This window comes from Uloborus diversus, chromosome 5 (genome assembly GCF_026930045.1).
Source record: "Uloborus diversus isolate 005 chromosome 5, Udiv.v.3.1, whole genome shotgun sequence".
Classification (NCBI taxonomy): domain Eukaryota; kingdom Metazoa; phylum Arthropoda; class Arachnida; order Araneae; family Uloboridae; genus Uloborus; species Uloborus diversus.
In genome coordinates, this window is record NC_072735.1 from 17717905 (window position 1) to 17789993 (window position 72089).

Genomic DNA, 72089 nt, shown 5'->3' on the forward strand with positions numbered 1-72089 from the left:
TTAATCTTTGAAAGCTATATTTTTAAGTGAACTATTTTTTACGTTATGAAAATAACTAAAGCCTGATTTAATTTGGAAAAAAATTATGCTATATGAATTACTTATGCAGAATCACGTTTTTTGCCATTACGAAGTTCTTAGTAAAAATGTTGACTATACAGTAATTTAACACCAATTTTCTATTTAAGATCATGAAACTGCATTTCAAATGCAGATTATTAGTTTGATTTCTACAAGCCATAGAATCATAAATAATTTATTAAAATGTTTTAAAGACTGAAGGAAATTTAGATATTTTCAAGGAAAAATATTGTTTTTACGCACCTTTTTAGAAACTGCACATTTTTGTCATCCGTATAATCATTAAGATTTTGTATTAGAACTGAGTGATGCATCTACTAAACAACAATCTTCTAATTTAGTTTTACCAAAATCGGTGAAATATGGTTAAAATTTATTTGCTCCGTTCGGAAAGTTATTTACAAGATTAAAAAAATTAAATGAATGCATAAATATGAAGTAAATTACTTTCTTTTTCTCTTTTTTTCGCTTTTTCCGATGCTTCAAAAGCAAAATTTACATCAAACTAATTAAAAAATAATAATAATTTGAATTTTGACATCTTGAATTCAAATTATGTTTTTCGCAATCACGAGTGTGTGTATGTAGGCGTGTGTGTTTGTGTGTGGGGGTATGTGTGTTTGTGTGTAGGGGTATGTGTATGTGTGTGTAGGCATGTGTGTTTGTGTCTGTGCACTGTCATAAGTGTGTGGGTAGTTGTGTGTATGAATGTGTGTGTGGGGGGATGTGTATGTGTGTGTAGGCATATGTGTTTATGTCTGTGTGCAGACATGAATGTGTGTATGTATATTTGTCTGTATGTATGCGTGTGTGTATGTGTATGTGTTTGTGTATGTGTGTGTAGGTGTGTGTGTAGGTTATGTGTGTGTGTTGTGTGCGTTGTGTATGTATGCGCGTGTGTGTAGGACATGGATGCAACCTGGAGACGGCTTTCGCTATAGGGGCAGCATCGTGAGAAGCCGGTCGACGGTGATGGTGCGGAGGGTGCTGGTGGAAAAATAAAATGATAGGACGCCAAAAACTGTCAAGTGGGAACAATAAGTAATCGTTATTGCTTAAAAAAAATCAAATGATTACATGGTTTGCTGTGACTTCCCTTGCACCTCCTCCCCTTTTTCTTTTCAAGGATGTTAAAAATTATAAAATCCTTGTTTTGTGAGCTTTTTTTGTTTCCACATTAAAGCTGTGATTTTTTTTGGTTTTTACTAAAATACATCTTTTACATCTTTTACTACTCAACAAAGTTGTCTAGTTGCATAAATGGTAGAGATTTAAGCTTCTAGTCATTGCTCCAGTTCGAATTCGAAGCTCAACAAGGATGTTATTAATCGGTGTGGTAATTTTTCTTATCGTAGTGAATCTGAACACACTTCAGGATGCAGGTCCTTCAGTGATCCTTTGATAGATTCAGTACCTTGTATATTTAGTAAAATGCAAGCAGAGACGCTAAATAATCTCACATATTTGACTTTACACGCTAATACGCGGCATGAAATTGAGATAATACATCGGCTTAAACGACATTTAAAAGAAAAATATGGGAAAAGAAAGGCCTTTTGAAAAGCTCAACGTAATTCATTTTTGTTTACAAATAACCAGTCAATATTGCTAATAAAAAAGAAACCAAAAAAAGTCGCACACCAAAGTAATTCAAACAAAAATAAGTTTTTTTGAAAAAACAAAGTGGACGACTCGTAAAATGTTTTTAGGCCCCCTACGCAGGATGTAACTTACTACCAAACGGCACGATCTTGAGGGTCATGGATTTGGACAAAAATCTAGATATAAGTCAATTTCAACTAGATATGAGCCCAGGTATAGCGGTTTGACTGCATAGGCCCTAGTTCGGCGGCAACGGGGGTCTAAAGTTGATAATTTGGGCTCAGATATGCAATGGAGTTTCCTTTAATATTACCATTTTTAAAGTTTTTTCTGCTATTAATTATGTTGAATACTAATTTTTAATAAACGGTTCTCAAATTCAGATTGGCAACTACTTTTAATTTCAATAACTTGAATGCGAAAATAAAATGGTAACAGGATGTTTATCGTTTGCAAATGAAACTAATTACTTTCGTTAAATATTAATCATCTGCTGGCAACAAATATTTATCGTTTGCTAATAAAAACAATTACTTTAACTGTATATTTATTGTATGCTACCAAAGATATCCCATATTGATAAGAAAAAAATAGGAGAAGAGAAAAAAAATTCTGATTTATTGCACATGGCACACTAAAGAACAAAAATACGAGATTGTTTCGACTTTTCAAATAACTTAGATACATAAATAAATACTTCTCTTATTAAGTGTCTTATTTATGTGTCTCCTTTTATAGTTCTCTCTTATGCTCAATTTACTTACAAAAGATGAAAAGGGTGTTGGGAGATCGAATATAGTGTCAAATTCTCAAATTCCAATGGAAACGCCATTGCAAATCTGGGGCCAAACTAGCAAATTTAGACCCTCGTTGCGCAGATACTAGGGCCTACGCAGTCAAACCGTTTCACCTGAGCTTATATCTAGTGGGAATGAACCTATAGCTAGAATTTTGTCCAAATCCGTGACCCTCAAGGTCGTGCCGTTTGGTAGTTAGTTGAATAAACTTTCGAAGGGCGGTTATCAGGAAGTGGAACCAGTTTTAAAAATGAAGGAATCGCCCGGCATCCTTTACAGGACCGTCAACTCATCAGGTACGCCAGGCACGTGTACCACTGACATTGTCATCCCGATGGGTCGAAGCACCTTTTTAGTTGATTCAAGTTATAGAGATAGTATAAACACGAGGGCGCTGCTTGAGTAATATCGGATTAGTTTTAACAGCGTTGTGAAGTAGCTGCTCAAAGAAATTCAGCTTATTGGAAGAAAAGTTGATTCGACTGAGTTGCCTTGGGTGAAGACAACGAAAAACACCAGTCATCTAGTTGACAGGGAACTTTTTCGAAAAGTTGATTCAACTGAACGCCGTGTGTGTAGGAGGATTTAATAGGATTGCTCCAATTTGTCTACTAAACGCCTAAAATAGACCTGAGAATTCAAATTTTGAGTTTATCTTCAGTGACTCGTAGACAGTTTCAGTTTAAATACAAATATGAATACAAATACAAAAGTGACGACCAGCAACAGGCTCTGGGCCCAGCTAGACTGGTCCTAGTCGATTTAAAATCTCCATTGAAGATCAATGGCCCTCTTAAAACTATCTACTCCCTTGCTCTTTACCACCTCTTCCGGTAAGCTGTTCCAAGGTTCCACTGCTCTGCTATAGTAATAATTTTTCCTAATATCCATGTTAGCCTGAGATTTAAATAGCTTAAAACAATGACCCTTGTCCTCTTTTCCGGTTTACAGAGAAGAGAACTTGGGGTCGCTTTTACATCACAATCTAGGTGCGTCGTCGACGATATAGATAATACTTGCTAGTAAAATATCAATCAATTGATATTTACACATGGTGGGTAGGGTTTTTAAAAAATGGCAAAAATTAAGTATTTTATTTTGTCACCAAAGTAAGCCTTTTAGTTGCAAGGCGGCGAGGATCTAGCAATTTGTTTCAGGTTTGGCCTCAAATATGCGAAACATTCTTTTATAGTCTAAATGTTAGCTTTGATTTGTGCTGATAATGAATTCTGTACACTAGTTAAGGTATCCGACTACGTTGAAAAGGCGATTTTCGACCAAAATTCACTTTTTCTCAAAATAGTTCTATTCAACAGCCCTATTTTTCAAGATTATGAAACATTTTGGTTTTATAATCTACGCGAATTAGAACTCACGTTATAAGCATTTGAATACTAAGTGTCTGCAGTATAACGTGCGTTAAATCTAATCTTTACTTGCGTTTTTCGAAGATTGCAATTATTTCTCGATACTGGCTACGGAAAACATGATTTTGCAAATTCTATTCAGTATTCAAGCATGAAATTTGGCATGCCTGTCTTGTAAGTACTTGTGAGTGGAATAGACCACAGATTATGTAAATGATGAAATATTTTTTTCATTTATAGCTTTTTTACCGAAAAAAAGTGACAAATTTTTGAGAAATTTCTGGATAAAGTCACGTAATTTGTCATAAACCTTAAAATTCTTGAAATATTTCTTAACTTGCGGTCTGTTTCATGTGTAATATTTATACATGTGAAAAAATCTAAGCAAATTGTTTATAGCTAGTTAATTTTTATTAATACAGTGTTTCTCCTAACTGGTAATTTTCAGTCATTTTTGCCAAAAAATCACCCATTTAAAAAAAGTTATTGATATTATGGTTTATTTTTAAACAAAATACATATTTTAAGATCATTCTGCTTCTAAAAAATCATTAATATTATTTCATAATAGTGTTTTTTAAAAAAACGGCTCCAAACCTAGTCGGATACCCTTTTAATACATTATGGGATGGTTTATTATGTAAAAAGTGAGATGAACCAAATGCTGAGATCAAATAAATGTGTAAGTGTGTATGTGCCTTATAAAATTGAAACAGCATTGAAATCTTACGAACTTAAATCTGAAAACATTAACCACTCATTCTTTCCTACGCGTTATTTCAAACGGATATGAATTAAACTAAATCACAAACAGTTTTTTTTTTATTTGATTTATTCTTCAAACTAATAGTCCAGACACCGAACACGAATTCTAATTGGATTTTTAAACTGAGAAAGTAGTCTCTTCTATTGACCAAAGCTCAAAGAGGGAGTCCTCCTATTTCCTTAATGGAAACGATGAATGGCTCAAAGCGAAATCCCCGCAAGCAGGGTTACGAGATAATAGAGGGAGGGCGAAGACCTCGGGGTAATGGGGTGTGTCCAGTTACATCGAATACTAATGGTAGGCAAGAGGGGAACGGAATATAGCAGGCTATTCTTGTTTGAGTCATAATTTGATGTATCTTGTTGAATGTGTGTGCCTAAATTGACATGTAAATTAAAAGTGTTCTTTCATCACCGTCACTTGGTAAATGCCGCATAAGTTTGTAAAAAAGATGGACTAAAGGAATTGGTATGAAAAAAAATAACAATGGCGACCTTCTGTTCTTAAATGCATAAGCATGAAAAAAATTACTTTATGAATGCAAAATCATTCTATAAAAAGGAACTGAAAATAGGTTTTGAACGAACAAAAGTCCAAGCCCCAAATTATCTAGGCTAAGCAACATCAAAAATTGCCCTATGTATGTATGTTCTTGTTTTGGCATGAAGCAGTAACAACAAGAAGCATTTTAAAAAGTGTTTAAGAAAGATTTGGATTCCATACCAGAATCACATCCTTTAGTCCAAACTGCAGAGTTCAGAACGAAAAGAGGGGGGGGGGGGGAAACAAGTGTCTTAGAGGGTTTTTTTTTTTTTTTTTTTTCAGCGACATCACATAATCTTGTACAGTGACTGGGTGGACAGAAGTGACTGGCACTTGTCAAGGTTTTCTTATCTTACCAAATGTTAAACTAACGTAGATTTCGATATTGAATATATTGGCAATGTTTATACCCAACTCATCTAACAAAACTCAATTTAAAAAGCAACATACAGTGAAACACCGTTTATACGTTTTTTAAGGGACTGTATGAAAAAAGCGTGCAAATGAAAAAAAAAAGTATAATAAGTATAGGTTAATGTGCATTACTACTTTGCAGGAACCAATTTTTAAAAAATGTATATTTGATAAAAACGTATAAAAGAGAAGCGTATAAACGGTGCTTCACTGTATGTTGTTTAAAATGGTAAATTCATTACATAAAGCAAAGTTCGTGTTTTTATACTTATTTCAATTGCTTAGTAGCAAGTTTATGATACTAATTTAGATAAAATGTACTGTAAGACCAATTTTTTCGCAATGAAAGAAATGTCTGGTGTTCTGGTAATGTACCACTATTTCATTTTTCGGAGATGACTTGTATGCTATTTCAAATTACTCTTTCCGAGTGGAATAAATTTTCTATAAATAAAAAACAATAATATTAAACTCAATAAATTTATGAATTTCAAACGCACAAAAAAATAGCAATCTGAAGTATGTTTTTTTTTTTTCTTTTTCTTAGAACCTATTCCTGAAGGCCCTGAACCGCAATTTGCTGATGTTATTCCAAATGTCACAATTGCAGCTGGAAGAGACGTAACACTTCCTTGTGTTGTAGAAGGCTTAGGAAATTATAAGGTATATTTCCATTTTATGTCATTTGTGCATTCACAAATTAAATGCTTGCTTTAAATACAAATTGTATCCATTTATTAGTATTTAGTGAAAATGATTGTTGCTTTGCAACTATAATGTTGTGTATCATTCCTTTATAGCAATAGCAATTATGTAAAATATGCATTTTAATATGCAATGTATAATTGAAACGTAGAGGGTGTCCTGAAAAAGACTGACTGTTTTCGAAAATTTATTACAGGAAAACGGTAAATGATAAAAAAAAGTTCTTGCAGAAAAATCATGTGGTAGGCCGTAATTTGTTTCCCCCCTGAGTTCCAAATTTTAGTTAGAAAATTTTCCAATAGATGGCGCTGCAAATAGTAAGCCCGTAAATCAAAAAAAAAAAAGGTAGAAAATTACATCATAATTTTTTGAAAATAATGAACAAAAGAACAAAACAACATTTTCAAACAATCGTAGGCTGTAATTCCATGTCGCAATCGGAAGAAAAATCGGTGAATTTCAATTCTTCTTTTTTGACTTACCGGCTTACTATCTGCAGCGCCGTCTATTGAAACATTTTTTAACTAAAATTTGGAATTCTGAGGGGAAAAAATTAGCGGCCATCACATGTGTTTTCTGCAAGAACTAGTTTTTTATCATTAACAGTTCTCCTGTTATAAATTTTTGAAAACAGTCAGTTTTTTTTTAATACACCCTGTACCTAAAAATAAATTTTGCTGAAACATGCACAGTGTGCATGTTTCAAAAAAATTAATTTATTCAACAAAAAATTTTCGGAAAATAGTTTTGTCGTGTTGCTTTCCATGCTGCTAAATGCAAATCTTGGAGAAAAATGCGCGAAACAACCCACTGTATTCCCAACCCAATTCTCCTCGAACTGCTGCTGTGGCTGTTTTTAGAATTTTAGTATGACAAGATTGTCTAAATGCCTTTATGTACCGTTTTCACCTAAGTGGTCTCCAACCCTTACTTTACGTAACTTCGGACAAGTCAAGGGTGCTGCCCATCTGGAGACGATTTGCACTTAATATTTTTAACTTTTGGTTAGCTTAATTAATGCATTTTTTTATTTAAAAAATACTATCATGTGGACAAAAATTTATCAGTCACCCTGAACAAATGATCTATTTTATGACATCGATATTTCTTTACTGCCGTGGGAAGGTAAAGCGTAAAATCTGCAGAATCTTTATTTCTTTTGAGCAATCGCGAATTGTTTATTATCCTCACTTGACCATAGTTGATTTTGCTCTGAATCTTTAGATTGCTATCGTTGCTGATTACGACGGGGTTTTTTTTCCCCCATAGAGCCAAACTTTTGTCGCCATAGTTACAGATTACCTGGATTTGATTTTGTTAATTTTTTAAAGGTTTAACTGAATTATAGACTTTGCATTGAAAAAAGTTTTTTTGTGTAAAATCACGTTTTTTCAGGAAAAAAACCCCCTATATCGATGAACTTGAGCAGCAAAACTTCTTCTAAATACAAAATTTCCAGTTTACTAATTCCCATTATCTAAGATTGATAAGAAATAAAAATACATGGCGTTATGAGGTGTAAATAATATTTATTGTAAGTGTACTAGTGGATATCAGCCATACAATATTTCTCTTTATTACCCCGCATCCCAATGACGATTTCTTTTTTATGGATATCCTTCGTGTTACTTATTCTAGAAAATCACCAGACATAATATGAAGGGTGCAAATTTCTTGGCCATCTCCATTCCATTCCATTTATAGAAACGAGAAACTCAACGAATATATTCTTATCGTAATTCGTGATTGCGAAAAACATAATTTGAATTCAAGACGTCATAACGGAATCGTTCCCAAAATTTTAAAAGTATTTTTTTCTGAAAGAGCATGCTTAAAAACAGGATCTGACCATTTTTTTTAAATAACTTGTTCAAATTTAATATTTAAAAACAAATACTTTAATCGGTGCGCTTTCATTGTTTACGCTTATTTCTTCCGATGACATCACAAATGATGAAATGCCATTCACTGTTGCCATTCACCGAGCGAAATATTTAATTCGCTTCTTTACTCACGTGTTTTGGCAACGATATGGTTGATAGCAAGCGTGGAGCAAAATATTTAATTCGCTTCTTGGTTATCATAACGTGGAAACGCGGTAGAAAGATGCGCCAAAGTGCATCATTTGTGACGTGATAAAGACCATGGCTTGTTTCAAAAATCGGACATTTTAAAACATTAATTAAAAAATAACTCTTAGGGAAATGAAAATATTTTCCGAATCCATGTTATTATTATTTTTATTTTATTTATTTATTTAATTATTTATTTATTTTCATTTATTTATTTATTTATTTATTTTGCTTATTCTATCAATTTCAGTGACTAAAAGTAGTATTTTTGGCTGAAAGAAACAACCCCATTGAAATGAATAATATCTAGATGCTGTATTTTTGTCATCTATTGTACTTCAGCATTATGGTACAAACTTCCTTATTTGACACCCGCTGAAAATAAAGTAGGAAACAATTTCCAACAATTCCTTATTGTTATTATGGAACACAAAAAACTGTAAATTTTCTGAAAATACTTAAAAACTCTAACTACTTTTTAAAATCATCCAATAATAGGAAATTTAAATTCCATGAGGGAATGAAAATTAAAAATTTTTCATTTTTTAAACGTCTTTTTGAAACTTATTTCTAATTAGCTACTCTTAGATGCATGTACTTATACTAAATTGGTGATAAACAAAACTTTATTCTCGCTATTTTCTACAAAAACTATAAAGTTTGAACAACAAGATTTCCGCATCAATTCACAGTTTGTTGATAAACTTTTAAGTTTCATCTAGTTAATTGAAGTAGAAAGCATAAAAGAATTTAGTTAACGTTTAAAGCTCAATATCTTCTCATGGAAAAATACGTTTTCCAAGAAAATAGGGCGCTTTTTTTTTTTCTTTAAACATTAGTTTTCTTGCCAAATATTTCTTAGGTTATTCGTACCATTATTGGTTTTTACACGTGGCAATTATTAAATATTTACTACTTTTACACCTAAATGAACAAAAGATATACTCATACGTACCTAAATATAATACCAATTTTTTTTTTAATTGTGGGGAAAAAATAAAGTTATAGCATTAACTTTAAGGTAAATTGACCCGTTCTTTGGCCCCTGTATTTCTAACAAAAACTGCCAGAAGAGAAGGCAGAAATTTCTTATGGTACCAGGTATATATTTGCAGGCTCCCTAAAACCTGCAAATTATTATAATATGCCAACTGCTCCAGATCTTTGAAAACGTAGCAGTTGCTGTCCATTCTATTAATTATCTTAATGTTCATATTGTTTAACTTTTGCTATTTACATGGTTTTCAATTTACATTGTTAATGTTCTTTTGGGTTTCTTGTTGTTTAGTACACTTACCTACGAGTGTGACACAGACAGATACACAAATATACAGATACTCAGACGCGTCAAACTTATAACCCAATTCCTTTGTGTGTTGGTTGTTAATAAATAAAGATAATTAAAATCAAATAATCTACAGAGACAGAAACGGAAAAAAAATTGCTAATTAAAAACAATTTAAGTTATTGTTCATATTTCTACGACTTTTACGTTCGTTTGCTCTAAAAACTTTTCAAAATATATTTTTTACAACTGTGCTATTGAGCAAGTTCACTTTTTTTTTATATCTAAAGACAAATGAGTATGAACGTTTAATATAGAATTATTTCTTTATAAATTGAGGTAGTGAGAAGCAAAGGGATGTCAATGGCAAAATTAAAAATTTGGAGATAACTAATACAAATAGTAGGGGGACCTCTCTTCTGTTCGGGACAAAAGTTTAGAAAAACTTTTCAGTGAAAGCCTGCCTAGGACGTTGTCTTTATAGTCGTTTTACTCAAAACTTGAAAATGTCCACTTACATCCCTTTGAGAAATAAATACCTTTGTACTGAGAAGTATCTGGAAAAAAACCAACGCAATTAAAGCACAATATACAGATTACTGCATGCAAATTGTTACAAATTCTGTAAATAGTATTTTTTTTTCTTTTTTTTTTGATTAATTTGTTGGAATCTGGCTAAACTGAGCGTTTATTCCATTATCTTTCATCTAAAACTATTGTAGTAACGTAACCTGTAAATAGTTTCTTGTAATGTACATACAACCTCCTAACATTTGACTGAAGTATACGGTCCCCCTATTTTTCATTGATAAGGTTTGGGAATGAATAAAAAGAATATAGAAGGAAACTTCGGGAATCTTGTGGAATATTTGAGAGGTCTCTTTCGAGATTTATAAATAGCCACGCGTCAGTTTCGACTGAGCTGTTGGGCTGAGAGCATGTATCTTGCTCTGTGTGTATTAGCCTTCTTTTTCGCTGTGTTTTCGCGCATTTGGATTTAAATACGTGTCACACACGTATTTAAATCCAAATGCCGTGTTAAATCCGTGAGTTTACGTATTTAAATCCAAATGCCGTGTTAAATCCGTGAGTTTACGGTGTCAATTGGTATTTGCTTAATTGCTGATGATTGATTTAGCAGTTGTAACTACGCTTCCTGTACATACTGTAAATAAATCTCCTCTCTTTTCTCAAGAACTGTCTCGTCATTTAAAGAAAGTTTGAAGCTGCACCGGAACTCGTAACAATATATTTCGGGGTTTCGTGAAACCATCGAGTGTCCGCAACATGGTGGGGTTCAACTCGTGAAATGAAGACATAGCTTGGGTATTTAGCTGTAAATTGCAACCCCTAAGCTAGAGTTAAAGGGGTTCCTTGAAAACCCGAAACGTATGTATGCACCAATCTGTATATTTGTGCTTTAATTGCGTTGTTTTTTTTTTTCCAGTTATATCCCTTTGCTTCGCACTGCCTGAACTGTGCTTTTCATCCTTGTGCCTAAGTTCAACGTGCAAAACCAGTTAAAAAGCAAAAACACCTACGTGGCTTAAAAATTAAAAATATCAGTCTTTACTAATAATAAAGCTGAAAATCTCTCTTTCTGGATCTCTCGCTCTCTGTCTGCCTGTTTGCCAGGATCTCTATGACGCGCATAGCGCCTAGACTGTTCGGCCGATTTTCATGAAATTTGGCATAAAGTTAGTTTATAGCATAAAGGTGTGCGTCTTTAAGCGATTTTTTGAAAATTCGTTATTTTTCTTTTTCAACTCCAATTTTAAGAAAATTTTACCGAGCAAATTATCACAATGTGAACGAGTAAATTACCAAATTATCATAACGTGGAACCGTAACATGGGCAAGCAAATGAACACAGCGAATTGGCGAGAAGTTCGTCATCCATTATTTGTAAATATATAAGCTAACCAAATGACCTTTTAATTTTTCAACTACGGGCAAAGCCGTGCAGGTACCATAAGTGCTTAATGAAACTAATACCGTTAAGCTAGTTGTAAATTATTAACGTATTGTTTATTATTATTGATCACAGACTGGGTTTGGATGTAGAGACAGTGTGTTTCTAAAATTCTGTAAAAACACTTGTTTTTGCGAAAAAAAAAAAAAGACATTGGTGATTTTGCAAGCTTAAAATTTTTCCTATATGAACAAAAATATACATATAAAATATATAATACGAGGTTTAAATTTTCACGGTTGCGACGGGCTAAGCAAACGTCACAAAAATTAAAGCCTCGGCCAATATAAGTTCTTTTACAGCGCGTGTAAACTAAGGATCTTTTTTTTTTAAACAGACCTGAACCATTTTATCCCGTTTCTATCCAGCATTTCCCCCCTGATATTTTGTTTTCCATTGCGTTTCCCTTAACATTGTCTTTGACCTACGATGGCGAATTACTTCTCCCGTTTATTTACCAGATTTACGCAACGTAAACTAAAACAAACTTAAAAATTCCTAATTGATTCTTTGCTCACAAAACAATGCATACGGTCCAAATAAGAACATGGAAATCCTAAAACAACGATTAATAATTTATTATGCTTTCCATACGAAATACAGCTTCAAGCCATGTTTAATTAAGAAACTTCTAATGCCAGGACATACTAATTTGGCGCAGGCACTGTCTACATAATATGTAAAATACCACTATGGAGGACTGAATTATTTATGAAGTTAAATGAAGTACTTTTTCTTTCGTTTGAAGAAGATATACTTTTTTTTTTAACTTTAAGAAAAGGAATTCGTAACATTTATTAATAATGCATTAAGTAATATTAATTTAAAATGTCGTCATGTTTTTTTAAAATATTTTTCTCGAGAGCAGGCTGAGAATTAAATATGCAAATATCTAATATTAATATTCGTAATAATAATGTTTAATAGTTACTGGTACGTTAGGTATAATTATGATTTTTTATTCCTGGATGCAAGTAATTTTAATCATTACCTTGATATAACAAAAATTTTATCAACTGATTTAGTGTTTTTGAGATAATATAACTATTACCTACATAAATGTATTTACAGTTGCAGCCAACCACTATCTCCTCCTCATTTCACTTTTGTTGGATAAATACGCGAGAGAACAGGCGTAACTGGGATTTACCTTTTCTTTTCTTAAACATTAATTTGATCGGTAAAAAATAAGTTTAAATTATTAAAAAGCGAGGAACTTTAAAAATGGACTGATGTAAAGGATATTTATCCCTCCCTCCCCTCCCGTACACAAAATTACTTTCAAAGGGCGTAGTCCGATCGAAACAAAACAAGTTTTTTTTTCTCCAAAGGATCTCAGCTATAAGCCTTTTCATTTTATATTCGTGTTTTCTTTTTTTTTCTTTTTTTTTCAGTTATATTTCACACAGTTACAAAAACTTAAACACGGGCTAAGCGAAAGTCACAAAAATTTCTTTTACAGCACGTGTAAACTAAGGATCATTTAACAAATGAAATATGTCTTTAACATATGATTATGGACAATTTTGAACCATGCATAAGTCCTGTTCCAAAAGGCGAAATACCTTAACACTAGAAAGACGGCGTTTTACGTATACCTAGAAAGACGAGCAGCGGTCACTTTGACCGCCGTACTTAAAAGATTGGAAATTTCCTCCTTTTGGGATTTTTAACCATAGAAAAAAGTTGTATCATCATATCAGAGTTTAATTTGACAATTTAATCGTAATATAGTCTGCAAATGAGTCTCAGATAGCTTTTTTTAAATTTTATGTTCGATCAAGTGAAATACACATGCTTTACATCACAATTGGCATTGAGAAAGAGCAAATTTGTACAAAAAAGAGGAAATTTTCTTAGCATGTAATAACTAACAAGTACTATAATCAACTATGCATGTGTTGGTTTAAAAATATCTTAATATCGCAAGATACCGTGCATTACTATCTTTTACAGTATTTCGCAATACTTAATATGTTATCGCGTCACCTGTATATTAGCCATTAACATTTTTTTTTGGCAATTAGAACTAATGCTTGTAGTTTTATTTCCGCATAATTTAATTTCACATTATTTTAATATTTTTTCTTAGGTAGATACTTATTTATATGCAGCAATATTGATCAGTGGAGGAAATTGGAGAAATAGGAGTTCTGTTTTTGAAATTTCCCCCTTTTTTTTCGGCGTCGGACCCTTTTCCCTTTTTCTTTCACTACTTTTTATATTTTGAGCATCAGTTTTTATTAGCGAGGTTCCTTCTGATTCTAACTCAGAAGAACAATCCTTTTCTGCAAATCTAGGCTCCGAAAAATATTCGCAATAACCTCATGAAAGCAAACTATTCTCATCGCAAGGAATATATTTCTCTTCAGATAAGTCACATTGTTCATTCGAACCATAATCTGTTTTAGATATAAATCTGCAACAGTTTCAGGAGTTAATGTTCCTATAAGTTTTGCTTGTCAACGGTTCTTCTTGACATCATGAAGATAATTATGTGACTGAGCACTTCATTATCACCGAAGAAAATAAACGTCAATGCTTCAAGCAAAGCACATGTTTTGGTGCACAAAACAATTCCAGCAAACATTTTTGGAATTCATCTGTTTATATTTACTTCTTTTTGAACCCAAAGTAATTTCACGTGTCCAGTCACATGCTTTTCAAACTTACCTTTCTCAACACTTTGCCCCCTGTGCAGTGTGTAGATAGCAGAAAACTGAAACCATGAAACCAGCAGGTGTTTCGCATTTTCCTAACAGTTCAAAGAATTAAACCTGACCCAGCAGGTACTACTCAAACTCAAAAGAAGATTACTCACCCTGACAACTAAACTGATAAGAGAAAAAAATGAAAACGGATGCATAAAAAAGGTTCACTTAGCGGTCAAAATGACCGTAGTCAGTCTTTCTAGGTATAAACATTTATAGCGACTATAATAATAATCCTAAAGGGAAGAAATTACTGTTGTAAGATCTTAATAAATAGTTAGGAAAAGTCAATGAAGGAAAAAGAGTTTGAAAATTAAACGCAGCAAATATGAGCATTTGAAAATCATTTGCGGTCAAAATGACCGCTTCCGTCTTTCTAGTGTTAAAAAATTTATTTAAAAGATCTTTAAAGTAGAGCATACGTAAAAAAAGAGAAGATTTTTTGAATAATTTAACTTCAGACCATATTTTCTTGACCATATTTCTCTTCTAATCGGTAATTTGTGCTTTTTTTGACGTTGTTTTTTCTTACTTTACTGTTCAGCACAAAGGTATTTATTTATCAAATTTTCTAATTTGAACCAATTTTAATAGTAGCAACTTGTGAAGAAATTCAATATTTTTATATACTATGAAACGAAAAATTATTCTTTAGTCCTGAAAATTATGGAACGTTCAAAAGTTTTGTTTAAAAGACATTAAAAAAAACAGGCTACCCGTAGGTAACATTGAAATAATTGGAAATTGCTCCATTGAATCACAGTAAAGTGAATTCAAACTGCTTTTCGAGGAATATCTGATGACGAAGTTATTGTTGATATGAATGATAATTGGACAGATTTAAATTTTAAATATAATGTTTTGTCTATTAACTAATTTATTTTATCTTTACATCAAAAAAAAGAAAGAAAGAAAGAAGAAAAAAATCGTTTCCGTTATTTCTATTTTGAAAAGGTACAAAATTGAGAAATCGTGTGATTGGGTGATTTGATTAATCAAATTTTAAGGGTACATTTTCTACATAAAACAAAGATATGTTAACGGATTTATAGATTAAGATTTATCCTTTTTTTATTTTTAACTTTTAATGTGAACATTTTTTTTTATTTTTTGACTACGGATAAGGCTTAATCGTTACGTACTTTTCTTGATAATGAAATTTCAGGCTTCATAATTCTGATTAAAATTAAGAGCATGTTAACCAAACATGCAGTTATTTAATTTACGTCTGTAGGGGTTTGAAAGCAGTTTAGTGACCATTTTTCTAATTTTATCATCAGCCTATCGACAGTAAATGCAAAACGCAATGGCCGAGCTGTTAAATTATCTTAGATGCTACAAAAAATGCTTGAAACAGGAGAAATAGGAAGACTTAAAGCAAATTTTGATCGATCATTCTATAGAGATAACTCTATAGAATTTGCTACCATTAATTTTTTGCCCAATGAAAAAACAATGCCCTTAAATTAAACTATTTTTTAAATATTTATTTGAGTAGGGGAAGCTCGGGCAACGGGAATACATTTTTTGATTATTGTCGTTTAGTTATAACTGGGGAAATTGAAACAAACGTTTCTAATCAGTTTTTATTGATTGATCTTCCACAATGCAATAACAGCTGTTCTTAATATTAATTAAACTATTAGACATAAGACCAGTGTTCAACAATGGCATGAATATCCACTTTGCCCTGCACCTCGGGTAAAATGGATTCAGTAATAGGGCAAAGCGAACAACAACATTATTTCTCATGTAACTAAACATTGAAATTAAAATATCGATCGAAAATTAAAGGAACATATTCAAAAGACATTTTTTGTTACAATGCTGATTATTGTAGTTATTACAAACAAAATTATTACGATTAAATCATATTGCCCTTGCCCGAGATGTCGATTCTGGACTTCTTAAAGTCAAATTAGTATGATGTGATAGAAATTATTGAATCCAGACGTCTCCTGCTTTGTTAAGTTTATTCCAGCTCTCAGGATAGTGTGAAAGTGAATTCAGCATTTTGCATTCAAATGCTAAACTCATAAATTCATCCCAATCAAAGCGAAAAAAAGAAAAAAAAAAGAAAAACACCTCATCTATATCTTGCAGATAAGTTACCATTTCATTTTCTTGATCCTCCGTGAATATGATCTACCTAACTGCGTAGAAGCAGTTCAACTTTTAACGTGTCGATATAGTCTAGCATAGGCCAGCCCGTTTTTTTTTTTTTTTTTTGGCATCCCTCTAAACGATTCTCCCGCCAAACACAAATTTAGAACGGCTTGCATGTTTTCTTTACTCAAGGATCCTTGTGCTGTCTTTTTTTTTTTAATATTAATACACCATCTGCAATTGAAAAAAAAAAAAAGAAAAATAGAAATTAAAAAAAAGAAAAATTAATTTGAATTTTGACCTCTGGAATTCAAATTATGTTTTTCGCAATCACGAGTGTATGTAGACGTGTGTGTTTGTGTGTGGGGGGTATGTGTGTGCGTGGGGGTGGGGTATGTGTATGTGTGTGTAGGCATGTGTGTTTGTGTATGTGTGCTGGCATAAGTGTGGGGTAGATGTGTGTATGAATTTGTGTGCGTGGTGGCGGGGTATGTGTATGTGTGTAGGCATATGTGTTTGTGTCTGTTGTGTCTGTGTGCAGGCATGAATGTGTCGGTAGTTGTGTGTGTGTATGTGTTTGTGTATGTGTGTGTAGCTGTAGGTGTGTGTATGTATATGTGTGTGCAGGCATATGTGTTTCTGTCTGTGTGCAGGTATGAATGTGTGTGTATGTGTTTGTGTATGTGTGTGTAGGTGTATGTGTGTGTATGTATATGTGTGTGCAGGCATATGTGTTTCTGTCTGTGTGCAGGCATGAATGTGTGGGTAATTGTGTGTTTGTGTGTGTAGGTGTATGTGTGTGCAGGTGTATGTGTGTTTGTGTGTGTGTGTAGTTGTGTATGTATGCGTGTGTGTGTAGGACATGGATGCAACCTGGAGACGGTTTTCGCTATAGGAGCAGCATCGTGAGGAGCCGGTCGACGGTGATGGTGCGGAGGGTGGCGGTGGGAAAATAAAATGATAGGACATCAAAACAGTCAAATGAGAACAATAAGCAATCGTGATTGCTCAAAAAAAAAAAAAAAAAAAAAAACGCCGTTAAGTTTATAATTCCATAAAATTGTATAACTTGCCATGACCGGGCAAAGTGAATACGGTATCCACTTAGCCCTTTCCGCTTTGCCCGTTAGATACATTTTTAAGGTTATCTCCAATTGCTATAAAACCAGGGCATCTGAACTCGTCGTCTACCGATAGTTGAAAACTACATAATCATGCATCAAATCCTACTCATAAAAAAATGTATTATAGTTATAAACGAAACATTTACTTCTGTAAAGTAATATTGTTTTCTCAAAAGCACACTTTCTCTGCTCCTGGCGACGTGCAACGCGATCTTGTCCCGACGTGTTTGCCGCAAACTTAGTGCTAACAGACGATCGTTGCTATGACATCGCGGCTTCCGGCCAACGAACAATTTGGGAGTTATAGGCAATATTCGCTTTGTCCGGTGTATTCACTTTACCCGGGTTTCCCCTATGTTCTACTTACAGAGCTCGTTTTAATAAAATTTGTTATAAAAGGTTATTCCACCTTTTAGAATATGTTTTATGTTCGATTCAAAATTTCCCATAGACGTAATTTGAAGCTTTTTTTCACTGTTAAACTAAAACCGTGAAGAAATTCTATAAATTACAATTAAAATGGAGGGGTTTAGCGATGATGATTGGAACAAAAACACAAAGGTTGTGTCCCAACCAGACTATGGACTTATGGAAATATTTTATTTGGGGGAGGGGTGGTTGTTAAACTGGCAGATGCATTTATCTTCCATCACATAATCTTAATTTATGTCTTTGTTTTAAAAAAATATTTATTTAAGTACTTAACTTTATATTCTTATAAAACTCCATTTTTGGAGATATTTACCTACAAACCTGAAATATCAATTTGCTCATTTTTAACACGCTTTTATTAGCTTCACCTGTATGTATGTATGTATGTATGTATGTATCTTGTAATGGAATCTTGCAGCTCAAATTTCGCTCACTTCCTGCGATCGGATTCTTTTGAAATTTGGCACGCGATCTCAGACGCGATGACAATGCAATATTCTATAATCAAATTAATTAATTAACTCTTTTAATTGTGAGTTTCCTCCAATTTTAATCAATATTTTGGCATAAATCCAACAATGTGAAAAAGGAAAAATTTAAAAAAATACATTAAAAAATACTCGTAAAAATTATTTAAAAATATCTACAAAAACCTTTAATTTTTCTGCATCAGACAAAATTTGTTCCAATGTTCCAAGGTAATTAGAACATGAAATATAACTGTTTTTAACTAATTTCATGCCAAAATTGAGGTGAGCCTTCAATTGGAAATTTATTGCTGATGAGACCATTGTTAAACAAAACTTTTATTCAAATGCATCTCAAATTTTCAAAGTAATGTAAATATGATTTCCGCAAACATACATCGATGACTCACAGTAGCTTCCCATCGGGGTGCCCTTGTCTTAACTTTGAGATATTACCTCGCACTCGCTTTATAAATAATTTCGTCAATTAAGTCCCAATCTGATTCAAATTTTCATATACTGCACAAAAAAAAAAAAAAAAAAAAAAAACTTTGATAATTTTCCAACAAAAGACTAAAAAACAGAAAAATAAAATAATAGTTTGAAAAACTAAAAAAACACGCTTTCGTAGCAAAATGAACTAAAAAGTGAAAAATAATCTTTGGATGATAGTAGTTGACCAATCACTTAATTTTAATGGAATACAAAAAAGCGTGGGGGGCTTCTTATCAGTTGTCTTGAATTTCTTCCATTTAATGTCCAAGCAAAAATGTAAATAGACAGCACCCCACGCTTTTTTGTATTGCATTAAAATTAAGTGATTGGTCAACTACTATCATCCAAAGATTATTTTTCACTTTTTAGTTCATTTTGCTACGAAAGCGTGTTTTTTTAGTTTTTTAAACTATTATTTTATTTAAAATCATTACGTAAGAGTAGGCTAAAACTAAAGCATATGTTTGAAAATTGTTTCATTTTTCATTTAGAAGTAGTATTGGTAATGCAATAAGACTTACACAAAAAGTTAAATATAATTTATTTACACCCCTAGAAAAGTTCACCCTTTTCATTTCAGGAAATTTATTGAAAACAAAACAAGAAACCTATTTTTCTTATTTTGTCAAAATATTTCCTTAATAGTCGCCAAGAAAACTTTCCTTTCTTAAAATTACTGCGGTAAATTAGTGGGAGATGGACTGTTAGTGCACAAGAAGAGAAAAGACGTTTCATTTGCAACAGCTGTGCTCAAGATCACCGTCTGAATCCCCGCTAAATTTCTTTCTGTGAAAACTTAAGCTTTTCTTTTCACTTCAATTCGATCGATGTAGGCGGTATGAATAAAAGGTTTTGAAATGCGTTTTATTCTTCCCTCAGATATAAATGGTTTTGGGAGTCATTTCTTATCGAATGCAAATTCTTTTTCGTCGCCATTATTTGGTTTATCCAGTGGATGTCAAATACTTTTAAGTTATAGAAAATGTGAAAATTGGGTTTATAACTACTTGTTGCAAATTTTAAGGCTTGAGCTGAATGTTATGAATAAAATATTAAGATTGAAAAATACTTCAAGTAAAATTCTTCTAAATACTAAGCTTTGAGTGGGATGTATTTTTGTGTGTTATAACGAGGATCATTTTTTTTATATTTTGCTCAATCCATGGTTATGTGTATATTTGCACTTTTTCCGCGAGTTTCAAACTTTGACTATTAGCCCCTACAGACCTGGCGTCCAGTTCGCTTTTAACAACTGCGAACCATTTAATAATTGATTAAATTGCTTGATTTTTTTTTTTTTATTTTACTCCTTACATTTTGCTTATTATTATCTATGAAGATATTTTTCGTTTTGGGATTGCGAACAGTAACATATCATATAGGGATTGGGAGATAGTTGCTCATTTTTCCAACCATGGATTTTCGTCACAGAGGTTTGGGGTTTTTTTTTTTTTTTTTTTCCAGATTTTTTAAAAAATATAATTTTTTTTATTAATCATTTTAAATGCTTATTGTATGTTTTCGTATTGTTTTCAGAACATTTTACAGTGAAGTTTGTTTGATATTTCATTGATTTTTTTTATTTTGGACGTATTATACATCTTTTACTTTTTTGTCCGCAAACTAGAAATTTTGTCTATAAGGTATTCTTAACCATAGTACACTGTGTACCAAACATAATCATTTTTGGTTAATTATTTCATAATTCCGACAGAAGGAGTTCGAATATATGGGTATTAACCCATATATTCGAACATAAAGAACCATTGTGAATCATAATAAGAGACAGTGAGAAGCAAGGGGATGCAAGTGGCAAAATTAAAAATTTGGAGATAACCAGTGCACATGGTAGGTGAACCTCTCCTCTGTCTAAAGGCAAGAGATAGTACAAGCAGCCCTGGTAGATGCTGCTATACAATATGATTTAACAAAAGGGTTTCAGTGAAAGCCTACCAAGGACCGCATATTTAAACGCGTTTTATTCAAAGCTTGAAAATGTCCACTTCTATCCCTTTGCTTGCTTCTCCTTGTCTTCTATCAAGTATCAATTTTCTAAACAGCTCTCTTGTATTTAAGGGGAGTTGATACCCTAAAGTTTTATTAAAAAATAAGTGTTTAGTTTTTATGCATTCCAAATATACAAATGAAGAGCTTCGAAGAGGCACCACTTTCGTGTTTCTACGTAAGTTAAATGTAACAGCTTAATAAAAAGTAAAATTTCTATATTTTGATTTAAATGTCTTTAATGTAAGTCTAAAGTACCCAAATGTCAATTCCTGATTTGTTTCCACCATAAGTAAAAAAAAAGCAAAAATTATTGCTTAGCAAACAAACAATAAGTTCACATTTTTAATGCTTTTCTTTCAAAATATTAAAGAATTTTTGTAAAAAAAAAAACATTTAAAATTTATTTTTATTAAGAAATAGTTAAAATAACTATTTTTAAATTTGTCTCCAGCGGTAGTGTCATTTCCTCACAAAAGTCAATTTCCTTCCCAAAATTGAGACGAAATACTTTTTTTAGTGCTAAGTGTAGTAATTTACAGTTGGAAACATAGAAAAATATTGCACCGTATATGCGTCTTTAATTTTTCAGAAATTTATCTATATGAATGCATAAAACCAGATAAAGTTTTTTGCAACCGTCATTCCCTCACATCTGTTTTTATAGAAAAAGAAAATAAATAATGCATAAAAACTGAATACTTATAAGTTACTTCCTCCTTTAAGAATATCTGTATACGAATAGTTTCAAATATCAGCTAAGCATGACTACTAGAATCCACTTTAAAAGTTCAAAATGACTGTTTTTTGAGAATTGCCAAACGTCAAATAGCAGCAAAATGGGGTGGTTTCCTTCAGTCAAAAGTACTACTTTTAGTCATTGAAATAGATAGAATAAGCAAAAAAATCACATAGACCCAGAAAATACTTTTATTTTCCCAACAGTTTTTTTTTTAAATTAATTTTTTAAAATGTCCGATTTTTCAAACAAGGCGTGGTCTTTATAACGTCACAAATGATGCAATTTGGCGCATCTTTCTACTACGTTCCACGTTATGATAATCAAGCAGCGAATTAAAACTTCGCTCTACGCTTGCTATCAACCATATCGTTGCCAATACACATGAGTAAAGATGCGAATTAAATATTTTGTTCTGTGAATGGCAACATTGAATGGCATTTCATCATTTGTGATGTCACACGACAGAAGTGTAAACAATGAGAGCGCACCGATTTAAGTATTTTTTTAAAAATATTAAACTTAAATAAAAAATGGTCAGATCCTATGTTTTTAAGCATGTTCTTGGAAACGACCCCATTGCAGATTTCTGCAGACATGGCATTACAAGGAAGGCTTTTTTCAATGCAAAAGAAATGAGCTTACGGATGGAAAGTCATCCGACAAAGGAATTACCATTCATTGCATCATTCTTATCATTCTTTGCATAGATAAGCTAACTTCTGCATTGAAGATGATGTTCCTTCTAACGCCAATAGACGTGTCTGTAGTAATCTTCAATTAGTGCTATTTGACGTTGTTATTTTATACGTTACATTTTATGCACAAAGGCATTTATTCAACCAAGTATCAAGGTTTATTATAACTCAAATACGCTGAAATTAATAACAATATCAGAGTATTTAAAAGTGGTACAACACAGTAGTTATACCTGTTGGTAAATTTATTTGGCACAAACAAGCTACTGTGAAATACACCGCCAGCTCAGTCATTTCCAGCCGAGGACTGCAGTTTCGTACTTATTAGCACTCATCAGCCCGGCATAGGAAAGTGACTGAGCTGGAGATGGAAAACCTCTTAAGGAAGCCAAGAGTGAAAAACAAACTGGTAGCTAATATAGAATTAGCGTAGACCAGACGAGTGACCGAAGCAATGGTTCAGTTCAACTCGAGTATTGAAGGCAAGGCATGGTATATTCAGTAACTTTATCGCCCAATAGCCACGGCCAAAGCAGAAAATACATGAAATACCATACCATGCCTTGTCTTCAATCCTCGAGTTTAACCGAACCATTGCTTCGGTCACTCGTCTGGTCTGCGCTAATTCTATATTAGTTACCAGTTTGTTTGGCACTCTTGGATTTCTTAAGAGGTTTTCCATCTTAAGCTCAGTCACTTTCCTATGCCGGGCTGATGAGTGCTAATAAGCACGAAACTGCAGTCATCGGCTGGAAATGACTGAGCTGGCGGTGTATTTCAAGTATTTCTGCTTTAGCCCTGGCTATTGGGCGGTAATTTACTGGATATACCATAAGCAACTGTGTTAATTTTCGGTTTGACAAAAGTGTTTAAGTTGATACAAATGCATTTGTTTTAGCGATATTGAGTTTTAAGAAAAATCCATAACAAAGAGATTTTCTCATGAATCATGATACTATTTCTAAGTCCCTCAAACTTTTATTCCATTTTTTGTCTCTTTTAATAACTTTTTTTTTACTTATCTTCGCATACAGATGAAAATATTAATCCTCACGGCCTTCATTAGATATTTAAGCTTGTTTCCGGAAACATTTTTAATCATACCAGCGGGAATTATTAGAATTCTTGATTTGCTTCACGAGTTTAATCCTATTACAATAATAGCATTTTGAAAGAACTGTTAATGGAATTTTTAACTTGGGAAAATTTGTTCATTATACCGACCTCACCAGGAAAAGTAGCCAATAATTGATTCAGAAAAAGGATTCATATCCATGCATTTCTTATGTACATATTTTATTTTATTTTTTCAAACTAATATGATAAAGTGTTTTAAAAAAAAGGATAATACCCTTAAAATTACATTATCTAACTATAAATGTATCAGTTTATGAATTCTCTACTGTTTTCTAGAACTAAAATGCAGTGACAAATTAAAATCCCCCCCCCCCCAAAAAAAAATAATTACTTTAAGATTTATATTATTTAAATAAATCATTAAACAAGACAGCGTGACGACTTAGTTAATGCTTTCAGATGACGGAGTATGCACAAAAATAAACTTTTTCAATGGGGTCGTTTCCAAAATTTTAAAAGTATTTTTTTTTCTGAAAGAACATGCTTAAAAACAAAGGATCTGACCATTTTTTAAATAATTTGCTTAAGTTTAATATTTTTAAGAAAATCCTTAAATCGTTGGGTGGGGGTCGGGACTTTGTATTTTTTTAGTGTATACTTTATTTGCTAACATCCTGCAAAAATTCAGCTTTCCCTAAATTAGTTGCGACAAAGCCTATTTTTTTACCTTTATTGACTGAGCTATTGAGTGAATCACTACCAATTAGGGAGCAGTGGCGGGGGGAAGCAGTTGTCATATTTAAATTCAGGTGGTCATTTCACATAAGAATCAATAAGAATACTGTAAACTGGGGCTACGTGAACCCGAAATTTCATACTTTTTGGGAGCTTTACACAGAATACTTTGTTAAACCCATTATATGAACTAATAACCTTGTATTTACCACTTTTCAAACGTTCTGCTACCACCTTAACCCTTTTTTAAATAACAATGTTAACTCTTTATGTTTTCTTTCAAATTTTAAAAATCGGGTTCAAGTTTTAAATGAAGGCTCCTTGAACCCACTCAGCAAATGCATTAGAAAAAACTGTAAAACAGGTGGTGGTATGAAGAAAGACCAACGATTCTGAAAAATAAACTCAAAACGTACATTCTAGTGAGCAAATTAGTTTTATAAATTGCAAACTATTTATATAAATTAATATAAAATCAACACATACATAAAAACATCGTTTTAGGCAAACATAATTTCTGAAGTAGAAACATAATCTAACTACAGTTAAAACCAATTGAAATGCTCGTTATTTAAACATTAGAAAGAAAGAAAACCCCTCAATTTGCTGGTTTGGGTTATTTTTTTTATCTCTGATAGGATTATTAGATGCCTGCTCTCTTTAGCTACTAAATACTACAGGATGCCCAGGATTGTTTTATGAATGATCTTTTAATTTCCATTTTAGAGTTGATATACTTAAGTCAAAATGGGCTGATTCCACTCTCTAAGACATTTCTCCAGAATTAGTTGAATCTGGACACATAATTGCATTTTTTCCTTTAAATAATCCACATTATTTCCGAATTCAAGGGGTTCTCTTTTACATTCGGACCCTTTTTATCCCCAGATCTGCTAAAAACGGGTATAAATAGTAACTACCTTCTTTATTTTAAAAGATTACAAACCTTACTTAACATAATTTAGTAATGAAATGTGGTTTGGGGCTGTTTGAACGCTGGGTTCAAGCAGCCCCATTTTAAGGCAACTAGTGCATTTTTACTAACTTATATTAGTTACTATGTTAAGTATATAGCTATAATCTTAAAACACTGTTATGTTATTGAGAAATAGAATGCAAACATAAAACTATTTTGACCTTGATGATGTCAGATGTCTCCATGAATTTACATGTGAATGATTTCAGACACCAAAAACAACTGTTTAGACAACTTGCAATCATAACCTCAATCAGGAAAAGGCGGGAATAGCAGAAACTTTGTTTCATGCTCCAGCCTCTGCCTAGTACTGCTATCTGTCATGGAGAAAGTTTTTTAAGTCTATACATTGAGTTACATAGGACCAGGACAGATTTTAAACATTTTTTTTCGCATAGGTTCAAGTAGCCCCTGGAAGCTCAAGTAGCCCCATTTTACGGTATCGATATCGTAAAACAGTTCACACAACTATTGCTTAAAACGCTAGCGCCTTGAATAATCGGAGCAAAACATGTTGCGCAATAATCTGGGGTTAAATTTCGTTTAATATACCTATTACGTAGCTCCGTTAAAAGTTGGTAATTTGATGTCTTTATCGTAATTTCAAAGGTCATATTGAATAACATCTAGCTCTTAACGTCTGATCAGGATTATAACTGTCAAAAAGATTGCAATTCGTGATTATCACTTATACATTACATTAAGACAAGATTAACCATTTTTGTCTTGTCAAAAACCTAGAACTCGTCATAAAATGTATTTCTCGTATGCAAAACTCTTATATATGTATAATAATCAGTGAATATAATTACCGTATAAGTTTGTAATTTGGAAGTTACAAGCATGCTTCAATTACTCGTTTAAATTATAGAGTTGTCTCTTGTAGTTTTCTTTATAAAATATAGTTATGATATTATTTTTCTTCCTTTTTATAATAGGTGGCATGGATACATACAGATAGGCACACTTTACTAACACTGCACGACCGAGTTATCACAAAAAATTCCAGGTACAGGATCACGCACAATAACTACCGCACGTGGTGGCTGACCATACAAGATGTCAAAGAAGATGACTCTGGCCACTACATGTGTCAGATAAACACGTCGCCTATGATTCATTTAGTAGGCATCATACAGGTGGTCGGTAAGCATTAGTCAAACTGTTCGTTTCATTATGTTGCTGAAGATAAAAATTAGTAATTCGCTTTGCTTGCTTTTAAGAAAATTTAGTTGTACTAAAAGAAAAACGAGTTGATGTGTGCATCACATGACTTCCTTTTGCGTCAATTTAATGATAGTTAAGCCTTGGATTAAGCAAAGAAACACTTTAAATGTTTTTACCCAAAGTTTGTTGCGAACCGAAGCAAAAAAACGTTTATACAGATTAATTTTCCTAATATTGGACATTTTAATTTGATTCGATGGCCAACTCTCCTTGAATGGGCATGACAGATACCAGAACAACAGACACATTAGCAAATTATATCGCGAAGGCAGGACCTCAAAAAACTCTTAGTGACAAGCCGCCTCTTTTTTTATAAATATAAACACTAATCTCGTTTGCGTTTCTTTCTTTCTTTTTTTCTTTCTTTTTTTTAATGCTGAAATTTCTCTTTCTGTAAGCCTTATAGATTTGTTTGGGTTGAATTCCGAAATAAAGCCATATGACACATTTAGAAACGCGTAAAAATATTTTTTTTTTTTTTTAAATCTAACTAGTATATTCAAAATTAGTTACTCGCTATTTTTAGTATCAAGATTACTGGTTCTTTATTTATTTTTATTCAAAAAGAAAATAAGCTTTACTGTTTTAAAAGCAACACACAATTTGTAGTTTTATCGATACAACTGCAAAACTTAAATGGATCACAAGTACACAGTAATATTTTCTTAACATTACGTATGATACAAGAGACTAACATTTATGAAGACAAATAATTACAGTTGTACTATAGCAATGATTTATAAGCATTATTTACGTTTTTTGAGGAAAAAATATTCATTTTAGCAGGTACGCAATAAAGTGTCTGTTTATTTCTCAGTTTTGGGCTACTACCTCACATTCGTTTCTTTTAGTTCGTCGCATAGTTAGCTATTAAAAAAACCATTTGGTCTATAAATAGTTATTATCACATATTGTTTGCCTTTCAAAATAAATCTAATCGATTTTACATCAATTGGTTTTCTTCAGCATTTGTAGAACAATTAGAAAAGGTTTCTAGTAACGAGTAGAACCCCTATAACTGGAGAGGCCGACGCATCCGCCATTTTGGAGGAAGCGTACAACAGAGAAAGCAACCTTTATTGGCAATCATTCGCCAAACAGGGAACGAAAGAGTCGGAAGGCGAAGGTGAACATTGGCGAAATTTTGGAAACAGTTGGCGTCGTTTCCAGGCTGCTAGTCACTTCACGGGCTGTTAATTATTCATTTTTTCTTTCTGCATCTGCTGGAAATCTGAAGAGCTGAAATCCTTTTTTGGAGCTATTTGCACAACTAACTGCCGAACAACCATCACCAATTCAACACATGCTAAAGATATGTAAACATCAGCAGCAATGCCATCGCTACGAAGCACTGGATCAAGTTTGATCCAAAATGGCGGATGCGTCGGCTCCTCCTCTATAGGGGCCTTAGTAGCAAGGATTCAAGCACTATTCACTTTTAAAATGTGTAATTAAAGATACATTACAAAACATTTATGTAAGATTTTCCAATCATTAATTTATTTAGTTCAACTGCAAGATTTGACCTGTTCATGAATATTTTATTCAGATTTATTAATACTATTATTAAATATTTACCTTAAAAGTACTTTTACAACTAAAAGTATGACTCTAATGAAAAATCTTGCTTTAAAAAGTACATAAAATTAAGTTACCTTCTTTTTATTGGTTGTCATTTTTATTACATAGATGCTTATACTTATAATAATGTTTAGCGTATATTACTTCCACTATCATCATGTTTTTAGGTTGCATTTTAAAAGTTTCGTATTTTCAGCTTTTTTGTCCGGCTGTTAAACGATGTCTGTCATAACCAATAACCAAATATACCGAAAATATAGTTTTACGACATTATTAAAAAAAATAAACAGTAGAGAAGCAAGTCTAGTTATTTTTTTAACTACATGGAAGTTTATTTTTTTGTTTTTAATATAAAACTTGTACTTCTAGTTCCTCCAAAACTTATCGAAAACATGACAAGCTCGGACACAGATGTCCGTGAAGGAACAGATGTGTCTCTGAAATGCCATGCGTCTGGTTCTCCACCCCCACAGATCAAGTGGCGGAGAGAAGACGATAAAGACATCACTCTTGGAACGAAGAAAGGTGAGATATTAACATTTTTATGAAGCGGAGAAAATTCCATGGTGAGGAACTTAACAAAATGATTAAAAAGTATTGCAGTGGTTTGTTAAGAAAGTAGTTATTTATATTTTCTGGGAATTCCCTTTTTAAACTTGTTTCTTCGTATTTTTGATACAGTATGTATTTTTGATGTATTTTTGAACGTTTAAACAACCTTTAGTTCATTTCATGCAAGTGTAATGAGAAAAAGAAAAAAAATATGAGGAGTTATCAGGACTGCGGAGTCAGAGTCAGATTAAAAGAGTCGGGGTCAGACTGATTTTGGAGTAAAGGAATAGGAGTCGGACTGTTTTTGTAGTAAAGGAATCTTAGTCGGACTATTTTTGGAGTAAAGATATCACAGTTGGAATCTGAAGTCAAAAGCTTAGAATTCCAAGAGGAATCAGAGGTGGTCATTTTTTCACAAAGGTAGCGCTTGCGGGATCGGAGTCAGAATCGAAGATTAATAGTTGGACTGATTTCGGTGTAAAAGAGTCAGAGTCGGAGACTGGAGTCGAAGGATTGAAATTCCAAGAGTCAGAGTCGGTCGTTTTCCCACAAAGCCAGCGCTTGCAGAATGGGAGTCAGAGTGCTTCCGGAGTAAAAGAGTCGGAGTCGTAGGCTTTGCAGTTCCCAGACTCGGAATTTGAGCCGGAGTCGGTTATTTTCGCTCCATTTCCGCAGCCTTGGCAGTGATAACGATTATTTTTCATTATTAGAGCATGATGAATCCATGGTTCGTAAAAAAAAATAAGTTAAAATTCAACTGGTACCTACTTGTGTAACAAAAGCTAATGCAGCAAAGAGTCAGTGTATCGCAAAAAAAGACAATAAGGTAAAATTATTTTCAAATAAAAAAAACGACTTCAAAAAACAAAGAGGAACCAAAAAGTAAAAAATAATTGGGTATATGATTTTCTACCCGAACTTATAAATCAAATTTGTAAGTCCAGTACAAAAATCAACTAAACTGAACACCCAATTAAAGTAAACAATGATTTTATTTACTATACGATGCATTATTTAAATACCTAACTAATTATATATGATCTCTTAATTTTTAATAATCATTTGAAGTCGGGGCCTCCTATAAACTATTACCTAACGTACCCGAGTAAATTTAGTTTTAAAGACTTTCGCGTGTTGTTAAATTAGTGTTTAACTCAGGATTCGGTGAGTTGTCGGCTACGTTAGGTAGTAGTTTATAGGAGGCCCCGACTTCAAAAGGCTATTAAAAATTCAGAGATCGTATATAGTTAGTTAGGTATTTAAAATAATTCATCGTTTTGTAATTAAAATCAGGCCCAAAGCGCGTAGGTTTTCGAAGAACAATCGAAAAATTGTAGTTTTTGGAATTTTATCGCAACAATTTTGGTTTTATATCCTAGCAGGGTTTTTAAACTTCAAAATAAAAAAGTGATTTTTGTATTATTTCAAACCCAATGTTTATTTATTATCAAACTTTACAAACATAAGCAAAACCCGCTTTGCCCTAAAAGGGATTCTAAAGCGGGTAAGCTTAACTAATTGTGATTTGGTTCATTTGCCACGCAAATGTGAAGTTATAAGTGATTAAAATAGTTGACTAGCTACCTGCTATCATAAAAAAATACATAAAACAGTTGTACTTATCCAATTTAAAGTCAGCACATTTTCGTTTATAAAACGTAAAGAAATAACTGATTAAATTAATACACTAACTAATTAATTGCCCCCCTGTTATACTTATCTTATTGAAATAGAAAATCTAAGTCAGCACATGATTTAAGAAATTATAAATAAATATATGATTAAATCCCATACCCGCTTTGCCCGAAGGCACGTTTTTTACTTTGATAACTATAACCTTAAATTTTAAAAAGAAACAAACGAAATGACTATCGTTGTTTGTAGTTGGATGGTGTCAGAATAACGTAATACTACTGAAAAAAAAAAAAAAAAATAGCAGTTCTTCAACTTATCACAAGTTACAAAACTCCATTTTATATCTATATCTCTCTCTCTCTCTCTTTATATATATATATATATATATATATATATATATATATATATATATATATATATATATATATATATATATATATATATATATATATATATATATATATATATATATATATATATATATATATATATATATATATATATATATATATATATATATATATATATAGCCTGTTTGCAGCACAACACTTCACTGCTGCATCGCTGGGATTGATGAAAACTAAACTCGGGGATGTTCATGTAAACACGACATACATATGCATCGCCGCTTACACATCATTAGGAGGCATACGAAGGCCATTAATAATAATAAGAATAATGAGGATAAAAAATAAGAAATTTGATTTCCTTCGTTTTTGAAAATGACAGAATGAAAATGAATAGTATGTAACCATTTTTTAGATATTTTTGTTTTAAATATTATAACACTTTATTTCTTTTCAGTACCAAGTGTTGAAGGCTCATATCTTAACATAACGAAAACTAGTCGTCTTCATATGGCTGCTTATCTGTGTATCGCAACGAATGGTGTACAACCAGCAGTTAGCAAAAGAATCATGCTCAACGTAAATTGTAAGCATTCTAAGTCTGATAACCACTTTTTGTTGAATCAATCTGGATTTCAGTTTATTAAATGGATAGCATATGTGATACTCAGCGATGTTTCTTTGAGACATTGGCTATCAGATATAATATCCTATGTTTCAACGATTGCCCTGTGTTGAGTATTTGCAATTTTTTCCCGGCAGTCAAAGTGTTAAAAGGTGTTACACTACATCCACACCAGGGATTCGCGAAAAACCGGTGCTGTGGTACCCTGCGGTATTGCCAAAGATTCATGGTATCAATATCAATGCGTATACATTGTTATTGTTTTTTCCTCATGTTCTAGCCGCTATCCTAGACCAGGTCCACGAGTGCAAAAACCTTCAAAAAGTCGAACACCAGAAGAGGACTAGAATAAATGTCCTCCCTGGTAAGGCCAGCGCAGTTCAACAGATGTTCTGGGGAGGCCTGCTGTGAGTTGCATTTGGGACACATCAAATATAATTTTTGCCCCTTATCAAAAGAAAGGCTCTTGATATGACCACTTGCAAGTCTACTAATAGCTGACTGGGCTGAGTATACATTATAGAGATAGACTAGGGTGCAGAGAGAAAATTGTTATTCTTCAAAGGGTGCCTCAAATAACTAGTTTGAGAACCCTTAATCTGGTCGATTAGGAATCCTATAGCATTCCTAGTTTAAAAATGATTTCATCTTTTGACATGCGCTTCTGGTTGAATTTTCCTCGATCTCTAAAATAGCAGTCTGTGATACGACACCTCTCTTTCAGTGTTACCATTTTTCAGCAGTAGTACACGTGATCTCACGTTAGATCCGCGGAGGTGGATTCATTCATATATCTAATCCACGTTATGCGTAAGAGATGCAAAACATTTTAGATGAAGTTAGTAGTTGTGAAGATTGTTCGTACAGTTACACAATGAATGTTCTAGGGATGATAAGGGCTGAATCATTCCTGAAAATATAAAGTAATATACTAATGGTTATGGTGCTGTCGAAATGTTTCTGTAATGTGCTGTTTTCAATTTTTTGGCATCAAGATTTTCTCTACACATCAATTAACTGCCTTAAAATCAGTAAGAAATAATAGATTAGATTTACTATTAGTGGTGAAACATTTACTGCAATATGCGATTTTTCTCGAGAAATCTTATGGATCCAGCAAAATTTCCTCGAAAAAGGCACATTTCAATTTGAAATTCAAACCCAATGTCTGCCCGCAGGCTACGTTCCCATAGAACTACAGGTCAACCGCAGTTGGTTGATCACATGTCAGTGAAAGACGTAAGTGGTGTTTAACCGGTGGTTAACCAACCAATGCTCTATTGAAACCTCTTGATTAATAACGCGGTAACTTGTGCAAACGAATAACTGGCAGGCAAAAAATATTTATTATTGGTCACAAAGGTCACGTCGTTCAATCAACGAGCTTTAATTGCGATCGACCGGTGGATCAACCGGTGAGGCTATTGGAACTACTCCGGCATTAACCAGTTAACCGGTAATTTTATTGGATCGCTACTGGTTAGTTTGTAGTTATCCGAGGTGGACCGGTAGCCGTATGCGAACATAGCCTTAGTTACACGAGTTTTCTAAAATCAGCGCGATCTCAGGGATCTCCAGTTTCCTGTTATGTCCTACTTTTTCACTTCCCCTGTTACTACGGGTTAAGAAAACGTAATGCTTCTTTTGAATTTTTATGTATTCTCCGCAAAACAAGAATGCGTCACAACTCTTTGATAAAACTACTTTTTCTATGACCTATGTGCATTTATCCTTTTTTTCCTCAGTTGCTCCAATGATATGGATTCCCAACCAGTTAGTCGGTGCGGCCTTAGGAGCGGACGTCACACTAGATTGCAATCTGGAATCACATCCAAAATCTGTTACGTATTGGACCAGAGACGGTGGGGGTGTAATGATTCTTTCCAACACGAAGTATAACAGTCTGTTGATTGACACAGGTCTTTACAAGGTGCAGATGAGCCTCAGGATCAAAACCCTCCGTCCCGAGGATTTCGGATCGTATACTTGTGTTGCAAAGAACTCCCTCGGAGAAACAGAAGGCACAATTCGCTTATACGGTAAGATGAGAATATATTTTTTTACCAAGCAAATGCATACAATTCTCTGTGTTATACGATATAAAATTGTGGTAGTTCTTTGAGAGCAGGGGGGGGGGACTCAGCACATACCCGGAAGCAGATTGTTTACCATCAGTTAGAGGCTAAAATTAATAACCACCATAAAACTATTTTTGAAAGAAAAAAAATAGTGATAGAACTGAAATTGCAGTTAAAAAATGCTCTATAGGTGAAAAAAAAAAAGTTTTATTCTTCAAACGCCGCCGTTAATACTTTTAAAGAAAATGATTTAAGCTGGCGTAAAAATGAAAAGTAAAATTATGTGTTGACATACTTCCCTCATATTTTTCAGAAAAACCGCTCAAAGTTAGAAACGAAACATTTATACCGTTACAAAAAAATATGCTGTCATCCGTTTAAATGTTTCAAAAAATACGTTTAAAGGTATTTTTGGTGGTGTTCGAAGAATACATTTTTTTTTCATTTTTAGAACAATTTTAGCTGCACTTTTTAAGTCAGTTACATTTTTTTACTCATAAATAGTTTTGTTTCATTCTTTTACTAAACTGATAATATTTATGTCTACTAACTAATAGCTTTTATTATCATAATAAATCGTTCATCACAATGAATCTTACCAATGAAATTCATTTTATTTATTTATTTATTTTTTTTTGGTATTTTTATTTCTTGTTTGTAACGATTGTAATCTTCATCTATTTAATTAAAATGTTTATCAATATGAAATTTTAAATTTTCTTTTTTTAAATGTATATTAAAGGGAAGAAATAACATCTTATTACTTTAATCTTAATTCTTAATTTTTAAATTTTCTATTCATATATACTACTATTCAAAAACTAATTAGTAGAAATTTATGCTTTTTTTATATAAACATTTCTTTTAAAGCCGAAGTAATTTCTGTTTAGTAGCATTTAAAGTCTTTGGGGTAACAAGTAATGGTAAAACGACCATAACAACGTAAAAGCATACGCATTTAAAAAAAATCTATTTAATTCACTTAAGTATTCTTTAAAAAAATATTTTTAAAAAAATCCCTTAGGTACTGAAAAGAAGTTTAAATTAAAGTTATAAAGGAAAACATCTCTTTTTCACTTTAACAATGCTCTTAAACTGTCCCGTTACTGCTACTTTTCCACTTAACGTAATTTTTTAGTTAGTCGTTTTTTTTGCGTTACTTCAAATGAGTACTGAAATACATATCCTTACATAAAATAGTGCCACAACTTTCTTTAAACACAGAAATATAATTTCCACAGTTTGTATGGTGGTATGCTTCGAGCAAAGGAATAAACATACTTTTTATTTTCCAAAACATACCTCACTTCACAAAACGTGACATGAATTGGGGCTAAATTTCAAAATGCAAAATATTAAATCAAAAAATGTAAATTGCATGCGTGTAAACTAAGCAAAACTTCGCCTTTGATGTGTACTAGTAACTAAAGCTGCATACCAATTGTACGTGTCAGACCGAAATGCATTCCCTCATGCAAGGGGAAGTGAAAAATTTTGGGGTTTCTGTTTCAGGTGTTTTATGCATATTTAGATCTCATATGTAAAGATATGTGAGAAACGTTATGGCATATTGAACAAGACTAAGAACTTAAGATCAAAACGAAGAGCTATGTTTTTATCACTTGTTTTCTATCAAAATTGTTACTCCACAAGCTACTTTTACGTTGCTTAATTAAAATACAGAGAAAAGAAATGCTTTTTTACTTCCTTTTACAAAAAAGGAAGTATTGTATTCGCGAAAAAATTTTCACTCAAAATTCGGCCTTAATTTTCATTTTTCTCACCTCCGAATGAATGTTGAGGGGGTTTTTTTCCGACCCCACCACGCGTGGATATATGCCTAGGAGCCTACAGACACCAAAAATATCCATTTTGACGACCCCCCCCCGAGTTAATTACAACGAATTTTCTCGTGACGTCCGTATGTACGTATGTATTTGCGTATGTGCGTATGTGTTTATGTGTGTATGTGTGTATGTATCTTGCCTACCTTAGAAACAGTTTGTCCTAGAAAGTTGAAATTTTGTACGTAAACTCCTAGTGAGGTCTAGTTGTGCACCTTCCCCTTTGGTTACATTCGGATGTTCCTAAGGGTGTCTTTTGTACCTTTTAGGGGGAAATCATTGTTAATTCCGATGCAAACTCAAGTTGTGTTATAATTTGTCGGACACTTGGCGATATATCGCCAGTCTTTTGGTCGCCAAGTTTTGGGGAAATGACATTAAATTGGAGTAAAAGGAAGTCATGTGATGCACACATCAGCTCGTTTTTTTTTTTTTTTTTTTTTCATTTGTAAATTGTTCTAACATTCCGCTCATTCCAATTTCCGATGCTCCTAAATATACGTTTAACTTAATGTAGTTTCCTTTTCTCGGGTTATTTTTACTTGTTCTAATTTGACTTTGACATCTATATTCAAAATAAATAATTAATTAATAATTTAAAGCTTCTTATTTTTTGACTCATATTTCGGGGCAAATCAATGTTAACTTCGTCCAAGATATTTTCCCCTGGGCATATCTCGATACCATAAATACATGAATATTTTGCGTCACTTGGCATGAATTTTGGAGACTATTTCAATAACTGTTTATTCCTTTATTGTAGGCGTTTAAAGAAGTTTCGTAGTCGCAAAAGTTTTAAAACGGAAATTATCACCGATATAACGCTGGTTTTGGGGCAATGAAGATCGAATTTCTGTATAAAATAGACTGCAATTTGACATAATGTCATACATTGGAGACAATTTTGCAGCAAAACCAATGAGTCAGTTTGCCTAAGTTGGATGCATTTTGCAGAACGTTAGTTGAACATTTAAAACATGGTCGATATTTTTACATTTTCTATTTATAAAATTGTTTTTCCTACTATGGTTCCCAACAAACTGGAAAATGTAATAGGATGATCCAAAATTTAAAATATTTTATTCAAATTGCTGCCTTAAGTCCACTAAACAAAGAAAATTACCAATAAAAGATTTCGATTAATTATAATTTTTAGGGATCACGATGTTTAATGTTTTAAGCTTTGTTTCCGTTTGTAAAAATTTGCTGTTCATATGTCACATTGAAACAAATCAATTACTTCCTGTACTTAACTAAAATTATAAAGAGATATCTTATGCGCTTCTTGTATTGGTTCTGCGGAACTGAGAAATAATTTCCATGCTCAAAATGAGCAGCTGATGGCCAATCATGCTGCAGGAAAAGCCCAAATTCGCAAGAAAAATACAAAAAAAAAAAAACCTTACGGCGTAAGTAAATTACTGATTTTCTTTTTCTCGGCTAACATGGACTGTATGTAGTTTCTGCAAGAGTTTTTCGATAAATTTTTTTGAAAAGGTGTAGTATTTTATTTATACATGTTATTTCTTTTAACGCAAAAAAAAAAAAAAAAATTAATGATTCTCACAGAAGCACATATTATATCTAATGAACTAACAAACTTCTGTTTTGCTCTTTTACAGAAATACCAAAACCACATTCTTCTACATACCCAACAAGAGGAGGTTTGGCTAGTAGCAGAGCCGATGGTACTGAAACATTGTTATTCTTTCTTCTTCTTCTTTCTTACTTTCTTTCTTCTTCTTCTTCTTCTTTTTTTTTTTTTTTTTTTTTTTTTGTTGTAATTGTGTAGTCTAAATAGCTATTGAATAGCAGTAACGCAATTTTATTTTCAGCAATTTTTCATACCTTTAAAAATTAATACCTGAATCATAAAAATTTAAAACGCTTTTCTTGATATGTGTGCATTAGCAAAAAGGAGAGAGAACTAAAGTGAGTCTGCTTCATTTTTAGGGAGGGAAGGGGGGGAGAGATTTAACCGAAAAAAAAGGTGAACAAGCACAGTAAATAAGTCTTCCAAATCGATGAGGAACTACATAATTTCCCAGGAGTTTCCTGTCTAAATTTGTGTAGAAGTTCTTCGATGTTGCCGATTCGGCAAAACGAAAAAAAAACAAAATTTTTGAAACTTTATTTTTTAACAAAAATAGCAAATTGCTCATTCACTGAGTGTGCTCTGTCACGGGTTCGTCTACATTATTTCATACTATATTTAAAATGGTTGTTGGAATTGAAAAAATGGATTTTGCATAATCCCCCCCCCCCCCCCTCAGTAATTGACAGGTCACCAGTGATTGTCACTTCCAACAAAAATGTCCTAAAATAAGATTCGTATCCAACCTTTTAAAAGTAGAAGGCTATATACCAAATGAATGTACATTTACTTTAAAGATCATAACTTCAATTCATGTTACTAAATAGTAACAGTACATAGGAAAGAGAAACAATTGTGGCTTGTGTCAAATCAGCCATTTTTCTTGCAAAAGCTTCTTCTCCGGCTTAAGGGAAGCGTGCGCATCAGTCCATTAAAATCTGACTTGAAATACATTTTAAACTTTCGTTGTCAAAAGTTTTATTTGGTTAAAAGGTGTTACTTTGAGCGGGTAGAAATATATTTTTGTCCCTTTTTGGATTTTTGAAATAATGATGGATGCCATTGGTGCTTCACTTTTGCTAGTCTCCAGTAATTGGCACATGTGCCTATAAACACTAATTTGCTGTGCAATATGTCACTAGTTTGACTTCTGATACTTTTGCAGCAACTATGTTATATGTGTTGTATTATTGATTTGCATCCTAAAGAATATACCTTTACATTTTTAAGAGAAACAATTTAAAAAAAAAAAGTTTGACCATCAGTCAAATATTGCGACCGTAGAGAATCGGTTCATTTTTTACAGTCCCTTAGAATCATCGGGTCAATGTTCCTTTTTCTGTGGAAACAGCTATAATTCGTAAAATCGAAACTGCATACCGACTAATAAAACAGCAATAATTTCGATTTTCGCTGTTTCATTTTTTTTTCATACAACACTCCAAAACTTATTTTTATTTCTCTAAAATACTTTTTCAACATCAATATGAGTGATTTAATATCAATTTATGGGAAATTACCTACTTTAAATTCACGTTAATTATGTTTCTTACGATGACAAAATTTGTATGTAATCTAAAAGTGAAAAATTAAGTGATTTTCAGTTCTATTAACATGTGCGAATTACTGGATCCCAAGGTGCCATACACTAGTGTATCAGTTGACAATTACTGGTGATTTTGGTAGGTTTTCATATGTATATTTTTAAAATTATCAATTCAAAGATTTTTTGATTTTAGCGAACTAAATAAATGCACAAATGCGCATTTTTAATACAAAAATATTTGCAAGTAAATCTTTCTTTTCTAAGCAAAGAAAACAGAAGTAAGTTTACGGACAAACTCTTAAAGTGCCAATTACTTTGGTCCTTAACCTACAGTGAACTTTTCAATTAAAAAGCACAGAAGGAACTGGACGTTTTGTTCTTTAAATAGAGGTGTCTCTTCCAGGGAGAGATACTTGTTTACGTATGTGATATAGTTCTTAAAAAATTTACGTATTTTATAAAATTATTCTTAACTTTTAAGATTAAATACTGGAAATGTTACATATTTAGCACTAAATATACGAGTAGTTCAGATTTTTTTACATTAAATACATTCCTTCTTTCAAAAACTTAGATTTAATCAAAAATTTAGTGACGGCAAAATTTTGTAACTTACAAGAAATATTTTAAGGCATAATGGGGTCGTTTCCAAAATTTTAAAAGTATTTTTTTCTGAAAAAGCATGCTTAAAAACATAGAATCTGACCATTTTTTAAAAAATGTATTTAAGTTTAATAGTTAAAACAAATTACTTAATTCGGTGCGCTTTCAGTGTTTACATTTCTGTCGTGTGACATCACAAATGATGAAAGGCCATTCAATGTTGCCATTCATAGAACGAAATATTTAATTCGTATCTTTACTCACGTGTATTGGCAACGATATGGTGGATAGCAAGCGTAAAGTGCTATTTTAATTTGTTTCCTGATTATCATAACGTGGAATCGCGGTAGAAAGATGCGCCAAAATGCATCATTTGTGACGTCATAAAGACCACGCCTTGTTTGAAAAATCGGACATTTTAAAAAAATCTATTGGGAAAATAAAAGTATTTTCTGTGTCCATGTAATTTTTTTTTCCTCATTATGTCCATTTTAATGACTAAAAGTAGTGTTTTTGACTGAAGTAAACCATCCCATTCAGAACATGGATTTGTTTGATGGCATGTAACACAGGATGTGTTTGTAAATTTACAACGCAATTTATGTAAATGGCATTTAAGCTTTCTATTTAAGTTTTCAAGACGTTTCTCGGAACTTTAAGCTTTCGTTTTAAACCTGCACTATGTATCAGTGCTGATCCCACGTAAATAAATAGGGAAAAGGATACATGTAGATTTCAGAAAAAAATTCAGAATTGAACTTGCTCCTTTTTACCATGTACATGTCAATACCAAAAACTTTAGTAGTTAGTATTTATACAAAAAGTATACCTTGAGTTAAAGTAAATTCCATACTTGTCACTCATCCTTTAAATGATACATTTTGTTATTTTTCTCTGTGACTGTCCCTTAAACAGAGGTTAAGGAGGTTATGCTATTCTTTGAAACAAAGGAGAAACATGACTTCAATTCAAAAACAATGCTTCATACGCAAACGAACAAAAAATCGAAAAAAAAAGGTGTATTCAGTGGAAAACAATTATCAATGAATAAGCACGGTACTTACATTTTAATACAATAATTAATTATTTTTAACAAATATGCAAACATATCACGGAAATATATGAAAATATTGAAAGATTGTGTTCAAACTTAGTAAAAAAAAACAATGTTTACATAAAGTTTGCTAACGTTACTTGATAGTTGCCAAATTTGTGGTAAAAACATGTTTTTTGCACATATAATAAATCCCAATTAAACGCAAAAAATGAAGTAAAATGCCAATTAAATGACACACATAAAACATTGGGAAGAAAATTTTAATTTATCATTAAAAATGAACAGTTTTAAATGCTTGAAAAATAGTTTTCTTTCTTTTTTTTCTGTTTTTGCTAAGTATCTAAATACATTTTATGACAGACGAGAAAGGCCCCTAACTTCAAGAAAGTTAAAAGCTACAAGATGCATATCTAATGTGAAAATACTAATTATATTTATTTATTCTAGGAGCTCACCAAGCTAATAGTGAAAAAATGGGAATAAAGTGGCACAAAGATGAAGAAGGTTCGTTTCTTACATTTTTTTTCTTATGCATAAATTAAGTACGACGCATCACCTCCCCTCCCCCCCCCCATTCTTCCTAATGAGAATTTATTTTATTTGAACTTCAATCTTTTTTCTGCTTTTTGGAAAGTACAATAATGATGCTGTTCCTTTAGAGGTACGTCACATGGTTTCCCAAATTATTTACTTTACACCTTGACGACAATAGAAGAATTGATTAAAATGATGGGCGAACAATACAAATATATTGCAAGCCTCGAATTTTGAAATTTAAATTGTTGAATGTCACCAAATAGACAGTTTTATTTTGCAACTAGTGGTACCCGCACAACTTTTCCCGTAATAGAAAAATTAATCTTTTGGTTCGCCTGTGTATTTACAAATAATGACTTTTCTCGCCAATTGGCTTGCACTCATGTTACGGTTCCACGTTATGATAATTTCGTAATTTACTCGTCCATCTTATGATAGTTTTGTTCTTAAAATTGGAATAGAAAAAGAACCACATCGAACTTTCAAAAAATCGCTTCGAGGTGCACACCCCCAGGCTACAAACTAACTTTGTGCCAAATTTCATGAAAATTGGGGGAGAACGGTCTAGGCGCAATGCGCGTCATAGAGATCCAGACATCCTCCGGACATCCAGACAGAGAGACTTTCAGCTTTGTTATTAGTAAAGATAGTGATGAATAAGTTAGAATCGCCAAAAATTAAAAAAATGCGCCAAGTGACGGAGCTTTAATAGAAAAGAACAACTATAGTTTACAACAAGAGTCTTTGTTTAAGAAATTTAAAATTAACAGTAAAGGAAATTTTCCGTCAAAACAGACAACTTTACTAGAACCAATTTAGCTTAAGAATTGTTTGCGACATTTGGTCTCATCAAACTTTCATCCTACGCATTTTTTTATCATCTTAAATTTTACTGCACTACATATTCCAACGTGTATGATAATATTTCTGTGTCACCCCAGCTTCGCTTTCAATCTTACCTTTTGATATGTGTAAGGGGGGGGGGAGGAAATTTTAAATGTCGGCGAAACTGGGGGTAAAAAACATTATTTCTTATCTATGGTATAACTATTGCTCTCAGCCAAATAGTAAGAAAGACATTTTTGTCAAATATAAAATAACAAGCAATACTTTAAACCGATTTTTAGTATTATTAAGAAGCCTAAATTAATAAATAATTAACATTGCAGTAATTTATCAACCTCGGTACTTTGTATTCTTTGCAGTAACATTAAAAAAAAATAATTTAAGGTTCTTAGTTTTTACAGTAGTAGTTCCTGCTTTACTAAATTCAAAAAGAAAGAATAACTCTTTTTACACAATTTTTACTTGATTCTTAAAAAGGGAAATACTAATAACGTCGATCGGGATGGATTTTCTTATTTTTCAACTTAACTTTCGCACTGCTCATATCATAGAAAATGATTAGAAGGAAAAAAAATCTTCGCATTTGAGTGTAGGAGGACAAAAAATTTATTTAAATATAATGGTGCATATTTCAGTTTTTTACGGGGGGGGCGGACGTAAGTGGACAAATGAACAACTTCTTTTAGTTAGTCTACTTTTAAAATTAGAACTTTTTTGGTTTATTAAAAAGAGGATAAAAAATACCGAACTTAAATTTTACATAAATCATGATTGCAAAAATAATGACAAAAAATATATTTATTTACTTATATATTTTAATTTGATCAATTTAAAGCCAAAAATATTTTTTCAAAGAAATGCAATTTCTTAAACATTAAAGCTTCAGGGATTATTTTATATTAAGAAAACCTTTTTTTTTTTTCATGAATTAGTTTCAACTGTTAAAAACGCAAATATTTGAAACATTTTACATCCTAAACAAGTGGAGAGAGAGTTTAACTAATGTTATAAATTGATGCTGAGCAATTGGAAACTGTCTTACTTAGCTCGGAAATAAAATTCTCTCTAAGTGTAAAATATAATTGAATGCCAGATAGTTTAAATATTTTTTATTATAAAAGAATATTTCTGAAAAACTTCACTTTTTGTTACTTTTATACGTATTAATCAAATAAATAGAATTTTGTACTTAGCAAAAACATAATGGAAAACATGTTTGGAACTGCAATTTATTACATAACATTTTACCACAAATGATTGTTGTATCTTATTCTTTTAACTAGTGGTACCCACACGGCTTTGCCCGTAGTTGAAAATTAAAAGGTCATTCGGTTCGCCTGTATATTTACAAATTATGGATGACGAATTCCTTGCCAATTGGCTATGTTCATTCGCTCTCCCATTCCACTTCATGATAATTTCGTAATTTACTCGTCCATCTTATGATAATTTTGTTCCGGAAAATGTTCTTAAAATTGAAATAGAAAAAGAACAAAATTGAATTTTCGAAAAATCGCTTCGAGGTACACACCCCCATGCTACAAACTAACTGCCAAATTTCATGAAAATCAGCCGATCGGTCTAGGCGCTATGCGCGTCACAGAGATCCAGACATCCTCCAGACAGAGACTTTGAGCTTTATTATTAGTTAAGATTAAACCGTTTTGAAGGGGAATAATTAAAGATTGTGATAGTTATTAAGAAATTACTTACTTGTACAATCATAAGGAGGTAAAAACTAAGCAAAATCACAAAACATAAGGCTGATATAACCATGCTTGAGTTCCGTAAAAAAAAGATGGAGGAGGGGAGTAGTTAAACTAATAATTTGGTACTAAAAAAACTCAAAGAGGGTTTTTTTTTCTTCGTGTACGCATTAAAACTACAGCACTTTTTGTTCAGTTGTGTGCATTAGTTACGCTACTATTCAGAATTCCTTCACCCCTCTCATTTGAAAAGAATAATTTTAGAACAATCATTGTATATTTCTTATAACTTAATATAACATTAAGTTTTATTTCAGTTACTTCAGTCAAATTGAGAATCAATTTCATTAAACAAAAAAAAAGTGTAGTAATAAGTAAAGATACTATGTTTACATGAGCATTGTGTTCATTTCCAGGTTTTCTCCAAGGTATGCAGGATTTCTCCAATGGTGATTTAGAAAAAAGAGATTCACCATCACCAGTGACAGTGTACTCAGGATCTGAAAAAGGTGGATTATTGTTCTTACATTAATTTACAGCCTGATTCAAAAACAATGGTGGGGTTATTCATTAAGTTATCGCCCTATAGCCAGGGCTAAGGTAGAAATACATGAAATACACCGCCAGTTCAGTCAATTCCAGCCGAGGACTTATAAGGCGATAACTTACTGAATATACCTACCTGCATTGCCTTCAGTATTCGAGTTGAGCCGAACCATTGTTAAACCATAAAGATATAACCATATTTGCTTCTAATTTCATTATTAATTATAACTCTGAGAGTCTAAACGTCATAGTATACTTATTTATATTTTTATTACAAAATAAAGATGATGTTTTCAGTAAATTACGTGCCTTGCCTTCAATCTTCGAGTTTAACTGAACCATTGCTTCGGTCATTCGTCTGGTCAGTGCTAATTCTGTATCAGCTACCAGTTTGTTTGACTCTCTTGGCTTCCTTAAGAGGTTTTCCACCTCCAGCTCAGTCACTCCTGTGCTGGGCTGATGAGTGCTAATAAGCACGAAACTGTAGTCCTCGGCTAGAATTGACTGACCTGGCGGTGTATTTCATGTAATGGTGGAGGTTTTAGTCCTGTATATTTCTAGGAGTAAAAATCGCTCAAAAAGGAACTTTTTCTTACATACATAGGTGATTTTTAATATATTCTGTGCGCTCCCCTCCTGAGCAATACCACTATTGTACTCAAATCCCAGTCTGCATGGACGCAGTGGCAGAAGCAATCGCTGCAGCTGCTTTACAATTCGCACTTTTATTTAAGTTCCACCAGAGAGCTGTAGGTTCATTATTCCCAAATCGGTAGCCATATAAAAATCCACCATTGTTCGAATCACCGTTTGTGTTAATGATTGAAATACCGTGAAATACCGCAATTAAGAAGATTTTTGCTTTAACTTTTCAGTTTAAACATTTAAATGAAAAAAAAAAAAAAAAGAATATTAAACGGCAATTTTTTTATAAAGTTAGAAATCATTATTGAGGGACATCTGAAATAATTATATATTTATCTTATAATCAACTAGGGCAGGCTTAACAGGCACTTGTCTTCTTCATGAGAATAAGAGATTTATTAGTGTGCGTAAAGTATTCTAAATGAAATCATTTAAATAACGTTTACTAATGGCACGTTTAATAATAACGTAAAACTATTCAATCTAAAAGTAATTGTAAAAAAAATAATAATAATGAATAAATAAAAATATGATTAAGTAAATTGACTAAAAATACTAACAATAATCAATAATAATAACAAAAATGTAACGATTAAAAACACTATTTTTGCATGCAAAGTAGCAGAAAGTAATATTTAATTCCTGAGAATGAATTTGCATCGGAAATGCAGTGTAGAAGCACGTTGTTCACTATCTTCCAAGCGCTAAGACAATAGATTTGACAACCGTCAAGCAGGACAGAACGTCAGTAAGAAAAATAAGCAAAGTTAAATGCTTAATCAGAATAAAGTGTAAATCCCCCTACCCAAAGAATCAATAACTTAATTTAAATACTTATTACAATTAGAACAAAATAAAAATATTTGCTCCTCTGAAGAAAAAAGAATTTCGTTGAAATATGTATTACTGTTACAACAAACTGATAATCACCATCTCGTAAAAACAAAGAATATCGTTGAAATAATCACAAGATATATCTTATTGCAACAAGGATATCAATCTCTGAGAACATCCAGCAAACCTATAACAATTTAAGCACACACATTCCGATCTCAACTCCGAGAGGACCTCATTACATTAACCATAACTGCCCCTCAATGCTCCCATTGCAATTAAAATAGGATAAAAGGTCCCCCTGCCATGAAGAAAAAATATTTTCAATAAAACGCAAGACTCGTTTGAATATCGGTCAGCGAAAAACAAAGCATGAACTCTTATCGAAAAGAATCATATAAATTCCTATCAAAAAGATGTTTTTATATAAATATTTCATTTATGAAAAAACGGATTTTCACTGAGCCTCAAAATTCTGTAACCAAAAGATGTTATTTTCCCTGTTATAATCAAGATGGAAGGACTGTCGATGGATATATAATAATATACTTCAAGGGGAGTCAGTACCCCCTATACCGTCAATGTTAATTTGCACAGGTTCATGTACCATTTTCTGAAAATCTATTAAAGATACAGTAATGATTTTTTTTTCTGTAACTTAAGTAGACTCTTTTTTCTACACTGAAGTAAAATTTTACAGAAAGATAGGTTAGTTTCTTTTAAAAAAATTCTAATGCGTAAGTCACTGTATTTTTTTCAAAAAATGCCATTTTGCTACACGAAATCAGCTCTATAAAAAATATTTTTGGAATATGAGAAAAATTTTACTTCAGTATATGCAATCAGATGTATGGTAGTAAAAATGTCAAAGCCTAACACAAGTTAGTTTCTGAGAAAAAGGAACATTTAGTTTAAAAAATACCATTTCAAGATATTGCAATTTAAAGGAGAAAATCATACCTTATCAACATAGGTTTACATTTTTTTTTAAAGCGTATTTCAACTTACTTCTAATATGAGCACGATCAAGAAATTGATATTAGTAAAAATGCATTGAAATGAAGTTTCAAAATATATAAAAATCAAGAAATGAAATTTTTAGAAGTATTTAGAGTACTGACTCCCCTTAAAAAGTTTTTTTTTTTTTTTTTGAAAAAGAAAAAAAGAAAAAGAAATATCCAAAGAGACTAAAAGGCGTAACCATGACATTAAAACGAATTCACTTGATCTGTTTATTCACGTCTCGAGCTTTTATCATTTAGAATCGCTTGGCTTGATCAAGATAAGACTCGGAACTAGGTTTCTGAAAACAACTCTTACAGCTTTCCTGCTCCTTCTGGAAGTTTCAAACAAATTTCCTTTTTCGCAGAACATTTCAAGCTTTCGAATAACCTAAAACTGCGCATTAAATATTACTTCTCCACATTAGCAAATTTATGGGGAAAATGACATTGAAATTCGAACAAAAAAAGAAAGCAAATTTAAATTTTAGAAGAAAACCCCCCTCACTTATGTGTGCAACCCCTTGCTATAAACTCATTTTGTTTTAAGTTTTCAGAAAATTGACCGAAAAAAGTTTTGGAAATAAACGAGTTACAGGCAGATCCATACTGCTGATTAAGGTAAAAGGCAGCATCTGTTCAAATGAGTTTTTGAGATATTTGAGGAAATTCGTTTTGGATTCATACTAACAGTAGGAAAATGCTGGATTATGATGGTTTTTGATGATTTATTTTGTGCGGAAACAGAATAAGAAAACGTGTACAATAAAGCAAAAGTACAGTTGAAGCAAAAACGCAAAAAAAATTAAAAATGAAACATTTACAGATACTGCCCTTTTACTTCGCGCGGCAGCATACATCCAGATAACCACCCAACTCTGCTTTATTATTACTAGAGACAAAGTCTTTTAATTTATTTACTCACAAAGCGTACTCAAATAATTGAAAAATTAGGAAATGATTTTTTTTTCTACAAATGAATTTCTTTCAGAAAAGTTAAATTTCAAAAGGATAAAAATTGAGATACCTGAAAAAAAAAAATGCCGAATACGTAACTTTAAAATAAACATGTACCTTGAGTAAGCAATGCCATACCAATAACTGTTTGAATTTGCATCAAGTTTTCAGAAATTTCCCAGCTAAGTAAATATTTGGTAAACTCTGTCTTTTAAATATGTGCACGGCGAATAATACAGAGTAGGGCAAGACATTTAAAGAATTTTGCATGTTAATAATTATTTTTGAGGTTACATTTAAAGATTATTCCATTCTTTTCCTTCTGATGCTGCACTGGTTGACTTTTAAAAATGCAAGTTCTTGTTGTTTCATTGGAAAAAAAAATCCGCAATTCGTTTTGATAATGTATTTTAACCTGTTTGTGTATTTTAACCTATTTTTCTTCATATACATGAAAGCAACAAAAGAGCAATCAACGAAAAATAAACTCATATACGTTTAAATAAACAAGAAATAAAAGTTTCGTTAAAAATGTGTTAATGAATGTTCTTATTCAATTGGCTTTCATTTTGATCAAAATGTAGTAAATATTCGAAGTTAAATATGAGGCAGTTTTTGATGTTAATAATTGCGAATCATTGGCCATTTTAGTTATTTTCTTTGGTTAAGCTGATACATTGAATTTTGTTCACAAATGGTTTTGATTTTTGAATTCCGCTCAACTAGTACACCGTGACCAATCAGTTACTGCATGTTTTCGAATTTTATTACAGTATCACAATACTGTACACTGCATACAAAATATACTGCATACAAAAACATTTTACACGAAGTTAAAGTATTATTTGTTAGGCCTTTTTTCAATAAAGGATTTGAAAATATTACATGGTTTACTTTCTTAACGAGAGTAGGACACTTTCCAAATTCATCACACAGCACGTATGCTTCCATTGATATTTAACACGATATCTTTTGAATTAAATTTTTGAATTTGCTCAAATTGAGGGTTTTATAGTTAGGACATAAGATTACTTAAAATAATCAAGTGAGATCTGCTTAGTGATTTGGGGTTACCCGTTCTTGGGTAAAAAGTGAGCTAAACTATTTCTGCATCACTCCTGAAGCACACTTGTGGTACGCAATGGGACACCACAATAATTACCGACTAGGGAACTACTACTCCACCCCCGTTCCTGGTGGACATGTGGCGCTCCTTAATCCTTAAAGGAACTGTTCTTGACCACACACTATTCTTGACACCTTTGATTCAGGTAAAACATCTAGTTCGGCGACGCCACATTTCCCATATAATTTACCATTCCAACGCCGTTGAGCACCCCCACATCTGATCAAAAGAATCAGCAAGGGATGAAAGGTAAGGATTTTGCATTACCTAGGCCGCACCGCATGGAAGCCCCCAGCATTACGTCCCGGACACATGCATTATGAGAGAGTGCATCACCTTATTGGAAGCTGTAGTATTTGGCCTCATACACACTTTGGACATTTGCGAGTAAAACATTTTTTCCAAAACCGTAGTTTTATATCACTGAGCATTGATTTTTAACTCTTTTCAATGAAAATTAACGAGAACTTTTTTGAAGACAATTCAGAGACAAAGTACAGGGTAATTAAAATTAAAGTTCCGATTCATAAACGTTCTAATTAAAACGCTACTGGTTAGAATGACTTGATATTACATTGGAACAGTTGTGAAGTCATGAGATTCTGTTTAAAACGAAGGAAAAAAAATAGCTCCAAAATTTTCTAAAGGATGAATTTATCAGGGTTCACATTGCTCTGGAGAGATAGCTGTGATAAAAAAATGTTTTGTGAAAAACATCGCTTGGTTTTAAAACATGATGCTTTACGCTTCTAATTACTAGCAAATCAAGTCGGCGGACACATTGCATAACATATGTCGTAAAAATCTGCAAAGGTTTTGTTTCATTAGGATCCTAAGCACGAGGCAGTTAGTTAAACCAACATTTCGAATAAATTTACTGTAAACTAGCTGTTTGCCGTAAGTTACCAAACCTTAGCCAGAACTACAGAGTGTCCTGAAAAAGACTGACTGTTTTCAAAAATTTATAACAGGTAAACGGTAAATGATAAAAAAAGTAATTCTTACAGAAGATTCATGTGGTGGGTCGTAAATCCCCCCCCCTCCTGAGTTTCAATTTTAGTTGAAAATTTTTCCAATAGATGGCGCTGCAGATAATAATTCCGTAAATTAAAAAAGATATGGAAAATTACATCATAATTTTTCGAAAATAATGAACAAAAGAACAAAACTATATTTTCAAACAATCGTCGGCTGTAATCCCATGTTGCAATCGGAAGAAAAATCGTTGAATTTTAATTCTTCTTTTTTGACTTACCGGCTTACTATGTGCCACGCCATCTATTAAAACATTTTTGAACTAAAATTTGGAACTCTGAGGGAAAAAATTTAGCGGCCATCACATGCATTTTCTGTAAGAACTTTTTTTTTTTTTTTTTTTTTTTATCATTAACAGTTCTCCAGTTATAAATTTTTGAAAACAGTCAGTTTTTTTTTTTCAGGATACCCTGTACATGCTAAGGCAGAACTACATGCATACACCGACAGCCCGGTTATCCCATCCAGATACTGTAGTTTAGTCCTTGTTATTGACTCATCAGTCTGGAATAGGGAAGAGCACTCGAATTCTGAAAGTTCTGAGCATTGGAGTTTCCTGCCAAAAACAAACTGCTACGGAAAATACCAATATGCTCTTCCTGACAATAGATAACCTTTCGTTGTCTCAAATACCATCAATATTAGTGTGAGACTGTAAGATACTGCCTATCCATAGTAAACTGAAATAAACTTTAACCTCTGGATATATCTAATACATTCAGAAGTAAACGTTATGATATGCTGCATAATGCATAGTTTTAATATTTTTTTTAATGCAGTTAAAGAAATCAGATAATTAAATTGCTTTTACAATAACGTTATGAGTTTCGTCTACACTCTTCAGGATGCTTTTGATAAGAAATAAAATGTAACTACAATTTTTATTTACTTTTGCATTATTGCCATTCTTTGCCAAACAGTAATTAGTTGTCAGCATGACCCTTCCTCCCCCCCCCCCAAAAAAAACCTGAATCTGAATTGGAGATGCGTCAGTTTCCTAAAAGAGGAGATCAATCTCTCGAGAAACTAAAACATTTTAAAGAAATAGAACCTGAGAGCTTTTATTTGGTATTCTAACCCACAAAAACTCTATCAGCGTTTGAAATCTTCAGACAATCCATTTTGGGGGTGTAGTCACGGAACTGTCTTTTTTATTACAACAAATAACATTCTGAGCAATATCCTATTTTAATGTGCATTGCTTTCACAAATTTCAAAACTGTTTTTTTTATTTTAGCTTCTCTCTTCGATTTTTTTCTTCTACGGTTTCCAGTGAAAATTGCTGCTTTTTTTTTTTTTAAATCTACAGCAGAATGAGGCCTTTGGTTACCTAAGATTATACAAAAGAATATAACTAATTCAGACTCATGTTATACTCTTCCACATAAGAGCATTTATAAGTAAAGATACTTATTGAATGGAATAATTACAGTTTATTTTAGGGAAGTTAGAGCATTTTCATTTTTTTTTTACATTCCAAGAGACGTGATTATTCAAAATTACTAGTTTATTTTTATACAACTTACAAAAGAGGCTTTTTTTTTAATCTACAGCAGAATGAGACTTTTGGTTACCTAAGGTTATACAAAAGAATATAACTAATTCAGACTCATGTTATACTCTTCCACATAAGAACATTTATAAGTAAAGATACCTATTGAATGGAATAATTACAGTTTATTTTAGGGAAGTTAGAGCATTTTAATTTTTTCTTTTCCAAATTCCAAGAGACGTGATTATTCAAAATTACTAGTTTATTTTTATACAACTTACAAAAGAGGCCTTTTTTTTAAATCTACAGCAGAATGAGGCTTTTGGTTACCTTAAGTTATACAAAAGAATATAACTGATTCAGTCTCGTGTTATACTCTACCATATGTGAACATTAATAAGTAAAGATACCTGTTGAATGGCAAAGTTACAGTTTATTTTAGGGAAGTTAGAGCATTTTCATTTTTTTCCAAAATTCCAAGAGATATGGTTATTCAAAATTACTAGTTTATTTTTATACAACTTACAAAAGAGGCTTTTTTTTTAAATCTACAGCAGAATGAGGCTTTTGGTTACCTAAGGTTGTACAAAAGAATATAACGGATTCAGGCTCACGTTATGCTCTTCCACATGTGAACATTTAAAAGTAAAGATACCTGTTAAATGGCATAACTACAGTTGATTTTAGTGAAGTTAGAGCATTTTTATTTTTTCTTTTCCAAATTCCAAGAGACATGATTATTCAAAATTACTAGTTTATTTTTATACAACTTACAAAAGAGGCTTTTGTTTAAAAAAATCTACAGCAGTGTGAGGCTTTTGGTTACCTTAGGTTATACAAAAGAATATAACTAATTCAGACTCATGTTATACTCTTCCACATAAGAGAACATTTATAAGTAAAGATACCTATTGAATGGCATAGTTACAGTTTATTTTAGGGAAGTTAGAGCATTTTCATTTTTTTTTCCCAAATTCCAAGAGACGTGGTTATTCAAAATTACTAGTTTATTTTTATACAACTTTAAAAAAAAAGGCTTTTTTTGGTTGAGTTGAGGCATTTTTGAATAAAATGTTTCAGTGTATAACTACTAAGAGTAAAGTGGAGACGGGACGGAGTTCCAACATAATTTTTCTAATGCAATTCTGGAATACAAATTTGGAAATGCTTATTATTATAACACTTGAAAATTCAAGTTTCTCTCCAAAATAGACTATTTTAAAATTTGGATAAATAAACATAACGAACAACCCATTTTTTTTTTTTTTTTTTTTTTTTAAATCTGAGTCAGCTTTTTCCGATTATCTTACACAATTTCAAAAGCATTTTCCAAATAAAAAAAACGATACACTTCTAGAGAATAATCTGGTATTTTTAGCAAAAATAAAAATATCACTGATCTATCAATTTTGAGGCAAAATGTTTGATCAGCAGAGGTAACTTTGAATTTTGTGAAACAGCAATCAATCTGTTCCAAACAGTCTCTAGGAGTGTTTTCGAGATAGTTCTAAGCTTAAGGACAAATTTTGAGGCACCAAACGGGAACGTGTGCTTCTTATCATTATCTAGATAAAAAGTTGTTTCCGATAACTAAATTTTTGGCTAAGAGTTATAAATTGGGTTATAAAATATTTAAATAAACTTCATGACTCATTATTTCATCAAAAAATTTCAAACTACCAAGTCCTGAAGCTGGTATGCACCCTCAGACAAGAACACCTTCAATGTGATGATTAACTAGTCCAACTAAGTTCTTAAGATTATGTTCCTAATGTTTTCTTCTATTTACAATTATACAACAATTTAACCAAAAAATGTTAAATTCATTTTTTATCTGTAAGTAAGACGTAATTCCAAAACGTTTTGAGCTTATTTATCATTGATTTTGCGACAAAAAGCCTGAGCTTCCTGTTTTTCGCACGGTCAAGAAAATTTCTGCGGGAAAGGTTCCATTTAATCCAGCTAATCAGAGAACTTGGCGAAGAATTTTAGGAGAAAATTAAATGTAAAAATGTTCATTAAACTATGCAGAAACTTTTCCAGCACTCAAATGTGTATTTTTCATAAATTTTTTAACTGTAAATCTCCGATTACGTTTTGTCAATTTTGCCGGTTGACCTTTCCTTACCTTGTTTTCGGTTCGATTCTTTTCTTTAAAGCATTTTATCAAGCACTTTGCTATAGAATGGAATAAATAAATTAATTTAGGGACATTTCAAATTAATTTAACGCTAATGTGAGGAAAAAATTCAAATTTTGAATGGCGTTTGTGCGTTTTTACGAATACCAGCCATTTAAAAGTAATAAGCACAATATTAAGGAATAAATAAACAAGAAATTAAAATCAAACGACTTTTCAGGGTCAACACAATGCAAAAATATATTTAAAAAAAACGAAAAATGATAATTTTTATCATGAATTTATTTGAAAATATTTGAGTGTACGATGACGTTTGTGGCGTATTATTTCTCTGTCTCTTCGTTTTTTGACCCATTTCAAAAAGAAGATTCGTCAATATTTTGAAAAAACTACAGGGTTTTATTTAGAATGACATAAGAATGATGTGAAGAAATATTGGACTCCATATTCGAATTCAGTTTTGCGTTATTTTGGTTTTACTAAAACATTTCAAAATGTACGAACATTTTTGGGAGCCACTGTAGATACATAGATACGCAGATACATCGGTAAATACATAGATACGCTCAGTTTTTAATTATAAACGATAAAACATTACATACAAAGACTAGGGTCTGGTGGGGTAAAGTGGTCATAAAATCGTAGGTTTTCAACTTTGGTGGATAATAAATACAACAAATAATTTAAACACCTCAACTTTTTTTGTTGTTATTTTACATTGCATTATTAAAGAACACAGTACATTGAAGTTTAGAAAAAAAATATTGATTTTTTTTTGTTTTATAACACTTTCTTTTCCCTTTGTATTTATGACCACTTTACCCCATGGGATGGGGGAAAGTGGTCATAGCATGGGGTAAAGTGGTCATAGTTAAAAATAAATGCAAAACCGTATTACATAACCCTAATATTTGTATATTTCAGTTATTTTTATGGTTACAAATATATGCACTAATATATGCGTGTATTCACGAGTATATACGTGTCGTGTAAACATGAGTAATCACGTTCATATATGAGTAGATACCGCGCATACCTAAGTATATAAATGTATAGTAGACGTATATACGCATATATGTACAAGTGTACATGTGGGTATACACATAATTGTACATAAATGTATATACGGGTATACACGAGTTAATTCGTGGATGCATCCAGTGCGTGTTTGCACGTGTCTACTCACGTATATACATGTACATATGGAAGCACGAGTATATACGTATGTATACGTGTAAACACAATTATATACCTGAAAAAAACGTATATACGTACCTTTATATGTACGTACATACTCGTCAACCTGTACATATATGTATTCACGAGTATATACGCTTACATACATGTATGCCTACAGAGTGAATCCAAGCTCTTGAGCAAAAACCTAAGGGGTATGAGAGATGAGGATAAAAAGTAAAGAATAATAAGGAGTCGATGGTCGTTGACGCGTTACGTGCACACAAAGCCAGAAACTGATGGATGCAAAGCAGGTCACAAATTTTTTACACAAAGATGATTTTACTCAAAATTTAGTTTTTAAGAAATATTTAGAGCACTTGTTAAAAGTTACGGCCTGTAGTCGCAACAAAGGCGCAGCGACAGATGAAACTTTTTCAAAAGTCTCGTTATTGCAACAGAGAGTGCTTTGTGATTGCGACGCACATGTATTACAGCTGCAGGCCGCAAATTTCATCAATCGCTCTAAAACTTTCTTGAGACCTAAAATGTTGTGTAAAATTTTCTGTGTGTAATAAATTTGTTACCTGTTTTGCATCCATCAGTTTCTGGCTTTGCGTGCATGTAGAGCGTCAGCATTGTGTTTGTGACCATATGTGTCTTATGTGATTCTTGCTTCTTATCTTCCCCTCTAACACATTTTAATAATTTGCCCAAAAGTTTAAACTAACCCTGTATACTTGTATGCCATATGCTTGTATGTAAGTGTCTACTCGAGTACGTACGTGTATATACGTGTCTACCTGAGTATATAAGTGTTCGTATACATACGAGTAAAAGCAAGTATATACTTGTATAGTCGAATGTATATCTACATAGATAAAAAATACCCATATCGCAGATACCCATATACGTATTTATTGGTGCATTTATGTGAATACGTTTATATACGTGCCTACACGAGTATATGCGTATGCATACGTATATACTCGTATATTTAACCCCATTTACGGTAAAACCAATACACATTAAGTGAAATTAATATTTAATTCATATCTGCCTTATACGTAACTATTAAGTGACATTAGAAGAACAATATTCATTAAGCCTAATATTATGACCACTTTACCCCATCTTACTGAAATTGTTCTAAAAAATGATCTAAAATATATTCAGCTAACTGCAAATGAGTAAGTGATCTTAAGACATGTAGGAAGCTTCCTGTGCCGTCAATCTGTTCATAATTCCAACAAACAAAATTTCCCAAAGAAGTTGAAAGAGGTATTTAGATTTTTAAAATTTTCATATTTATACAAAATATTTTTTTTACCAAATAAAATTTTGTCAGGTTTGGAAATTTTGTATTCAAAATGTAGCTTATAACTCCTCGAACCTAAAATAAAATTTTCACATTCATTCGAACATTTATTTCCAAGCTATAGTCATTTATTTGACGTATGACCACTTTACCCCATTGACCACTTTCCCCCACCAGACCCTATACATTTAAGATTACGAATAATTTTCTGTTAAAATATTAGAAATCTGCAAAGACAAAATATTCAGAGAAAACAGATGAAACCGTTTTTGAAAATATCTATTTAAATATATCAAAATATCTATTCAGTAAAAAATATTTCCTGTCGTTTCTACTGTAAAAATTCAATATTTAAAAGAAACTGAAATTCTCCATCTTTCTTTGGCCATATCTAACCATAACATAAAAAACAAGACCTTAAGAAATCTTCAGGGAATCCGTTTTTGAAATTCAGTTTTGGAGATATTTTCCCTGGCTAACAAATAGAAATCCAAGCAAAATGCTTTTAAACATTTATCACTTTCAATGCATTTCCATACTAGGTTGTCTGCAGTTTTTCAGTATGGTACGGATTTGAAGAAATTTCGAAATTATAGACGAGTTTGGAAACGTTAAATATTTTTTAAAATACGGTTCACTATTAAAATATTCAAAAGAAATAAACGCAGACTTGTCTCAATCTTGACACTTCGTCACTTTACATACTCTTACTTAATCTCTAAAGTAACATCCAGGCATAATTCCATGCATATTCAATATCGGTATCAAGCAATATTTTTTCTATTAAACAAGTACATGAATTACATTTATTGATTAATTGAAAGATTTTTTTTTTTTGGTAATATACAATTTCGATTCGTTTTAGTGAAAGAAAGTTGGTTAGGACAAACATGATTAAAAAAGTTGCTATTACTGATATTTTATTATCATTACTATTATTTATAGGAGTAGTAGTAGTAGTTGTTGTTGCTGTTGTAAGTAGTAGTAGTATTTCATTTATTTGTTATGACTATATTTATGACACAATAACACAATTATAATCATAATATTATCATCACATACAAATGTTATTATATATATATATATATATATATATATATATATATATATATATATATATATATATACAGTTGGCTCTCTGTTTAACTACACTCTATTTAACGACGGCTTTTCACTGCCCCAGATGGTCCGCTTTAGTTTTAAAAGCATTAGGACGATTTTTTGTGGTCCCTTGAAAGTCGTTAAACAGAGAGCCAACTGTATATATATATATATATATATATATATATATATGCATCGGAGAAATTTAATGTTTTACGCAATAGTAGTTTGAAGCAATTTAGTCTCAGATACTGTAATACGCGCAAAAAATATATAATATGTTGTCTTACTGGTCAGTTTTTGTTGTTTGAATTAAAGACACATACTTAAAGTTCGAAAATATTTCTTCTATGTTACGGAATGTTCATGATGTGTCACTATTGATGATATCGTTTTTATGCCGCCACACACCAGTTATGTAAGCTAACTTCGTGCGAGTTATGTGGCAAGAAATAGCATTATTTTTTTTGTAAATGAATATCTTGCATTTCACAAATTTTAAGTTTTGTTACTTTACTTGCAGTGATGCGATAAAGTGAACATGCTTTTAGAAGACAAAACTGATATGATAATAAAATATATTATAGTTCAGCAAAAACCTTCGAAGCCCACTTTTTGAATGAACTATATGCAGAAAGAAATGTCTTAATTTGTTTATGTCTTTTATTTTAGTGATCGCGTAGTGTTCGCCCATTGTATTGTACTAGAAATAGAAATTACTTTTACCATTTAAGAGAGAAGGAATATATTTTCCCATTTAAAGTTATTTTAATATGTCATGTTTTCTTTTAGGTGAGGGTCGTGATACGGGAAACCACGCACGAACTTACGACATACAGTGGAGTTCGCTAGTGATTTCGATATTTGTTCCTGTATTCATCATTTGCCTGTAGTACAATCTCAGTGCAACGAGTAAAAAACTCTGAACAATTATGTGGAACTGTTTTGCCTATGTCTGCTGGTGGAGCTTTGGCACTTTGAGAAAAAGTGGTGGCGTGACAATGCAAAGAAAAAACCTAACGGAAAAAAAAGTGTTCAAGAGCTAGGAGTGTTTCAAATGCTGAACATTGTGTTTGTTATTACATGTATATTGTGATTAAATATCACAGAGCACAATTCTCGGGCACTCGAACAAAATGAGAAAATCTTTCGACCAAAAAAAATAAATAAATAAATAAATAAATAAAAAATAATAAAATAAAATAAATGAATAAATAAACAAATAACCTTAATAACTATGCTCTTTAAAATTGTTCTTTTGAATTACTTAAAATTTATATCATCAAGATTTGTATTTTAAGAAAAATGGATATCTATAAATTATGCAATGTACTCGTATTCAAGAGTCTTCACAAAAGGTTATATTATCTGAAAATCCAAGAAGCTTTGCAATTTGTTAATAATATTTGCTAATAATATTAAAATGAGTCATCATATTTATAGCAAGAACAAGTCACAGGGTAAAAAAAAATCTTGTCTAGGAAAAAAAGACAACCAAACAGAAAAGTGTAAAACTGAAAATCTAGCCCAAAATCTAGAAATCTACTAAGTTCAAGAACAAGTCACAGGGTAAAAAAAAATCTTGTCTAGGAAAAAAAGACAACCAAACAGAAAAGTGTAAAACTGAAAATCTAGCTCAAAATCTAGAAATCTACTAAGTTCTAGTTAATTCTTTTTCTTCTGCAGTTTATCGCAAACCAATTAAATCTTAAGTGATTTTTAGCTTTGTTTTTTTAGGTACTAACTGAGTAATTTAGATTATTAAGTCCATCAAAAAATAAAGACAAAAAAAATGTTATTCCTCCTACACACTACTTTTAACCAATAAATCTCTTATTACCTCTTTCTTGGCGCGCGTGTTGAAACAGAACAACAAAAGTAGTGGTGTTGACCAAAAAACATCTGATCAGTACTGCAAAAGTAACCTTACGCGACTCAGCCCAATGATGTCTCATTTTAACTTTTCTACCCAACAAGAAAGAAACCTTTTCAACGTCAGGGAACTTCGTACTGAATCCAAACAAAAGTTCACATTTGTGTCGGACTCGACATTTTATTTATTTATTTATTTATTTTATTATTATTATTTAATTATTTTATTTATTTATTTATTTATTTATTTATTTATTTATTTATTTATTTATTTTTTTGAAATTTTTTCCAAGAATAAAACATATGCCAGCTATCTAAACACACTATTCTGATACAAAATATAATGTAAAACGAGTTCAACTTGACTCGGTATATTAAATATTTATATATTAGGTGAAAATTAAAAAATAGAACGGTATTGACATCTGAAATAAGACATTGAGCATCTAAAATATTTATGTTAAAAATTCAGTAATTGCTCTCACAATGTTCAGCATTGCAGTCGTGAACTATGTTTCAGTGTGTGATGTGCCAAACTGTAATTATAAATAATGTGTATAATCATCAGAAATTATGCTTTCTTGAAAATTAGTTTATTGTACTTCTTTTGAACTTTCTATGATCAGCAATTTACAGTAATAGTGCTCACTTATTATGAACCATTTTTTTAACACATAAATTTGCTAGCCGACAAACTGCGTAGATTTCGTTTTCAAAAGTTAAGTTATTATTTCCACTATTTGTTGCCTAAAATAAAGGTAAAACATTTATACATTACATTCCTTATTGAACACATATCAGTCATATTTGTAACAAAATGTTCAGGAGACAGACCATTTATAAACTTAATTTATGCGTAAAATACATAGTTTAAAAAAAATAAAACCAAATAAATGCTAAATAGGAAACACGTGCTGAGCTGAAAACAATTGAGAAAATATGTCAGGATTATAAAATAATATTTGACATTATAAATTTTGGGCAAAAATAGTAATAACACAAAAGCAAAGAGCTTTTCTTATGTCACGTAAGATTAGTATTGTTTGATACAGACAGATCATTAAAAGTTATTATACTATTGGTTATTATTATAAACATTTTATGTGACTAGCAAGTTATAATACTTTAATTGTGAAAAAACTCTCATAAATAACTAAAAACATTTAGTGGCTATGCACTTAAAATCATCATTAAACAATCGACTAAAGTTTTCAAAAACATTGGCCATAAATGACAATGCGCTTTGGTGATTGCGAAGTTTAATACAGCATATTTAGATAGGTGTATTCTAGAACTTCTGTATTACTCGATGATTCATTTAAATTGGAGTCTAGACAAATGACAAAAGAGAGTACCTAATAATTAATCGTTTATAAAAGAAAAATCATTAGAAATCGGAAAACGGCTGTTTTTTTTTTATCATTGAAAATGTATTTATCTTTTTCTCACCTATTTTAAAAGACTAGACTGGTTAAAAAAAGCAAGTGCGATAAGGAACTGGCAATAAAAAAAAAAGTCTTATCATCATATTATTTTTTCAATTTAGAGTTTTACCAATATTTTGCTATTTCAAGTATTTTAAACAAATGTCAAAGTGAACATGCAGGATTCGTACAAATACGACAAAATAATCTGTTGTACTTGTGTGCGATGTTTGTTTAGTTGATACATTTTAACAGTACATTTTTGAGTTGAAATGTTTAAAATTAATAATACAGTATTAAACTTACTCACTCTATGATTGACACAAATGACATCGAATCCAATTATTGAATTAAATGTATAAAATAATTTCACTTGCTTTAAAAAAAAGGTAGCACTCAAGGGGCCGGTACATTGTGATGATATGTTTTGTATCATTGCATGATTAATATTAAAAGTAAGACATACATTAAATAGGAACATAGCGATTCTTCGAAAAGACGGATACAAAAAATTAAGGTTTTCGTACAAGAATCAATTTTATTAGCGCAAAACACAAGATACAATTTTATAGAATGTTCGACCATAAAGACAATTCCACGAAAAAACCTCCATTTTATCCCACACCTGACAGTTCATATACATCACTTAATTGTAATTATTATAAAATATAATGAAAACAATTTGTTTGCTTATTAAAGTAAACAGGTGTTTGTTATTTATAATTAAAAAAAAGTACACATTATGCTTTCAAATTATTTCTCTTTTTATGAGGCAGTGGGATGTAACTGGATATTTTAATGTTTCGAGTAAAACGCGTTTTAAGTCCCGGTAGTAGGTAGACTTTCATTGTTTTTTTTTTTTTTTTTCTAAATCATGCTTTAAGCAGCACCTACCAGGGCCACTAGTACACTGTAAAAACTTTCTGTAACCTTACTCCATAACATTACTTCCTTTTGCTGCCTCCACAGCAATGGAGTAACTTAGCGCATAAAACTGGTGTAACGTTACGCATTGCTCCTACCGTTTCACCAGTAGGGATCTAAGGATCCTTAACCTTCAAAATTTTTGACTTTCCGGAAAAATTATATGTGATGCATATTTTAATTCTGAACAATTTGATACCTTATTTATTACCATACGCAAAAAACTTTTCAAGTTATCTTACAAATGCGTAAACTTTTCCCATAGAGATTTATGTTAACAACAGCTGTTTAAGCTTCTTTTTCTCAGGTGCCGGTTTCTTCGGTTTTCTCATTTTGCACGCATGATATTTCAGAAAGTTTCTTATATATTTCCGTAAAACTTTTCATGCATGTTTTTCTGGTATATTTTTATGATCTGAACCTCTAAATTTCAACTCAAAATAAAATTTAATATTTAGAAAAAAATATTTTTGCCCAAAATTTTTGAAATTTTTGATATTAACTTATGAAATTTCAAAAAAACAAATAAAAGATTTTAAAAAAAAATTTAGGTTTAGGTCATAAATACAAACCAGATAAACATACATTAAAAGTTTTACGGAAATATATAAGAAACTTTCTGAGATATATCATGCGAGCAAAACGAGAAAACCGAAGAAACCGGCACCTGAGAAAAAGAGGTTTACACAGCTGCTGTTAACATAAATCTCTGTGGAGAAAGTTTACGCATTTTTGTGATAACTCGAAAAGTTTTTGGCGTATGGTAATAAATAAGGTATCAAATTGTTCAGAATTAAACTATGCATAACATATATATTTTCCAGAAAATCGACAATTTTGAAGGTTAAAGGTCCTTAAACCCCTTGTTACTCAATTGCTATGAGGGAAGCCAGCCGCCGGAATAAGGTTACACAAAATGCAGAATGCTGCCACCGTATTTACGGAGTAAGGTTACACATTTTTTTTTTTTACAGTGTACTATATCTTTCCCCAAAAGGGAGAAGCAGTTTATGTACCCTACTAGTTATCTCCAAATTTTTAAATTTTGACACTTCCATCCCTTTGATTCTACCTCTTATGAGCTGCCACATGGGCGAACAAAATGGCCGCTTTTCCTTGGAATGACCAATAAACTCATTTTCAGAAAGCACAAGCCTGAATGTAATATAAGAAGCAAACTATACTTAAAGCTATATCATTTATTTAGGAAAACTGTAATTATTCTTGCGTGTGAGCCGATATTTTATGAAAAGCATTGTCCGATGTTAAAAAGAACCGTATTATCATGTATGAGTGCGTTTACCAACACTGCATTTACCTCTTCCTCCTTCCTCGTCTTTTTACCTATTGTTACTGCATCTCTGTGTACCTTTGTATATTTTGGAAGCATTTTACTTCACATGTGATATTTCCTATCTCCGTAACTTGGTCCTTCAGATTCTCCTTAGCCTTTCGACATTTATTTATTTTTTTCCAACCCTTCCAACTTCTTTCATATCTACATGTATCGATATCATCACTGTGCATGTGAACTGTTCTTTTTGACGACTTTCTTTCTTGTGATATACATTAAAGATACCTACTTGTAAAATAAATCCTCACAGTTTTCAGACGTGTTTGGCTTTTTTGTTTTGTGTGCGTTGTGATTTAATTTTAAAAAACTACATTAATGTTGCATTTATGAAGGTAGTTCTGTTATTATAAAACGTTTGAATCCGAAAATGTATTATTTCAATGTAATGCAGAATACGAGAACTGGGAAAAAAAGTTTTTTTTTTTTTTTTTTGCAATTTTTCTCAACTACAAATTTGGGTTTACACTACTTTACCTGAACAAAACAACATGTTAAAAAGTCAGAACTACATCGCGACTTGCAGTTTTAATCGTTTTTACTACTTCGAAAAAAGCTTCCAAAATCCAAAATAAAATGCTTGCTTAAATATCAGTCTTACATTCATTGACAGTTAACTTTGAAATTATTCTTAAAAATTTTTATTCTCATAAAAGGTTTAATAGCAGCACTGAGGAAACTGAAGTTTTCAAAAATTAGTATAATCATGCTTTCAAATTTTCTTGAAACCTTTTGTTTCAAATATGAGAACCCATGTTTTCAAATAGTGTTCTGAATTATTTCATACTCAAAAAAGAATACATAATACTCAATTTTGAAATTAGTACATGTTCAAAAATAAGCGTATATGTTTGATTTGAGTATTTGATGAGTATTTGAATATTTCAAATTTGAATACGAAGTAGTCAGAGCCATTTTGAATCGCAATATGTTCAAATTTGTGTATTTCTTCGTAATTTTTGAAATTGTTGTTTTTAGCGTGAGGTATCTGTAGTTGTTTTTGAACTTCTGAGCACTTTATTTACAACTTTTTTTGATGCTTTAACAAATGTTTTTACTTCATGCATTAGGAACTTTCGCAGTCGCAAAATCAAGTGCAAGAACAAACGGTACAGGTCTCCGGTAGAAAGACCGTAATACCGGTGAAGGGCAGAAATCATGCACACAGTATTTAGTTGGTGAATTTGAATGGATACTTTTTGAAACTAAAATGACTTTAACGGAACTTAGAGGCCTATTATAAATGGTTACTTGAGTTTAGTTTTAGATCTGTACTTAATAGAGTTAATCAATTGCTCAGTGAAGAATTAATTTCGCTGAACTAAAGATGTAGTTATGTTCATAGTTAATTATGTATATTTTCCTTCAAAACGATGTTTATGTCTAGTGAAACTTCGTTGATTGATTTTTTTTTAAGCTATCCAATAAGATAAATATGATTTTTTCATTTCCAATACCTCCTTTAACCGTGTGTATGCAAGTAAATGAAAACTTATACCAACTTATATAAAGCAAATGATCGTTTATTTTTAGGTTAGTAAGTGAAAAACCAAAATTTTAAAATAAAATCAGATTTGTGTCCAGAAAAAAGCAGACACCAGCTCTGCGACATCACTTTTCGCTTTTAAATGTTTCTTTAAGGCGTATTTAAAGATAATTGACTTTTTTTAATTTCGCTTTTACTCCAAATTTAAATGAATTGGGTTTAATTAAAAACAGACTATCTTTAGTGTCATAAAAACAACAAGTTCGTTAAAGATTCGTGATTTTTTAATCTTTAAGATGAACACTTTTTACAGGAAATTAAATTTAACATTAATTTTCTTAATTTAATAAAGGAAAAGAGTTCTCTTTATTATTTTCTAGCACAAATTATACTATAACTGCAATTACGGGCTTTGCTCTTCATGAGAAACACTTCTTGTATTTAAGGGGGTCAGGGCCACATTTTGATTTTTTTTTTATTATTATATAATTTAGAGTTTTGAAATTTTTTGCACTGATTCACCATTTATTTAATAAGCAAAATCATAACATAAATATTTTTTTTAAAAAATTTGTTTAAATGTAATTATTTTTTTTTCTAAAATAGGGTTGCTTTAAATTGCTATAACTCAAAACATTCTAGATCAATTTTCATTTTTTTTTAAAAATAGATTATGCACAAATATCTAACCTTTAATTCTTATTCCGCGATTTTAAAAATACTGATTCAATAAAAAATAAAAAATATTTGAAGAAAAATTTCGAAAAATTCGAAGGTACTTAAAAAAAAAAAAACCATAATTTTTGCAGTAAACGTTTTTTTCAAATTCCCCGAATAAAAATTAAAGTAAACTGTTTGAAAAAGATATGCTCCAAGTTTTATTTCTTTATCCTTATCGGTTCCTGACTTATAAGAGTTTGTATGCAAGAAATCGGGAAAAATTGCATCATGGAGAAAAACGCGTTTAAAGTTTTAAAGTTAAGTACACATTAATTTGGTGCATGAAACAAAAATAATTGTATCTTTCGTTATATTTAAGATAGAAACAAGATTCAAACGTCCTCTTAAGCAGAAAAAAACGGAGTAATTTTTCACATGATTTTAAAAAAAACAAAATGCAAAATTTGACGATTCTTGTGTCCCGGATCCCCTTAAGGGAAATGCCATTTCTTTTCCCAGTAAAAGAGAAGGAGGGTCAACAAGACTTGCCTAATGTATAAAGAGCAGGAGGATATTCTGTAAATATTAAATACCGAGGGTTTGGATCTGTTGGGTGCGGATGTGACATGAGAATACCACGAACTACTCAAGAATGTCTGTCGTGATACAATGCAGTCACGGATGGCTTTGAATTACCAGCCTAAAGCGCTAACCAATTGCGCCACGGTGGTATCGCGAGAGATGAGTTGTTAAGGGGGTGAGAAACATATTTTGAAAAAAATATATTAAACAGTTTAGAGTGAAATGCTTTGCACATGATTCACCATCTATTTAATAAGTAATATCATAACAAGTATATATTTTTTTTAATTTTATTTAAATTTAATTATTTTTTAAGTGTTTTTTTTTTTTAATCGCTAAAGCTCCAAATAGACTTGATCGATTTTCAATGTTTTTTTCTAAAATTTATGCACAAATATCAAAGCTTTAATATTTATTCGGCAATTTCAAAAATATTTATTCAATGAAAAATAGAAAATGTTTAAAGAAAAATTTCGAAAAATTTAAAGAAACTTTTTTAAAAAAAATCACATTTTTTGCAGTAAATGGTTTTTTTCTAATTTGCCGAATAGTAATTAAATTAAACTTTTTGAAAAAGATACGCTCGAAATTTCATTACTTTACCTTTATCAGTTTTTGACTTATACGAGTTTAAATGCGAAAAATCGGGAAAAATTGCATCACGAAGAAAAGCGCCATTAAAGTTTTAAAGTTAAATGTAATATTAGTTAAATGCATGCAACAAAAATAATCATATATTTTGTTCTAATTAAGGTAGAAACAAGATTCAAACGTTCTTTGAAGCAGAAAAAAGCGGAAATTTTTTTTTAAATAATAATAATTTTAAAACAAATGCAAAATTTGACGAGTTTTGTGTCCCGTACCCCTTTAAAGAATTTTCTTTAATAATAATAAAGCTGAGAGCCTCTCTCTCTGGATACCTCTCTGTCCGGATCTCTCTCTGTCCGGATCTCTGTGACGCGCATAGCGCCAAGATTGTTCGTCCGATTTTCATGAAATTTGGCACAGGTTTAGCTTGTAGCATGGGGGTGTGCACTTCGAAGCGATTTTTCGAAAATTCGATTTTGTTCTTTTACTATTTCAATTTTAAGAACATTTTCCGAGCAAAATTATCATAAGATGGACGAGTAAATTAACAAGTTATCATAACGTGGAACCGTAACATAGGCAAGAAAATTGGCGAGAAATTCATCATACATTATTTGTAAATATATAGGCGAACCAAAAGACTTTTAAATTTTCTACTACGGGCAAAGCCGTGCGGATACCACTAGTATACGAATAAAGCTCTGCGTATGCACGTTGAAGGTAGCAGTTGAATGCTTTTTTTTTTTTTTTTTTTTTTTGAGCAATTATGAATTGCTTATCATCCTCATTTCACCTAAGTTTATGTTGCTCTGATTTTTCCGATCACAGTGACAACGGCTGTCTTTACTACTTATTTGGGAAGCGAAAGTTTCGTTGCCAAAATTGCAAATCTTCTACGGTTTGATTTGTTTTATACCTTTTCAGGGCTAACTCGAGCATACTTTACGTTAAAAACGGTTTTTTTTTTTCTGTAAAGTTTTGTTTGTTCAGGAAAAAACAAATAGATATAGATGAACTTAAACTGTAAAACTTTATCTAAATACGAAATTTCCTAATTAATGATTTCTATAAGTTAAGATTCATAATAAATAAAAATACCATAACAGTACACGTTGTATATAATTGTTATGATAAGTGCATTGGTGGATATCAGCCATTAAAACTTTCGCTCTATTACCGCATCCTAATCAACAAATACAAGGAATACATTTTTCAATGCAAAGAAGTGTGAGCTTTTGGACGAAAACTCACCCGAGAAAAGCAACACGGTGGAACAGGAGACAGTATAAATACCAAAAAATGGAAATTAACAAAATAAATAAGACTACAAGACACCTGGAACAGAAGATTATATAAAATTTCTATTAATTTTCTAGGAAAAATCCGTTAAATAATAAATTTCTAAGAAATCCCATAAACAATGCACTAACCGGTTCCCATAAACAATGAACTAACTAGTTTTTTTACCAACTAATAATAAATCCTATCCCATCTGCAAGCACTGTCCCCATTTACAACTCATCCCGGATCATGTTTTTAATTGTCAGGCCATTATTTGCTCCCTCCTCCAACTTGGAGCAGCACCAATTCAAATCCTGTACAGCCATCGGGCTACAGAATTAGCAGATCTTGTTATCAAGACTTTTGGAGTCATCTTAACCTTTCGCACTCTGCACGTCATTAAACACGACAACAACAACAGCAACAACAACAACCGGTTATTTTCGTGATGGAATTATATACTAAATTTCGGGTCCAGGTGTCATTTTGTCTTATTTGTTTTGATAATTTCCGTTTTTTGGTATTTATACTGTCTCCGGTTCCACCGTGCTGCTTTCCTCGGGTGAATTTTCATCCAAAAGCCCACACTTCTTTGCATTGAAAAAGGTGTTCCTTGTAACACCGAAACTCGTGTCTACAGTAATTTGCAATTTTTGTGCATCACAACGTTGGATAATTGATGCTTTTAATTTTCAAGCACAAAGGTATCTATTCGTTTCAATAAAAACTATTCAAACGTGCTATGAATCTCCGACTTAGTTATTTTCAGTTTTATTATACTAGACTTTTTAATCAAAAATCTTCATAAAGTATTACCTAAGTACCCTATTTCGCAAAGCTTTTATGAACTTTCAGAATCCGTCCCGTGTTCAGTGAAAATAAATGTCACATACTCTATTAATAACTAGAAAGTCGCCCGTCATGGTATGACGGGTAAAAATTTGCTTCTACATTTGAACGCAGCCATTGCCTGTTTGGTAATATTTTGGTAGTTTTAAATTTTAACCCTAACTCCAGTGAATTTACCCCATATAGTAAAGAAATTAGATGTAGAGAGGTCCCGCTTTACTACGAAATCGAAGACGTAAGTTGCACCGCTGTATCCCAAGTTCCTTAGCTTCGTGCTAAATGATCCATTCTCGCGAAACGACCATGTTATCATAACATGGTCAATGTGTTATCCTATCAAACCATGTCTATCATCGCACCAATGTATCCCATAATTCCAGCTTCAATTTCATCTACTTTTTATCATAGACGGGACCTCTCTATGTAAATTTCTTTATTATATGATTAACCTATAACTCCAGTAGATAGCGGTCATTTGTTGACCATTTTTACGTTTTTTCATTCTCTTAAAATGAGTCTTAACAGTAAAACAGTTTAGTCACCGGATCTAGTTCAGCCTTGTCAAAATAAAGCATTTCCCTGCATGTTAAATATTCGCAACTCCAATAAAATATAGAGAGCGCTGCAGCCACTGTCTAATGGCGGATGAAAAAGGTAAAACAAACAGATTCCGTAACTTATAACTTGCTTTAAAGCTTAATGAATGACAGTAGTATTTCATCGTGTTTGTGGGAAACTTTCTTTCCTATTCCTCTGAAATTACATTACACCACAAACTCCCTGAAGCCTGTAGTTTTCTCCAAAGAAAACACGTGGAACGGAATGGTTTACCTTTTTCTTTAGTATTGTTAATCACCGCAAAGTAGCGTATTCGAGCTCTGGACTTGCGAATTACCAAAACATATTATCAAATTATTATGCCATGGCGCGATTTGCTTAAACACGCGAGTTACTTCCTCATCGGCTATTATTTATATGAGGATTACTAGTTAAATATGGTTTTCAAAACACAAATTTAAAGGATAAAATTTTAAATGATAACAACACAATACCTTTTCACAAAGCTGTATGTGGCGATATTCACACATAAATCATAGCACCCAATTGTGTTAAAATTATGTAAATGCTTTAATCATTGTATCCCTTCAAATGCTCGAAGATGTATTGAAATTTCACTTTGGAATATCCACAAAGCACTGAAGCGGTACTAATTAATTTAGCTTTACAACGTTTGTGAAATTAAAGTTTGTTGTTAGTTGCCGAGAACATTTGCCAAACAGCTTTCAATTCTAAGGCGGTGCAGCCTATTGAACGTTAAATACCGATATCTAATGAATGGACTTCGATGTAGAAAATTGCTTTGCAGCACAGCAGACAAAAGCGAAATTTAAGTTTTGTGTAAAAGAAAAGTTTTGATCGTTGTTTTTATAAGATATTTTAGCGAAAATAAGTTGCACACACACACACACACAAAAGACACTTCGGGCTGAATAAAAGACAGTGCCTTCGAATTTTTTTTATGCAAATTAAAAATATGTATAAAATATGTTTAATGTTAGATTGTATGCTACCCGGGATTTTATCGGTCATTTTAGATGTATGCTATCATATTTTATGCTATCGATGTTAAGTTTTAAAAATAAAGTATCACTTATGAAAAGGCAAATATGTATAGTAAATATTTCCGTAGATGTGTTTTTCAAAGCTGCCTTTTAATGGAAATATCATGAGCGATAGCATGCTTTTTTAACCATCGGTATGGTTACATTTATTTGTACATTGCTTAAAAATTCAAAGACATCTAGTTTTCTATAGATATTGCGGGAAAAATGAGTAGTTTTATTGCTGATTTATTTTTACAGAAATACTGAACTAGGACATTAAGTCTCGCATAGATAAAATGTATTGACAATGCTTTTGGTGCAGAACGAATTTGCTAAAGTTTTGTATTTGAAGAAAAAAGAGCAGCGCAATTCTACCCTTTTTCGACAAAAATCCATTTACGGATGTAACTTTTTCCTTTCCGACGCACAGTCATGAGTTAAATATCTGTAAACAATCTGCAGAGTCAAGTTATATAGATAAAGGGCAATCACATTTCGTCTCATACCTCAAGTCGTACGAGTTTACAGGTGACAAAAGTAGTTAGCTACTTGTTGATTTACAAGCAAGTTTAACTTGTGTTATTTCTCTATCCCTCATGGTGGATTGCCCCAGTATGATCGGGCTGGGCTATGGAGTTTAACATTGAGTGGGTGTGGTTCTATCGCTGAGAGAGGAACTGTATTCGGGACGTTTGAGCTTAATGAATATACCATTTGCACGATTTCCCACTTGTATAAGAAATTAGTTACTGTACCAAAGCTTCGTGCTTCGCCATTTTGGTGTATTAAAGGTAAATTAACTCCAGTAAGAGGGACAAAGAATTATTTTCGTACTCCGGGCCCTTTGGATATAAACTTCAGTGATTTAAAAATAAATGCAACCATTATTTGGAGTCCGTTTACATTGACCAAAAAGTCAGTTTAAAGATGTAATTACCAACCACCATCAGGTAAAAAAACTGGACGGATTCAAGTAGAATTTTCTACCTACTCCTTACTCGGTGGAAAACGGTAAAGTGTAGTGAAGGTATAGCAGGAACTGTTCAGCTGCAGTTTGCAATGTAAATGGATGCTATCAAATATCCCTTCTCCCAGCTTTAACCGGATCCTTGCAACTCCCTCGTAAACGCACCATCTATGTGTCTACTTGAAATTCTTGAATCTTGAATATTCCACGAATCCAGGAATGTTTTCAGTTTCACGATCTTCTAGATGATAAGTACACCTATTGTAATCAATTGATAGAATATAAATAATTTTGGTTGATTAATTCGAGAATTCGGCCCAGAAGTCGAGCGAATTTTTTTTAGGAAGAATCATGCTTTGACTCGTCTACAACCTAATTAGCAGTCACATTTCCCCGACACGAAGTTATTTTTTCTCCAAAATTTATATAAAAAAAACTATTCAATGTGTGTACATGTAGCTAGGGATTGCAATACTGGACCGAAAATTCAATACCGGCATTTATTATTTTAAAAGCGTGATACCGGAATACCGACATTAATACCGGTATTTGAAACTTCCCCAAAAATGCTTGAAAACATATTATTTCGCTGCCACATTTCATAATTTTGTACAAAAGTTGTATTATTTATGAAAACGTATTGTGAACAAACTGAAAATGAAGGAACAATGTCATAATGAGAAATGAATAATAGTAAAAGAACAGAATACATCTATTGATTTGTCTCTAAATCCGGAACTCATTTTAGTGCTCAAATTTCCTACAGTTGAAACTACTATTTCTGAATTCACGCAGGTGAGTGGTACTGTTAACAATGTATGATACACCTCCTCTAATTGTCCAAATGCCTATTTCTGTTAATTCAGTGACGATTAAAGTTTTACTACTACTTAAATAATAAGGCATTTATACAATTTTTGCCAATGATTTGGGGCATTTCGTGGTCAATTATTTTCTGTTTTTACAGTTAAAGCCCAAAATTGCCGAGTGTTTGATTTATCATAAGCCATAACTAAACGTAACTACGATTTTTAAATTGTTTCTCTCATAATTAGAGCAGAAGTTTAAAATCATAGAACATATATTAAAATGCCTGTGTGTGTGTGTGTGTTTTTTTTTTTTTTTTTTTTTTTAGCGTTAGAATATAGTTTTTTTCTTGTGTGAATCAAATAAATTTCGGATTGAATAAGAATTTGATATAAGCTAAAACTCTTGCAACGTTTGGAGCATCTGGCATTTTCAACACACATGCAAGTTCACACTGGAAAAAAAAAAAAAAAAACTTTCGCAATTTTTATACTTCCTTCACTTTACAGCCAAGCCCGCTTAATGGAATAGCCAATTTTCCACGGAAAATTACTCTAGTTAGCAGAATTTTACATTAAACCGGATTAAAATAATGGACATCAACGGTTTGGTACATTGAAAATGTATTACATTAAGCGGGATATTCTTTTAGCCGATACTCTAATAAGCGGGCTTGTCTGTACTTCAGTGCACTTCATACAGGCCGGTAAAAGATTCCGCATTTTTTATAAAAAAAATTTTTATTATATGGCCAAGATTAGTGTACTTCTGCTTTCATAATGATCATTAATTTAAACTAACCTTACTACTTTGAAATGGGTAACATTTCTCTTTGATTATTCATTTCAAAACCGCATTAAACTAGAAATCTCGTCACTTCATTTTACTTTCTTACAACTATAAGACGCGGATTATCCGAGAATATTTACATTTATAGCCTTCTGGGCATAATCCGCGATCCTCGAACTCCTAGAATTGACATGTGTTCATTGCTGGCAGGATCAAGATCAGCTTAATGTCATAAAACTGGGATAATTTAGCTAAGATATTCTGTAATGAATAACGAATATTGCATTGTGTTGATTTTCCGGAGGAAGGTCATGAATATTTATTGCATCAATAAAAGTAGGATTATGAAATCTTAGAATATTTCAATTACGCACTAGGTATAAATTACCGAGCTGGAATTGAATGCGGGATAATTCAAAGAAAAATCACTGAAGGTTTCATCATTCTGTCGCTCTTACTCTCTCGAGAACTTAACTTTATAACATAAGTGGAGGGATATTTTAGCTTTGAATTTAATTTCTTGAATCGTAACTTTATGACTTTAGTCGATGGCGTCGATACTGGGGAGGGGGAGGGGGCGGTTTGCCC

General features: G+C 31.9%; 1 protein-coding gene across 1 annotated transcript; it reads left to right on the forward strand.

Annotated features, from left to right (window-relative positions):
* The first annotated feature begins 1841 nt into the window (after positions 1-1841).
* LOC129222468 (lachesin-like) lies at positions 1842-58104 on the forward strand. Its single transcript, XM_054856982.1, has 10 exons — positions 1842-1896; positions 6118-6233; positions 26107-26314; positions 28346-28501; positions 30968-31096; positions 32881-33174; positions 36680-36745; positions 40305-40361; positions 43363-43455; positions 57110-58104. The coding sequence occupies exons 1-10, from the start codon at positions 1842-1844 to the stop codon at positions 57208-57210; spliced, it is 1275 nt and encodes a 424-aa protein (XP_054712957.1). The 3' UTR covers positions 57211-58104.
* The last annotated feature ends 13985 nt before the right edge of the window (positions 58105-72089 follow it).

Bases quoted from the DNA above. Each gene is read 5' to 3' on its own strand.
- LOC129222468 (XM_054856982.1), top strand. From the start codon at position 1,842: ATGGATTTGGACAAAAATCTAGATATAAGTCAATTTCAACTAGATATG. The intron at 31,097-32,880 runs GTAAGCATTCTA...TTTTTTCCTCAG, and splicing joins AATCATGCTCAACGTAAATT to TTGCTCCAATGATATGGATT. The intron at 36,746-40,304 runs GTACTGAAACAT...TATTTATTCTAG, and splicing joins GGCTAGTAGCAGAGCCGATG to GAGCTCACCAAGCTAATAGT.